General features: G+C 32.6%; 8 protein-coding genes across 8 annotated transcripts; 5 read left to right on the top strand and 3 right to left on the bottom strand.

Moving 5' to 3' along the window:
• Positions 1-7,419: 7,419 nt before the first annotated feature.
• LOC122604097 (F-box/kelch-repeat protein At3g06240-like) lies at positions 7,420-8,544 on the top strand. The gene has a single exon (XM_043776998.1). The coding sequence runs from the start codon at positions 7,420-7,422 to the stop codon at positions 8,542-8,544; it is 1,125 nt and encodes a 374-aa protein (XP_043632933.1).
• Positions 8,545-13,598: 5,054 nt separating this feature from the next.
• Positions 13,599-14,732, top strand: LOC122604098 (F-box/kelch-repeat protein At3g23880-like). The gene has a single exon (XM_043777000.1). The coding sequence runs from the start codon at positions 13,599-13,601 to the stop codon at positions 14,730-14,732; it is 1,134 nt and encodes a 377-aa protein (XP_043632935.1).
• A 9,189-nt stretch (positions 14,733-23,921) lies between these two features.
• On the top strand, positions 23,922-25,299 carry LOC122605870 (putative F-box protein At5g50220). Its single transcript, XM_043778830.1, has 2 exons — positions 23,922-24,142; positions 24,224-25,299. The coding sequence occupies exons 1-2, from the start codon at positions 23,973-23,975 to the stop codon at positions 25,101-25,103; spliced, it is 1,050 nt and encodes a 349-aa protein (XP_043634765.1). The 5' UTR covers positions 23,922-23,972; the 3' UTR covers positions 25,104-25,299.
• Positions 25,300-26,576: 1,277 nt separating this feature from the next.
• On the bottom strand, positions 26,577-31,400 carry LOC122603353 (ATP sulfurylase 2). Its single transcript, XM_043776028.1, has 5 exons — positions 30,772-31,400; positions 29,698-30,103; positions 28,899-29,159; positions 27,794-27,880; positions 26,577-26,994 (listed from the first exon to the last, which is right to left on the bottom strand). The coding sequence occupies exons 1-5, from the start codon at positions 31,314-31,316 to the stop codon at positions 26,863-26,865; spliced, it is 1,431 nt and encodes a 476-aa protein (XP_043631963.1). The 5' UTR covers positions 31,317-31,400; the 3' UTR covers positions 26,577-26,862.
• An 8,113-nt stretch (positions 31,401-39,513) lies between these two features.
• On the top strand, positions 39,514-40,200 carry LOC122604099 (uncharacterized mitochondrial protein AtMg00810-like). Its single transcript, XM_043777001.1, has 2 exons — positions 39,514-39,586; positions 39,695-40,200. The coding sequence occupies exons 1-2, from the start codon at positions 39,514-39,516 to the stop codon at positions 40,198-40,200; spliced, it is 579 nt and encodes a 192-aa protein (XP_043632936.1).
• Positions 40,201-43,460: 3,260 nt separating this feature from the next.
• On the top strand, positions 43,461-45,055 carry LOC122604100 (GDSL esterase/lipase At1g59030-like). Its single transcript, XM_043777002.1, has 5 exons — positions 43,461-43,743; positions 43,821-43,951; positions 44,045-44,281; positions 44,480-44,738; positions 44,824-45,055. Exons 1-5 carry the CDS (start codon positions 43,461-43,463, stop codon positions 45,027-45,029), a joined length of 1,116 nt encoding a protein of 371 aa, XP_043632937.1. The 3' UTR covers positions 45,030-45,055.
• A 3,405-nt stretch (positions 45,056-48,460) lies between these two features.
• On the bottom strand, positions 48,461-48,853 carry LOC122604101 (self-incompatibility protein S1-like). The gene has a single exon (XM_043777003.1). It carries the CDS (start codon positions 48,851-48,853, stop codon positions 48,461-48,463), a length of 393 nt encoding a protein of 130 aa, XP_043632938.1.
• A 2,525-nt stretch (positions 48,854-51,378) lies between these two features.
• LOC122604102 (S-protein homolog 2-like) lies at positions 51,379-51,798 on the bottom strand. The gene has a single exon (XM_043777004.1). It carries the CDS (start codon positions 51,796-51,798, stop codon positions 51,379-51,381), a length of 420 nt encoding a protein of 139 aa, XP_043632939.1.
• Positions 51,799-63,065: the final 11,267 nt, after the last annotated feature.

Consider the following 63,065-nt stretch of genomic DNA (forward strand, 5'->3'; position numbering starts at 1 on the left):
TTGGAAATTTACATTGTATGTTGCCGTGATTATTTGTTTTTCTTGTACCACAACCACCCAATCGTGTTTGTGTTTACTTTCACAAGTTATTAAGAAACAATATGGTATGGGTAAAATAAAACCAAAACCAAAATACAACAAAAAGTACTAAAAAGTTTCCTGAAAAATATAACTAAAACAAAAAAAAAAAAATTTGTTGATAAACAATAAAGTATAGTAAAAGTTTTTAAAACTTAATACAAAAAATCTAAATGCTAAAAGAAAAATAATACAAAAGTGGTAAACAAACTATTAAAAACCAAAAGACAGTTGATACATTTTAGACCAATAAAAACTATATGTATGAAAAAAAAAACTTGTGATAAACAAAATCAAACAAAACCAAATGAGACAAAACTATATATATGAAAAAAAAAAAAAAACCTAAGATTCATATATATAATTTTAAAGGAACAAAAATGAAGCAAAAAGAAAAGCAGTTGATACACTTTAGACCAATAAAAAGAGAAGTAACGCAGCTTGGTAACGTCTTGGTTTTGGGTCAAATTATCACGGTTTCTAAGCCTGTCATCCCTACTTGTTGTTCTTTTCAGGGTAGTCATGAGGGATCCATAAGGGAGAAGAAAAATGAAGTGCAGCCAGTAGACCACATGTAACGCACAATCGGGCTGTTCACGCAGTGGACACTACAAGAAATATGTCGATTAGTGATGACTTTGTTTGATGACAACTAAAATTTGGTCAATAACCTTATTTAGTTACCATTAAGAAAAAGTGGTTACTAAATTTGACCACAAAACAAAATTAATGGCCAAAGAATAACATTTTTTTGTCTCTAAACAAAATTAGTGACGAACCTTTAGTAACAAAAAGTAACAAAAAGTGACCACTCAAAATTTGGTCACTAATTTATCATAATAACCAAATTTTCGTCACTAATTTTGTGTAGTGACCAAATCACACCAAAAAAAACAAGCGCCAACATCATCGGCTTCTTATAAGGTACAATGACGTGACTTTCCCTGATAATAATTACAAATATGTTTCCATTAAGGATGATGACACTCTCTCCCAACATCCTGTTAGAAATGTTCCTGTGTCATTAGAGCAACTTAAGGAACTAAAAACTGTTGGTACGTCTCGAGGGTTGTTATGCTTATCCGGTATTTCTCTAGTGGATGGTCGTTATAAAAAAACAGCGGTGATTTGGAATCCGTCACTTGGAAAATCCATTGCTATTGGTCTACCTGGTCCTGAAGGTGTTTTAGGTTTTGGGGTTCGTCCTGATAATTGTGACCCTATGATTGTAAGAGTCTGTCTTCTTGAAAGTCCTTGCCGGGTTATGGTGTTTACGCTAAGCTCACGGGTTTGGAGAGTTCCGCTTGGTAATCTGGTTCCTGAGTCAATTGACATTGCATGCTGGTGTCCAACAGCTACAGATGATCAGTGTATTTATTGGAAAGCTTGTATTAATTAGGGGTACAGATACTAATGTTGTTGCTGCGTATGATATGGTGAGTGGAGACTTTAGCGAAATAAACCTCCCTCAGCTTGTAGCAGATGGGGATTTCGAAGATTACTCCATCTCTAAAAAAAGGATTCTCTTGCTCTTCTTGAATACTATGATGATGCCAAGAAACCTGTTTGTAATGTATGGATGATGATGGAGGATAGTGTTTGAAAAAAGTTCACAAAACTATTCACCATCAACACATTAGCGGCCACATCATGCACTTTCGTACTAGGATTTACGAAGAATAGCCAACCTATTGTGGAAACGATGGAACATTCGCCATCGTTTATGAACCACGCACGGGATCCATCAAGAATCTTGGGATTAATATTGAAGATGGTTCATTCTTTTGTTGTTCCTACACGGAAACCTTACTTCTGCTAGATCAGTTGGATGGGCAGTTTATTAAAATCTAATGGCAGTTACAGCCTTATGAATCGGTTCAAGTCATTAGAATTGAAAATGATAAACCACAGTTATGAAAATTTTCAAGCACAATTCTTGAAAAAAGTACATTTTGGTTATGTCTGTTGTTCGATATTTTTAGTAGAACTTTTTAGTTTTCTCTGTTTTTAATGATAATTCCGTAACTCTGTTTTAGCAAAGCATGATAAAATGAGTAGGTATTTCAGGACCATTCACCTAGTGTGCATCCCTACATATGCCTTTTGAAATATAATGTTGGTTAGTTACGTACTATCATTCTTCACTTAATTCGAGTGCAGAGATCCATCAACTTTCCTTTCAAAAAACATAACTATTTAGTGATTAGAAATCTCAAACTTCTATGAACATTTTATCAGGTAAAAACTCAGTCAAATATAAGGGTTGTCTGTTAGTATGTTACTCTATGTTTGCAATAGAGTGAAATTTGGGTTTTGGGCTCTTGCTATGTGTTAGCACTGATTGCAGGTTTATGGTTAATGCTGCAATTATTTGGTTAGCATCTTTTCAGCTGAGTGAGCAGAACTTTATATTAGGTTTTATACAATCTCTTTGGCTATTGTGGTATTTGTGTTCAAGCAACCGATTTCCAGTTTATCACAGTTCGAAAGGTGATATGTGAACTCTCATTAGTAGCAGGTGTGTAGGGCCCTCTGAGTTGCTGGTTTCAATACTTTGTTTGTTAGACTATATATATGCGTTGGCAAGTTGAGGTCTTCAAATTAAACTCAGAAATTTGCAGAATTCAACGTTGCCATTTGCCTTACAAACTGGTTGAGTTTGCATGGTCTCGGGTAGCTATAGATAAGTTTATTTGTTGGCAAACTTATGATATGGTTAGTAATCTCATTGTTTCATTTGATATGAGACATAAAAAGTTACTGGAAATAATTCTCTCAGATAGTTTAGCACACGGTCCTGTTGAAACTTTGTCCATCTCTAAGCTAAGGGGGTGTCTTGCTGTCCTTCAATACTGCAAATAGGCCGAGAAAGAAGTCAGTGCAGTATGGATGATGGAGCATAGTGTTCCAATATTGTGCTTAAAGGAATTTACCATTAACACACCTGGTGCATCACTAAAGTCAATACTAGGATTTAGGAAGAATGACAAACCTATAATCGAAATGAAGACAGATGATCACCAAGAGTCTGCTACGCTTTATGTTTATGAACCACAATCAGAATGTATTAAAAATCTTGAGATTCTTGGAGATAATGGTTCAATCTTCTGGTTAATTGCTTGGATGCACAATATATAGAGATCAAATTACAGTTATCCCACTGAAGTCATCATCCAGATTAGTTTAACTTGCTTAGATTTTTATACAGATTGATGCTAAAAACAGCTAAGTGATTTCTCTATGACATCACGTTAGTGATTAGGAATCAAACTTTTAGGAACATTTTATCTGAAATATTTTACAGACAATCAAATATAAAGGCCTGTATAGCTGTTACTCTATTTTTGCAATACAAGATGATCGAGCTTGTAACATCATTATGTGAACAATCCGAGAGCGAAAGTTATTGACGTTGAAGACTATGAAAGTTATTCCAATTGGTTCAGAAAGTTTAGAATGTCTTTTAAATAACCGAAAATCAATTCTATTTGCTGATATGTGGTATGTTTTCTCTCTAGATTATATGATTTTTCTTATTATCAAGATATCACATCGTCTAGGCCCAAATCTTTTCTATACATAGCATTTCCTCATTGAATGTATCTGACTATCTGTATGTACCAATCTTTACGTGACCAAAAATGGTATCTTCCCCTGGTCCTGTACTACACAGATCTCTTATTATATTGATAACCATACAAATATATAGTATTGGTTAACTTTTTCTAAAAATGGAAAACATATACAATACTTTTTTTTCAATAAGGAATTATTCAATTAGAGAGACACTACAACATTCGTAAATAATGTAACAGCAGTATATAATGGTGTTAAAAAGAATCTGCTCATAATCATTATGTTTTTAGTCATAACTTATAATGCATAAGAATATTAGAAAAGATAATTTGGGGATTGATGAAATGAGACGTGAACAAACGAAACAAGGACATGGATAGATTCAGAAGTTATCAATAGTAATTAACGAATTGGTCTTAACCGCTAGAAATACTTGCATATTCTGTTTTGATGCTACTGTAATTTATTCATGAATTGAATAGATTAATAACTTGGTTTTTTGATTACTTTTTAAGAATATTTTCAGTCTTCCTTGACTTTAAGGAATAGAATGAGCAGAGCTAATGACATCGTGAAGACTCTTAAAAAGATCACATATATGCTAGACGTCTTCTACCATCGTATCTTAAAGATCCAAATTGATTCAAGGTAATTTCTTACTACTCCTACTTCTCCATTTCTTTATGACTGCTGCTGCTCCATTTATTTACTAAATATTATCATTCTGATCTTATAGAATCTGGGTTAAAAGTGTTCGAACCTCTGAATTCTAGGAGCAAAATGGGCGGGTCAGGTAACAGAGTAAAATGGGTTAATTATAGCAATGGATAAAAGATGAATGACAACAGTGGAACTTAATTTAAGAGTGTAACATAGCTGTTAGAGACATATGGCTTTACTTACGCTACCTTTGTCTTTGTTTCGTTGTTTTCTGATCTTTCTTCTATTGTAGTCTTCATGTTACATGATATATAGAGACTGGAAAATTGGATAGTCATGTTGGTTTTTAAGGGTGGAAACAGGCATCTTATAGAACAAGTTGGGTTAACCTGTAAACAATTTTTTTTATCAGAAAGTTGACCTTCCTGCAACCCTACCTGTAACCCTCAAAAGAATAACGTATGAGGGAGAATCTGCTAGAAAAAATAGTTCTGTTCTTGCCCTATTTTAGCAGGGTCCATGCAATACCTTTGTCGAAACAACTTTCTGGGTTTTAGCCGTATCAAGCGCTTGAACCATCAAGCTTTGGTCACTTCAGATTATATTGATGACCTCTCTTTGTGTTTTAAGTCGTAAGACTCCTACCTAAGGTTTTTAATCCATAATGTATTAATTTTTAAGTATATAATAAATTGTTACAAACAACCTTTAGGGTTGATTTTCCTTTTAATAATAACACATTTTAAATTTAATAATAATATGTTTTTAGTTTAAAAGGTAAAAAATGTAAATGTAGTTTGGTACTTTGGTTTGAGTGAATTTGTGTGGTTCGCAGTAGTAACAAAATGAAGAAGGGTATAAAGCTTGTAAGTTGTAGCGCCGAAACCATAAAAAAAAAAAATGTGTATAAGCATACTTGTAAACTCTTACGAATCGAGTCGATTTATACCAAAAATGAGACGACTCTTTACATGATTATCTTTTATCCAAAGTCTTACGAGTCACTTTGTGAATATAGACCGTGTCAATACGAGTCGTAAACTTATCATTATTGTAATTTTATATAGTTATATATATATATACTAGGTTTTTGACCCGCGCGATGCACGATATTTTAAAAATTGATGTATTAGTTTAGTTGTCTTACAAATTTAGTGAATGAAAAATTATATATAAATAACATAAAATTTGATGATCCATACGTATGAAAATGGTTAAAAATGAAGTATTTATCTGTGCGTTGCGTCAGTTGATTATCATAAAATATTGTTAAAACAAACAGTAATAAAAAAAAATTAGATATAGCTATTGATGATTAATAAAATGTGTTTTATTATTTTTAAATCACTTCATTTATAATATTATCTTTACATTTCATATTGAGGTTCTACATATTGTCAAGTATAAACTCTTATGTATTATAAATTTTGAATGTTTTATTCTGTAATTTGTTTTATGTCATAATACCATTTTCTATTTGTATGCAGAATTCAAACTACACATGTTTGCACAGGACCTTCAAACCATCCTCTAACAATCCACACATACCAATGAAAGTGAAAAAGAACCATATTAATGAATCATCAATCTATTAGCTAAAAAATATATTATTTTAGTTGTTGTAAATCAAAGAAATTAAAGAAGATATAAAATACTTTTTACATAGACTAAAAAAAAAAATTAAGTAATTAGATTGATTTACTATAAGAAATTACTTTTGATATGAACCATAAGAAAAATGGAAATAAAAAGGATATATATTCTTAAAATTTGAATCTTCCTAAACCGCTAGCTTAGTTTGGTGTAAAAGAAATCTAGGAAATTTGAAATACATGATACGGGCTTAGTGTTTTTTTTCAATGGAAGATTTGATTTGATTTTTTACATAAAAAATATTATTTTTTTCATACATATATTTAAGATTTGATTTGATAAATATAAGAATAGTTTTATTTTTATTTTTTTTGGTATATTATATTGTAAAAAAATTATGGAGATGCTACATAAGATAAAACTTATGAGGCAATTTTTAAGGATAGTTAAATTGATATGAATGCCTTTAAAATATCAGGATAACTACCGTTTTATAAGATGTATAGATATATGACAAAATTATTTTGTATGTTATCTATGTATTTTTGATCATATTAGTGCAAATTTAGAGATAAACTGAAAGTTTATAAATTTAAAACTATCGAATATGTAATAATTGGAGTATTTTGTGTTTAAAAATAGAGATAAAAAGAGAAGGTCCTTTTAAAAAAAAGGAATGAAGATTCCTTATTGATTTTTTTTCCTTGTTATTTTGATTTTTTTCTTTACTTTTTTACCATTTTCATTCTCTTTATAATTAACTAATTCCAAAAAAATAGTATATCAAATGACGTAAACCGTAAGTTATAGGCGAAACTTGTCAGTCTATGGTAGAGACATGGCTAAGCGCGGAGCCCATTAGGTTAATTGCTCTACACCGATCACCCCTATGACTTAGCAACCCCTATGACTGAGTATGACCTATCAGTCTCGCATGCTACCCCTTATTAATATCCTTTAGGACGAAGCCTCAACTTTTAAAGGTTCGCAACAACTTTTACCTGTTTAGCACAAAACCCAATTTTAGAAACAATTATAACTTTCAAACCGTAATTTTGTTTTTGACGCTCAAGCTATCTACGGAAACGTGTTGGAGTCTACTTTCTAACGGTAATGTGCTTTAAAGATGAAACAAAACTCAAGTTATCCAAAATTTGGTTTTAAGTTAATTGGTTAAGCCCCCGATTAAAAAAAAAAAAAGGTTGTTAATTGGGTCGAGTTCTTTCAGGTAGGGTTGAGATAAGACTATATATATCTAAATCTCCTGAATATAACACCATGGTAACTAAATCCAAACCCGTAAAAATTGATGTTAATTTTAATTGTTATGTTTGTTCGTTCACGGTAACAAAAGTGCGCCATTTAAACTCTTCCATTGCATATGGACTTGTACGGCCCAAATCACCAAAAGTGTACTTAACATTTCTCTAAAATTAAAACAAAACTGATAATAACAAAATTGTAATTTTTCATATTAAGAATCCCAATTGAAATCCAAACCCTAAAAGAGGAATGACAGACGACATTCCCATTGAGATGCATGTAGAGATCATGAAAAGGCTTCCTGTTAAATCAGTGGCCGTATTCAGATCGGTTTCGAAAGCATGGAAATCGATGATCGACAGCCGTCTCTTTATCACCGATTACACCAACTTTCACCAGCATCACCGGCTTCTTATAAGGTATGAAGTCGTCAACACTTTCCCTTATAAAAAGACTGAAACTAAATATGTTTCCATTGTTGACAATGACACTTTCTCCCAGCACGAATTTGACACAGTTTGTAATGTTCCTGTGTCGTTTCAACGACTTAACAAACTAGATCTTGTTGGTACGTCTCATGGATTGTTTTGCTTATCCGGTTATTCTCGAGAGGATGGTTGTGATAAGCGAACTGCTCTGATTTGGAATCCTTCACTTGGAAAATCTATTGCTGTTGATGTGCCTTCTGTGTATCCTGTTTTAGGTTTTGGGGTTTATCCTGATACTTTTGACCCTATGATTGTAATGATCAGTAATGCGAAACATCCTAAACCTGTTTTGGTGTTTACCTTAAGCTCACGGGTTTGGAGAGTTCCACGTGGTAACCTGCCTGCTAAGTCAATTTATTTTCCAAACGTGTCTCCAGTAGCTACACATGATCGGTGTATTTATTGGAAAGCTTTTAAGAAGAATATTAATCTTGTTGTTTCGTTTGATATGGTGAGTGAAGACTTTACAGAAATAAACCTCCCTCCTAGTGTAGCACACTGGAAATATCATCGTTTCTCTATCTCTAAAATAAAGGAGTCTCTTGCTCTAGTTGAATACTCTTATGACGCCGAGAAACAAGTTTGTGGTGTATGGATTATGGTGGAGGATGGCGTATCAAAATTGTTCACAAAGCTATTCACTATCAACACATTTGAGACTAAGGTTCTAGGGTTTAGTAAGAATGACCGACCTATTATGGAAAACGTTATAGCTAAAGATGGGGTAGCAGCATCACTTGTAGTTTATGAATCAAGCACAGGAGCCATCGAGAACGTGTGGATTATTGGCAAACGTGATTCATTCTCTGCAAGTTCCTACACGGAAACTTTGCTTTTGCTGGATGAGTTAGATGGGCAATTTGTCAAGATCCAATTGCAGTTTTAGGCTTATGAATCTGTTCAAGTCATTAGAAAGTTATTTTCCTCATAAGTGAAATTATGTTATGTTTACTGATACATTCTTTATAACTTGTTTAATTCAGACTAGATTTGTTAATGCATTCTTGATAGTTTGTTGGTTAATGGAGATAGATTACCATTTAGGCTCTAATATACACAACCTAGCTGGTATTCTGGCAACAATATCAAAGTGTTTATTCACGGAAGGTTTTAAACATGGATCTCTTCATATCCATAGTGAATTTAAACTCAATAATGTTTCTGTTAATTAGAAAAAGAAGCAATCAACACCAAACCCGAGATCTATTTTCGGTGGTTAAACCCAAAAATAAAGTTCAAATACTAATTCTGGTCATTTGATTAACGCAATTACAAAATTGTAGAAACAACAGTATTCACCTTTTGTAAAGATCATACTTATCATTTTTAGTCTTTTTTTTTCTGTCTATTATTCCTTGTGATTTGAAATGACCACATACAATGAAGGGTATAAAGTCTTCATCATTAACTACAACTACACACGATATGGGCCGGTCAGGTAACAGTGTTGGAACCTCTGAATTATAGGTAGCAATATGGGCCGGTCAGGTAACAGTGTAAGACGGGTTAGTTATAGCAATGGATAAAAGATGAATGACAACAGTGCAACTTACTTTAAGAGTGTAAGAAAGATGTTAGAGACTTAGAGGTTATGGAGTATGCTACCTTTGTCTTTGTTTCATTATTTTCTGATCTTTCTTCTGTTCTAGTCTTCATGTTACATGATATATAGAGGTTGGAAAATAGGCAGAGTCATGTTGGTTTCTAAGGGGTGAAAACAGGCATCTTTTACAATGAGTTGGGTTAACCTGTAAACAATTTATTTCTAAAAAGTTGACCTTCCTGCTAGAAAAAGTAGTTATGTTCTTGCCCTATTTTAGCAGGGTCCATGCAATACCTTAACCGAAACAACTTTCTGAGTTTTAGCCGTTTTAAGGTCTTGAACCATCAAGCTTTGGTCACTTCAGATTATATTGATCACCTCTCTTTGTGTTTTTAAGTCATAAGACTCCTACATAAGGTTTTTGTGATCTGGATTTGTTGGCCCGTATGGGTGGATTTAATGGATGGTCCCTGATTACACAGATTTATGCCACTGAAACTTAAAAATAAGTGTGTCAAACATAATTATAAACTTAACTTTACTTTTTTGATGATTTAGGCATAAAACATAAGCTGATTGACCCATTTATTAGTAAATGGGTCGAATTGCTTCCTCTAGTCAATTAGCATACCTGGTGTATCAGGATAGTTCTATTAAACATTTCACACATATGATGCCAAATTAAGAGTTCTCTATAGTTATTTAAAAAATGAAATACCTGACCATCCAAGAGAAGCCAGCAACATCAATGACTGGTGAATTCTATGGGAAGTAATTCTGGATTCTTAATACCAACTTGCCTCGGCAAATCTAACGCCTATATAGTTCAGTTTTAGGTCTTTATTTTAACTGATCGTTTGAGATCTTTTCTTAACAACTTTTCCTTTTTTGATTACAGTTTATAGTGGAGGCCTAGGAGACACGAGTGGCTGAAGAAATAAAGCAGCAGCTCATAGTCCAAAGAAGTCGACAATCAAGTAAGAAATCCTCTGTTTTGGGCGTTTTTTCTTGTTTTCATAGCCATTTTTTAATGGTTACCAAGCCTGACTCGTACTAATATAATATGGATAAATTCGTTAAACAATGTAACTTGTGTGGGCAGGCTGATGGATTATTGGACTCGCTCATGCTCAACAGTTTGTATGATGGTGAAGCATTAGTCAAGTGATTAAAAGAAGAAAGCTTTCTCATATTTGCTTAATGTTTTGGCTTCTTTTTAGTTTTACTTTGTGACAGACCTGGTAGGTCAAGGTGAAAGACAAACACTATTTTGTCCATATGTTAATTTTTTTAACAATAGTTAACCTTGATTAAGACGTGTAAAGAAGTTGTTAGCACTAACATTCATCATTTCTTCAATCTTTGAGAGGATTAAAGATGTAGCTAGAACTCTCAATATTTCAGGAGCAAAAGGGCAGATTTTTTGAGCAAGTGGAGCTAAAGAAAAAAGACGAAGAGTGATTGAAGTTTGTGACTATGCAACAAGTATTCGTGGACACAGAGACCTACAATCATAACATGAAGTTCGCTATGGATTCGCACAATAATACCAAAGACCTGACTTGGTTAGAATTGTTGGAATTGATTTTCAAACGGTACACCAGGTATCAATTCAAACGGTACACCAGGTATGTGAAAAACGTTGTTGGTCGTGTGTAATTTTTTGTGGATTGTTAGTATGTTTCATTTTTTTTAGATCATGTAATAAATTTAATTTTAGTTTTAATGGATTTTTATTATGTTTTAATAATATTAGTATGTTTTTTTAGTTTAAAAGGTAAAAAATGTAAGGGTAAACCGTTGTTCGGATCTTTGGAATAGCTAGGTTTTGATTATTTATATATTACATGTGGAGAACACTTAAAAGGGGTGTGAAAAATAGTAAAAAACTGCTGTAGTTCACATCATTTTTCCAAAATGTAAATGAAGTTTGGTTTGAGTAAATTTGTGTGGTTTGCAGTACCATTATAATGAGGAAGTGTAGAGAGCGTGTAACGTCGACACCCTAAACAAACGTATATAAGTACTTTTTTGTCTCATGATAAAAATAAATAAAATAATAGAAATGATAATCATAACCAGGGGCAGAGCCAGGAATTTTGGTTGCGGGGGCCAAACGACGAAAAATATTATCCTAACAATTGTTATAATTATAGCTCATTGTATAATGTTAACTATATATTTGAGACTAATTTCTAACATATTGTAAACTTGAAAAAGCAAGGGTTATATTAAAGTTTTTAAAAAAGTCGAAGGTGGTAAAAAGAAACTGAAAATAAATGTGCTAATAAATTGGACCCCAGTCACCCCACCACTATACTTTACATGTCTTTGTCTTCAACATTACAACATCTCAGGCGACGGACAAATTTCGATTTTCATAATTCCCTTTAACAGTTCTAATTTTCACCATATTTTGATTAATTGAAGGTGGCCATATTATATAAACATCAATAAATCTTCACCCATGTAAGAGAAAATCTGTTACACTTGTGACTATTGGGGGAGGCTTGGCACCCCCTAATCCCCCCTTGTCTTAGCCACTGATCATAGCCTCATGGGCTATGTTTAATACGTTATTACTTGCATCAAAGGTTATACATTGGATATCAATCCGTAAATATAGGAGGTGGTTAAGTTTAATGTGCAAGTCTTTTATACATGTAATACCATATTAAACGTAGCCCCTAGGGCTATGTTTATCATTTCCCAATAAAATAATTCAATTTTATTAATTGAGTTAATTCAATAGGAATTATTACCTATAGATATAACTAATGATAACAAAATGTCTATGTTATGTAAAGATTTTTTAAATGTCTATATCATGTAATAAACTTTCAAATCCCGATTATTGGATGTACATGACCAATCAAAAACTTACACGTAACCGATTGTATGGTTGCCATATATATCCGGATACATTCAATAATCATGATTTGACATTACATAAACATTTTACGAGATCTTTATAGATATTTTCATAGTTAATTAGGTCGGTGCTTATAGATGTCTTCAGCGAGCATCCTTGGCTTCCAAGGCGCGGACGGTTTATTGATATTGGTCGTCCTTGTGGCTGCGTCTTCCGTAATAGTCTTCCACAAGAAGTTGATGGACGCCGAGAGTGAGCCCCACTTCTTCATTTTCATTGGCCAAATTAAAAGGAATACATTTTCCTCATTTTTTTTTTCTATACTATCTATATAAATAAACTACCCCTTCCAAAATTTAACACTCTACCTTTAAAATCTCCAATTTACCCTTTTAATCTAGACTCCTATCAAACACTTTATCCATGAAATTCCAAAAATACCCTTAAAAGAAAAACCTTAAGCATGTCCCTTCCTTTCCCTGAAACAACAACGGTGGTTTGCACTTTCAGCCGGACTAAGAAACACTTGAGTTGAATCATACATTCATATAATAACACGGTACCGCTACTTAACCAGCGTTTTTTTCCTATGTCCCGACGCATCATATAGGTACAAGGCTAGTATTTATATACATATATGTGTTATATATATATAGGGATTAGTTTCCTATAATGTAACTATCTTTGACAAAATGTCTATAGTAGAAAAAAACTAAAGTTGTGTGTATTGTATGTAAGCAACTTGAAAAAATATTATTGTATGTAAGAAAACATACGTGGCAATTATATATAGGTGCCACTTGTCAGATTTTAATTGGTTGAAACGAAATTCTTACATACAATAAACATTATTTCAAAATTATTTACATACAATACACACAACTTTAGTTATTTCCTACTATAAACATTCGTTTAAAGTTTTTTGCATTCTAGGAAACTAATCCCTGCATATATATATATGATTTAGACCATCTTATTTATATACATATATGACTACCGGCGTATTCCCGTTAATGAAAGCAGCGTATTCCTCAGTGTATTGCTTCAAAGTGGTGGCCACTGCGCTGTGAGAGGAAAGCGTATTGATTTCTTCCCTTTTTTTCTTTTTTTTTTTGTGGGCTGGGATTTGATAAAAAAACAAAAAAAAATTCGGTTCGCCTTACAAACAAGCAGAGACAAAGGCGTGAAGAAGATGAGCAGTGAATTTAATATCAATATCCACTTTCAACTTTGACTAATATAGATACTCGTATTTATCTTTCTTTATCTATGTTATTTATTTTATGTTTTAATTTCAATTTTAATGTTTTTGTCTTATTTAACCTCTTATTATTCATGAAATATGATTTTTAATCTATTATAAACTGATAATTATTAATAATAGTGTTTATGTATTTATGTGTAGTGAGGGTCTCCTGCTATCAGGCCTTTCAGACTTCCAATCAAAAAAGAGGCGGACAACAGCACTTTTCAAATCAAAAACCCAAATTAAAACCCTATCCTTCGAAATCAAAATCAAGAAAAGATGTCAGACAACATTCCTTTTGAAATACAAGTTGAAATCATGAAAAGACTTCCTGTTAAATCACTGGCGGTATTTAGATTGGTTTCGAAAGCATGGAAATCAATGATCGGCAGCCCTCTCTTTATTACTGATTACACCAACCTGCGCCAACGTCATCGGCTTCTTATAAGGTACCATATCGACACTTTCCCTGATATGTTTGATTCTGAATTCAAATATGTCTCCATTATGGATAATGATACTCTCTCCCGACACCCTGTTAGAAATATTCCCGTGTCTTTTGAATTACCAAGCAAACTTGTTGGTATTTCTCAAGGATTGTTATGCTTATTCGGTTATTCTCGAGAGGTTATTTTGTTTAAGCAAACAGCTGTGATTTGGAATCCGTCACTTGGAAAATCTGTTGCCATTGATGTGCCTTGTCAGCAGGGGATATGTGCATCTGCTTTAGGTTTTGGGGTTCGTCCTGATAATTGTGACCCTATGATTGTATTGATCAATGGTGTTGGACATCCTATCCCGGTTTTGGTGTTTACCTTAAGCTCACGGGTTTGGAGAGTTTCACGTGGTAAACTGCCTTCTAAGTTAATTTCTTTTACATTTTCGTGTCCAGTAGCTACAGATGATCGGCGTATTTATTGGAAAGCTTATGAAAGGGGTATTAATCTGGTTGTTGCGTTTGATATGGTGAGTGAAGACTTTAGGAAAATGAAACTCCCTGATAGTGTAACACACCGGTTTGTTGATGATTTCTCCATCTCTTTGATAAAGGGTTCTCTTGCTCTACTTGAATACTATTATGACGAAGAGAAACTAGTTTATGGTGTATGGATGATGGTGGAGGATGGTGTTTCAAAATCGTTCACAAAGCTATTCACCATCAACACACCAAATGCACCATTGGAAACTAAAGTATTAGGCTTTAGGAAGAATGATCAACCTATTATGGCAACAACGACAGATGAATATGGGGTATATGCATCACTTGAAGTTTATGAACCACGCACAGGAGCCATCATGAATCTTGGGATTAATGGTGTACATGATGTGTTCTTTTGTTGTTCCTACACGGAAACTTTACTTCTGTTGGATCAGTTGAATGAGCATTCTGTAAAGGTTCAATTGCAGTTATAGCCTTGAAGTCATCATTAACACCCCTGGTACATCACTAAAATCAACACTTGGATTCAGGAAGAATGATGGACCTGTAATCGAAACGATGACAGATGATTATCAAGATTCTCTGCTTCACTTCATGTGTATGAACCACAATTAGAATGTATTAAAGATCTTGAGATTCATGGAGAATGTGGTTAAATCGTCATGAGGTCCTACACAGAAACTCTAATTCTGGTTAATCACCCGGATGCACAATATATAGAGAGATCAGATTACAGTTATCATACTGAAGTCATCATCCAAGTTAGTTTACCTTGCTAAGATGTTTAGGTAAATAAACTTATATACATTGATGATTGATGCCAAGTGATTTCTTTTTGACATTACATTTGTATTTGGAATTTCAAGCTTTTACGAACATTTTATCAGAAACTTTTTAATGACAGACAGTCGAATATAAACGGCTGTCTATTACTCTATATTTGCAATACAAGATGATCTGGTAAATCATTACAGGAACAATCCGACTCCAAGAGCAAAAGTGCATCAAGTTAGACTTGTAAATCATTTACATTAACATGTAGATGTGGCTATCTGGCTGGTTGACTGGCTTTAGTTCTGGACTAACCATCTACATTTTGCTTTATATTGTGAACCAGTTTCTTTTAAGACGTTATTGAAAAGAATAGCAGACTCAAGTTCTTTACGAATCAGCTGCTAAAACGGCAGCCCTATCCAGCCTTTTTATATTTTTTTTTTTATTATTCTTTAGGCTACAGAGGATCATGATCAAGACCCATTTTCATGTGGGGGATTGGGAAGTGTTGCGTAGAACAGTTTCCGATAACAGTTAGTGCAAATCAATGTAGAAGATCAAAAGAAAAGGTGTAATATGATCTGGTGGGTGGGTTAACATATCACTATGGTAGGATAAGGGACTATATATCAATATATGCACATGAAATTATTAAATTGAATCCTGGATCCACAATGAAACTTAGTGTCAATGTAATGCTTGATGAGAAAACAATTTTCAGTAGGTTTGTGTATGCTATAAAGCAGTCCGGGAGGGTTGGAAAGCAAGTTATAGAAAAATTGTAGGCTTTGATGGGTGCTTACTTAGAGGTCCAGTTTGTTTTTTTTTTCTTTAAAAGGCAGAAGAATGCATTATTACTACTAGCAAACCGTACACAGTCCCAAGAGTATTTGAGTGTATACAGTTCATATATACAATTATACATACATATTGAAATCTACTAAATAAGACACCTTTTTGGAGCTTGACTGCGAGGGAACTAAAATGAATGGATGAGAAAAACCCGAATCTACTTCTATCAGCTTTTGGGAGGGTTATACTGATCACATGGGCTATTGTATGTTGTTTTACATGGGCTACTGTATGTGTAGAAAACAAGAAGACCTTCAAAAGGGTTTTTGGAGTTTCTTATGACTTATCTACATAGAACTGGTGGACAGGTCTCACAATAATATATGACCAACATAAGGTATTGTTTTTAATTAATTGTTGCTTTACATTTAACTGAAGTGCAACCCATGATGTATTTCTTTCACACTCCGTGGGGATTGGTTGACGCATGAAAAGAAATTGCACCTTATGCACCTATAAACATAGAAGGTTGTTTTGGCAAGTTGCATTCAGTAGCTTAATTAGAGGTTGATTTTGAAAGATCAATACACTTGAGAAGTCTAGAGCTTTTCAAAATTAGGACAAGACAGGTGCTGCTATTAGAAGATGGAATATGCGAAAGATTGGAATCCGTCAATTGTAGTTGCTACAGAAAAGGTGATGATAACACTAACAGAGAATGATACTTGTGGTTTGGTCAAAATTACTAGTTTCATACCTGCAAGATCGAAATTACATCAATCATACCCGTGTTTTGCAATTTCACACTCGGACCATACCTCCCGCTAACGTTCGTCAAAGGGTCGTTAAAAACACTCATGTGTCGTGTAAGTGATGGGTGATTTTGGTAATTGCGCACTACTTCATTTGTGACCAACATAATTCATCAAGTGTTCATCAGCTTTTCCTTTCAAAATGCATAACCATATTTTGCTGTTGTATGCCTTGTTGTAAGTTCAGTTCAATCATGAATTTAGAAGTGGAAAGGCAAATTTGTGTTGACAGTGAAGATTAATATTGGAACTCCAATAAACTCAAGGGGTGTTTTTTTGTTCGTGCAGGCATCACACTTCTTTTTCGGTTTTTTCTTCCAGAGACCATAAATTTTTAGTCTGCCATTATGCTTCCTATTAACGTTTTGAATTATATAATTACAATAGTACGGGCCTATTTGTTTTTTGTTTTCCATTATCAGAATTTCAAAATTGGCTTGTATTTCTGACAACTGTAACTGCATATGGGTACAACACGAGGGAGGGGTGGTTTCATATTCGAAACGCCTATGTAAGAATATGCTATTCATTCATATCAGAACATTTATAACTATTTACCTTTTTCATTTATACTTTTTCCGACCACACATTATCACCATCTTATTTCTTTCCCTTTCTTATTTGCTCTTAACCATTTACCAACAATTTGAACCCCATATTTATTTAATACACAATATACTCCGTGTTGTCATGGTGATTCATTCAAGATGACTTAAGGTTACCCCAAAAGAAAATGGTATCCATGTGATTACTCGATACATAAAGTGGGTGGAAAACCTAAGTTAAAAAAAGGGAATTTTTTATCTTAATTATTTTTAAAAAGGGAAATTCCAAAATTAACCGGTTGGATCAATCGGTTAACACATTTGCATGTGGAGACATAAAAAAGGACGTTATTGGTTTAATAAAGCAAGGGGAGAGGAGCATATAAGTGAGGTTGCTTAATTAATGTTTAAGACTTAAGACGGTAGAATTCCTCGGTACGGTCATTCGGGAAGTCCCCCTGAGGACGACTCCCATACTAACCAGAGGTCTTTTCTTAATCAGAATATGTAAACAACTTTTTACATTAGATATGATAGAGGTAAGACTATTTACATATAAACCTCTCCCTATATATCAATGTGGTATTTAATTCCAAAGCCTGTAAAATATAATAAAAGGCAGCTGATCTAACCTTAATTAATCAATAATAGCCCTTAATTTTTCAAAATTAATTAAATTAACACATGTCTAAATTAATTTACACTTTTTGGTTTTCATCACCATTTTATACTTTAACCCAAATTAAAAATAAGTAATACTTTATTTTATAATGTCTATCCAGTAGTAACAAAATATAGCTAAAAGTTAAATGGTTACAACATTTGAAAATATACAAATTAATATTTATATCAATATTTTATTTTATATTATTAATTGTAATATTGTTGTTATCAGTAATCATAATCTGATTATAATTAGGATAACCATTGTTGTTATTAGTATTAGAATCAAACTATATTTAGGGTACATATTCTTCTTATATAAATTAAACCTTACAAACAAAATCACAACACAAGAAATCTTTGAAAACTTTTATGAAAGACATCAATGAAACCTAGGTAATATTAATTTATTGGAAGAGTTTGTATAAAAGAAATTCGGTAATATTTAATACAAGCCTAAAATCTAGTTCGGTTTTATTTCACTGAAATTATAAAATTAACAATTTTGATTGTCATATTTGTGGGTTCAAGTGTTGGGGAGAACATAGGAATTAAATCCCTTTATGAGGGCTTGACTTAGATATTATTAGTTCAAGTCTACCCCTATTAATCGTCTTGTCTTAAGGCGGATTAGTAGGGTGTTTCCCTCTCATTGTGTATTTGAAATAGGCATTTTCACTTCGAATGAACTCTCTAGCACGGACCAGATTATGACAACGTATGTTAGACCTCCCGCTGTTAGTTGCAACGAAATTCCCATTTCAAAATATTTGTGCGTTTACTTTACAGCAACAGCTGCATAGGGGTTCGAGTGGGCCATTTAAACTCTTCCGTCGCATATGGACTAGCACGACCCAATCACCAATAGTGTACCTATACGACTATACAAAATTGTTCAATATCATCTCAGAATCCCAATTGAAACCCAAACCCTAAAAACTGAAAACACAATCAAAATCAGAAAAAGGAAGGATGTCAGACAACATTCCTTTTGAAATGCAAGTAGAGAACTAGAGATCATGAAAAAGCTTCCTGTTAAATCGCTGGTTGTATTTAGAACGGTTTCGAAAGAATGAATCGATAGCCCTCTCTTTATTACCGATCACACCAGCATGCGCCGACATCATCGGCTTCTTATAAGGTACAATGTCGTCAACACTTCTTTCCCGGATAATAATTACAAATATGTTTCCATTATGGATGATGATACTTTCTCCCAACATCCTGTTAGAAATGTTCCTGTTTCTTTAGGACAACTTAGAGAACTAGAGACTGTTGGTATGTCTCAAGGATTGCTATGCTTATCCGGTTATTATCGAGAGGATGGTTGTTGGAAAAAAACAGATGTGATTTGGAATCCGTCACTTGGAAAATCCCTTACGCTATGTTTTAAGCAACGCAATATACATAAGGTGCAAAGTATAGGTTTTGGGGTTCGTCCTGATAATTGTGACCCTATGATTCTAAGAGTCTGTCTTTTTGAACGTCCTTCCCGGGCTATGGTGTTTACGCTAAGCTCACGGGTTTGGAGAGTTCCATGTGGTAACCTGCCTTCTAAGTCAGTTTATTATGCAAACGTGTCTCCGGTAGCTACATATGATCGGTGTATTTATTGGAAAGCTTATGAGAGAGAGAGGAAATTAAATCTAGTTGTTGCGTTTGATATGGTGAGTGCAGACTTTATGGAAATAAACCTCCCTAATGTTGTAGCACACCGGTTTTATTATAAGTTCTCAATCTCTATGATAAAGGATTCTCTTGCTCTACTTGAATACTATGATGATGCCAAGAAAGAAGTTTTGATGTATGGATGATGGTGGAAGATGGTGTTTCAAAATCATTCACAAAGCTATTCACCATCACACTAGGGGCCTTGTTACACACTCATGTACTAGGATTTACGAAGAATGACCAACCTATCATGGGACCGACAAAACATTGGCCAGTTGAAGTTTATGAACCACGCACAGGATCCATCAAGAATCTTGGGGTTCATTTTTTTGTTTTAACTACACAGAAACCTTACTTTTGCTGCATCAGTTGGATGGGTAATTTATAGAAATCCAATTGCAGTAATAGCCTTATGAATCAGTTCAAGTTATTAGAATTGCAAATGTTAAACCTCAGTTATGAAAGTTTACAGGCACAATCCTTAAAACTCAATTACAAATTGGTCATGTATGTTCCTCGTATATTTTTTTAGTAGAACTTTTTAGTTTTCTCAGTTTTTAATGAAAGTTCTGTAACTCTGTTTTAGCAAAGCATGACCAAATGAGTAGATGATCAGATATCATATGAGGGGAGGGCCAGCCTGGTACATATAACAGGAACAATTCACCTAGTGTGCATCAGTACATATGCCATTTTGAAATATGACGTTGGTTATATACTATCATTCTTCACTTAATTTGCAGTTCTAGAGTGAATTTTGGGGTTTCGAGCTCTTGTTCAGTCTTAGCACTGATTGCAGTTGATGGGTAATCCTCCGATTATTTTGTTAGCATCTTTTTAGCTGAGTGAGCAGAGCTTCAAATTAGGTTTTATGCAATCTCTTTAGCCATTGAGTTAATCGTGTTCAAGCAACCCATTTCCAATTTATGACAGCTCAAATATGTGAACTCTCATGAGTAGTAGCCGAGTAGGGCTCTCAGAGTTGCTGGTTTCAATGCTTTGTCTGTTAGGCTATTTATATGCTTGGCAAGTTGAGGTCTTCACATTAAACTCAGGGATTTGGAGAATCATGATGGTTTCAATATGTTGGTGATGATTATATGGGAGTGGCTACACATATTTATGAACTTCTTTGAACTTCTGTTTCATTTGGGTTGTCACAAAACCACAACACATGTTTATTTTAGATACGTTTGCGTAAATGCATACATACGCATCTAATACAGTCATCAAATCAAGAAAATTAGAGATCAACAGTGAATCACAAAATTTGAAGAAGTTGCAAAAAGGAACTAGAACTGCAATTTATATCAAGATAGTTCACAAGATACACTTTGTAGAGATAATAGGAATAGCACTTCTCCATACTCTTCTAGCAATAAGAGGGACAAATCACATCCCAAAAACCGAAAACAAAGCCAATCACAATGCTGATGATGAATCCCCAATCCCGCCCATCTGAAAAATCCTGAGTGTTCGCATCAAGTGAGACCCGGTTCTTGTTGCATGGCTTTGCATTTTTGCAAGTTGAGCCGGCCCACAGAATGTGTTGCCTAGGAAGCTTGACCCGTTTAAAAGCCGAGTACTTATTGGAATTTCTCCTGTCAATTTGTGTTGAAAGAAAAGTTCAAGGAATTTAAAACCTTCAATTTCAACATGCTCCAAGGTATCCCCGACCATCAATCCGGATTTTTTTCGTGTTAAATGGTCAATGGTGTTGGAATGCAATTATACAAAATTATTTCAAGTGATTGCAATTTCTTTTTTCCCCCAACTTTGAACAAAAGCAGACCATGTAATTATATATATCACGACTCGAGTACTTATATATAGCTATGACATGAAAGATTATACTATTATATTAGTGTTAAATCACATGTGATTTATATTAAAAACAGAACCGGTATGCCCAATACCACGACAAATATTATAAGTTTGCTATAAAACGAATCAATACAATCTAGTTAGCAAAACTAACGAATAGAATACATAAACGTGCAAGTCTCCAGCTTATAACAAAATTTCTACATTGCCAGATGGATTTCTTGCAACTATGTCAGATAGATAACATCTCTAAAGGGATTTCTTGTAACTATAACAGATAAGCAGAATTAAAAAAAAAACCAGTATGTCAAAAAAATTTATTTATGTATATCTTTAAGGGAAGAAACGAAGTGCTACATTGAAAAAAGAAGCTCAAAGGAGTTATGAGTACCATGTAGACCAGAATGGAACAAAACACGTGAACTATAAAAAGTTTTCATTTCGGGTAGATACGAGTAGTGTATTCTGATAATTTAGTTAATAGTTACTCGGTATAACAAATCATGTTCCAAGTTATTGTATAATACTGGAACTCCTACATAAACTCAAGGGATGTTTTTTTTTGTTCGGTAGGCATCACACTTCTTATTTATCGGTTACTACACTCGATTGCAATCACATTTTGCTTCCAGAGACCAAAAATTTTTTAGTCTTCCATTATGCTATCCTATTAACGTTTTGAATTTTATAATTACAATAGTACGGGACTACGGGCCTAATTGTTTTCTGTTTTCCATTATCAAAAATTCAAAATTGGCTTGGATGTATGACAACTATTATTGCATATGGGTAGTTGGATACAACAGCAGGATGAGGTGATTTCATATTCAAAACGCCATATGTACATCGTAGAATATGCTATTCGTTCATAGGTGAATATTTGTAGTCGTTCACCCTTTTTACCCATACTTTTTCCAACCATATCAGCATCATCTTCTTACTTTTTTCACTTTTTATTTTCTTACCATTCATCTACAATGAACCTCACATTTATTTAATACACAATATACTCCGTGTTGTCATGGTGATTTATTTGAGACAACTCAAGGTTACCCAGCACAAAAGAAGATGGTTTTCATAGGATTACCGGCATACAAAGTAGGTGGAAAACCTGGTTTTAATTTTATTTTTTTATCTCTAGCACTGAAATTCCAAAATTAACCAATAAATTTGGATCAATTAGTTAACACATTTGCTTGTGGAGACAAAAAAAAAAAAAAAAAAAAAAAAAAAAAAAAAAAAAAAACAAACCCTTGCAAGACTAGGGGTCTTTTATTAAAAAAATCTTAGATAGAATATGTAAGCAACTTTTTTAGCTTAGAGTACTTGTAATGGTGTATCATGTGGACAACGGCTTAGCTTCCACCCCGATGACATGGTGTGGTATCATTACAACTTCAATGTCTATTTGGTGTGGAAGTTACAAAGTTGAAGGGTCAGCGATGAGATTTGGTTGTGTGGTGTGTCTTTTCATTTTATTTATATAAAAATTAGTATGAAAATTTATGGAATGTGAGTGGTATATATTATATTATTATGGAAAGTGTAATTTTTTAATATAAAAATATGGTATGATATGATTATTGTTATGGATGTAGTGTGATTGCTGGATGGTGTTGTGTGATGTTGATATGACACTGATGTGTCACATCAATATATTGTCCTTATATTAGGTTTTATTCTAGGCTAATATACATTTTAGTACCCTGAACTTAGTTGACTAGATGCTCTACTACCTTGAATTATTAAAAGTGTTGTATAGTACCCTAGACTTGGTTAACAAGGTCTTTTGTTACTCTAACTCACAAATTAATCTATCAAAATACATAATATCAATTACTAATCAAATTTAATCGTGTTAATATGTACATTGATTTTTTTAAAAATATATTTTCAAGTTTAAATTCGTAATTTTAAAAATAACTGCGTTAGAAATGTTGAAACTAATTTTAAAAAAATATATATAATCTTTATAAGTTCCGTATTGAAAAAAATATATGATTAAATATAAAATATTAAGTATATACATATATTAAATAGTTTAGAAACTAGATATTTATATTATAATTTGAAATAAATATATAACATGTTATTATATTTTATAGGTTAATTTAATAACTTGATTAATCGTATAATTTTAATTATTAATTTATTTTTATTGTATAAATTACTTAATAAACACTTCAATAACATGATGATTATTTATAAACATAACTATTGAGTTATACAAATATTTTATTCTAATGAAACTATCTTTTTATTAATAAGGTAATTATGTTTTTTTTTTATTTTAGAAATTGAAATAGTAATATAACTTTAATGTCTATTTATAGTATAATTTCAAAGTATATTTTTTTAAAGTCGATGCTTTTTATTAATAATGATTTTGGCCTTTATTCTATTTGAATTTCAAAATTAACAATTTTGATTGCTATTAGAGTTGGCCATTTTAAATTCTTCCGTCGGCATATGGAGTTGCACGGCCAATCACCAAAAGCGAACCTATACGGCTATACCTAGCAAGTTAAGCATTTCTCTAAAATTAAAACAAAACTGAAAATAACAAAACCCTAAAAACTTAAAACACACCTCAAATCAAAATCAGAAAAAAAAAAAAATAAAAAATAAAAAAATGTCAGACATCATTCCTTTTGAAATGCAAGTAGAAATCATGAAAAGGCTTCCTGTTAAATCACTTGTTACATTCAGATCGGTCTCAAAAGCTTGGAAATCAGTAATCGACAGCCGTCGGTTTATTACCAATCAAACCAACATGCGCCGACATCATCGGCTTCTTTTAAGGTACAATGTTTTAACTTTCCCTGATTACAAATATGTTTCCTTTATAGACAATAATGACATTCTCTCCCAACACCATATTAGAAATGTTCCCCTGTCGTTAGAACAACTTACGGAGCTAGAAACTGTTGGTACGTCTCTAGGGTTGTTATGCTTATCCGGTATTTATCGAGTTGGTGATTGTTATAAAAAAACCGCTGTGATTTGGAATCCGTCGCTTACAAAATCCGTTGCTATTGATATTCCTTATCAACACAAAAGATCTAGTGTAACAAGTATAGGTTTCGGGGTTCGTCCTGATAATTGTGACCCTATGATTGTAAGAGTCTCTCTTCTTGAACGTCCTTGTCGGGTTATGGTGTTTACACTACGCTCACGGGTTTGGAGAGCTCCGCGTGGTAATCTGCTTCCTGAGTCAATTGATTTTACATTCTCGTGTCCAACAGCTACAGATGATCGGTGTATTTATTGGAAAGGTTATAATAGGGGTACGGGTATTAATCTTGTTGTTGTGTTTGATATGGTGAGTGAAGTCTTTACCGAAATAAACCTCCCTCGTAGTGTAGCACACCAGTATTATCAAGATTTCTCAATCTCTACGATTAAGGATTCTCTTGCTCTTCTTGAATACTATGATGATGCCAAGAAACCTGTTTGTGATGTATGGATGATGGTGGAGGATGGTGTTTCAAAATCGTTCACAAAGCTATTCACTGTCAACACACCAGATCCATCATTAATGACTAAGGTACTAGGATTTAGGATGAATTACCAACCTGTTGTGGAAACGACGAAACGTTGGCCATCAACATCAGTTGAAGTTTATGAACCACAGACAGGAACCGTCAAGAATCTTGGGATTAATGTTGAACATGGTTCATTCTTTTGTTGTTCCTACACGGAAACGTTACTTCTGCTAGATCAGTTGGATGGGCAATTTATAGAAATTCAAATGCAGTTATAGCTTTAAGAATCAGTCAAGTACTCAAGTCATCAGGATTGCAGATGCTAAACCTCAGCTGTCAGCTATGAAAATTTTCAGGCACAATCCTTGGAAAGTCAATTACATTTTTGGTCATGTCTATTGTTCGATTATTTTAGTACAACTTTTTTAGTTTTTTCAGTTTTTAATGAAAATTCCGTAACTCTGTTTTAGCAAAGCGTGACAAAATTAGTTGATGATCAGAATATCAGATATCACATGAGGGGAGGGCGAACCTGGTATAACAGGACAATTTACCTAGTGTGCATCACTACATATGCCATTTGAAATATAACATTGGTTACGTACTATCATTCTTCACTTAATTTGAGTGCATAGGTGCATCAGCTTTCGTTGCAAAAAAAATAACCATTAATGATTAGGAATCTCTATGTTTGCATAGGTTTGTCTGTTAGTCTGTTACTCTATGTTTGCGATACAACATAGTTTGTTAACAGAGTGAATTTTGGGTTTTGGGCTCTTGCTCTTTGTTAGCAGTGATTGCAAGTTGATGGGTGATCCTCCGATTATTTTGTTAGCATCTTTTCAGCTGAGTGAGCAGAGCTTTATATTAGGTTTTATACAATCTCTTTGGCCATTGTGTTAATTGTGTTCAAGCAGCTCATTTCCTGTTTATCACAGTTCGAAATATGTGAACTCTCATTAGTAGCAGGCGAGTAGGGCTCTCTAAGTTGCCGGTTTCAATACTTTTGTCTGTTAGGCTATTTATAACTTTATATGACTTGGCAAGTTGAGGTCTTCACATTAAACTTAGGGATTTGGAGAATCTTGATGGTTTTAATATGATGGTGATGATTATATGGGAGTGGCTACACATATTTATGAACTTCTTTGAAACTTCTGTTTCATTTGGGTTATCACAAAACCATAACAAATGTTCATTTTAGATACGTTCGCTTAGATGCATACATACGTATATAATACAGTCAACAACTCAAGAAAATTAGACATCAACGGTGATCCACAATTGAAGAACTTGCAAATAGGAACCACAAAATTTGAAGAACTTGCAAAAGATACTATAACTGCAATTTTTATCAAGATAGCTGGCAAAGTGGCAACGAGGATGGCTAGAAGTTCACAAATTGCACTTTGTAGAGCTAATAGGAATAAGCACTTCTCCATACTATTCTAGCAATAAGAGGAGCAAACACAGCCCAAAAACTGAAAACAAAGCCAATCACGATGCAATCCCCGATCCCGCCCATCTGAAAAATCCTGAGTGTTCGCATCATGCGAGACCTGTTTCTTGTTGCATGGCTCTGCAAGTTTGAGGCCCACAAAGTGTGTTGCTGTTAAATGGTCAATGGTGTTGGAATATAACTATGCAATTAATTATTACATATAATTGCAATTCCTTCTTCCCCCAACTTTGAACAAATGCAGACCATATATAATTATATAGATCACGACTCGAGTACTTGTATATAGCTATGACATGAAAGTTGAAACTATTATATTAGTGTTAAATCACATGTGATTTATATTAAAAACAGAACTGGTATGCCCAACACCGCGACAAATATTATAAGTTTGCTATAAAACGAATCAATACAACCTAGTTAGCGAAACTAACGGAAAGAATACATAAACATGCAAGTCTCCAGCTTATAACAAAATTGACAATAAAATTAACCACAACGAAATAACGTTGTGCACAAGCCAGAATGGCTGAATGGAGTCATTTTCGACTCTGCCATAAATGAAATATCTCTAGAGTTTAGACAGATACTGCTGCCGGAGTAGCTTCTTCAGCTTGCAAGCTAGCATAATATTTTACAAGAACGTCCCATCCTCCAGGACACATAAAACCATTTGGTGGGCTCTCCCCTGTTCTAGCAAACGTTCGCATCTGAAATCAATTGAAGAAAGACTACATTAACATGAGTTCGAGAAAAAAAAACATATAAAGCAAAAAGATCAACTTAAAGACTCTTGTACAACCCGTTCAAAAAAAAAAAAAACTTGTACAAATCAGTTTGAAGTAAGCACATAAGCCAAACCAACGAACTTAACAAAGTACAGACATCCTGTAAAAGATGACTAGAAATTGTGACAAATTGCACATGTTTGAACAACGTCTAAGTATCTCAAGGCTATCAAATTTAGAAATGCCAAAGCGTTGGCTTACAGTTTATACCTTAAACAAGGTATCAGTTCTCAATTCCGAATTCTGGGCAGGGTTTGGCATGGAATGGGTTGAAAAGTCTGATTAAGTATGAAAACCTAAAAAAACAGCAGAATTTTCTAGTGTGGGAAAAAAGGGACGTGCCCTGAAGCTAGAAGAAATTCCTACATTTCCGAAGGGATTTCTTGTAATTATAACAGATAACATTTTCAAAGGGAATTCACGTAACTATAACAGACAAGCACAATAAAAAGAATAAAATAAAAAAGCAGTAAGTCCAATTTTTTTTCTGTATCTCTAAGGGAAGAAACTAAGTGCTACATTCACAAAAGCTCAAATGAGTACCATGTAGACCAGAATGGAACAAAACACATGAACTATGAAAAGTTTTCATTTCAACGGGTACATACGAGTAGTATATTCTGATGATTTAGTTATAGCAAATTCATGTTCCAAATTGTTGCAAAAACTGCCTTAACTATGTTGCCTGCCATGCCAGAGAATGTACAACAATTGGACATACCTTGGTACCAGAGATAAAGAGAAAATCTTTAGCACGTGAAGGGTCAAAGAAAGCCATCTTTTTAGCTACTGTGTCGTATGCTGCCACCTGTCAAGATATCAGCAGATCATGAGACGTGATAATCATGAAAACAAGAAAGAATGGCCACTTTGATTGACATTGACTACATACATATATCACTCTTCATGATGACAGACAAAGATGAGCGTGCAGCATTGTAACATTATGTGAAATTAAAAATTTATGTTGAAACAAAAATATTGGAAATGAATGCAGTTATATGTTACGGTTTCTGATCTTTTTCTTTTTGGTCTATACATAAGAGGCTTCATTTAATGGAGTTATCAATAAAAAGCTGAATAGAAGGATAATTGTTTTCTTTTCCTTAGTTATATAAAAATAACTATATAAATAACTATATAGTTATAATAAAAATAACTACATAAATGGTGCCCAATCTCAAATCTGCATTGGGTAGGATTTGGCTCAAAACAGGTCAACTTAAGGTGGGATCAAAACAAGGTGGGTCATGTTTAGCTGAACAGACAACATCTTATCTTCTTCATCTTTCCGAACAAATAAGCAGATAATTATATATGGTAAACAATAGTATCATTACAAAATACCATTCATTTTCTTAAAAAGCAACTCAGAACAGAAGATTGTAAACAGTTGATTAGGCCATGGTCCATGGACAGCTTATAAAACATAACTTTCAATTTATTTTAAAAGAATTACAAGGTTGACCTGATGGCAATAGAATATACCTTATTTTACCAATATTCATATAAACAGATTAAAATAGCTCCCTCTAGTTTGGACAATCCAAAAGTTTGGCAATATCAACCCATTTACTTATGAATATATCAATTTGGGTCATTTTTATTTTTAAAATTATATAAATAAAAAAAACAGAGTCAAAATTAAATGGGTCATCTGTTGCCCAAAGTATATAACCACTAAAAAGTAAAAACTCTTATAAAAAACAACCCAACCTATTTCCACAAGCACCAAAACATAGTCACTTTGGCCATTACCCAACTCAACCAAACCACCATCTTGCCACCTCCACATAATATTAGAAAAAGAAAATTGCAAGACATACCCTAAATGGCAAAATATTCAACTTTTCCAAGCCTGGGGCCATGCTTAACACCTTTTTGCCATGATCTGGATCATACAAGTCTCGTTTTTCCGTAGGATGACCCATTCCAGCAGGGTCACGACCTACAATATAGAAATTAGCACCAGCGTTTATCCGTGCCTTGGCATGCCATTGAACTTCGGTGGGTCCTGCATAATGCATTGGTGATGGAAATATGGACACAATCGTAGTCTCGGGGTCAAGTACACCATCTTCTAAAACCTGAAAAAGAAGGGATTTACAAAAATGGATTTGCATGATTTAAAAATGTAGTAGATCGTTTCATATAATTAGGTCCTAACTAGATACATATATATATATATATATATATATAACAAGAATCAGTACTAACAAGCAAAAAGGTATTAAGGTTACCTAAGACCTAATGCCAAAGAGATCAAGAAATCCTATTTTAGTTCACATCACTTTGGAAACACAAAGCGCATTTAACTATTTAAGTGGTGAGGTGGCATTTCAGTTTCCATCTCCATAGTTGAAAATACCTAATGCCAAAAATATTTGCTATGTTACCCGGCCCATTGATAGGAAGAAAGCTGAAGTTGAAAGTACGTTTAGAGGATGTTTGATGGGCGTTCTTATAGTTATTATTGTGACTAGGATACTAAGAATCAGATAACTATATAATTAAACTACTAGATACATTCTGTTTTAGCAGCACATAATCTGATGCTTTAGGGTACATTCTTATAATGGAAGCTTATTTTCAACAAAACAAAAAATATGAAAGCTTTAAGAGTACCTTGCTATGTTGTTGCATGCGAACATCCAATGGCACATCATCGGCTTTAGTATAACCTCCTAAAGGATGAAGCAAAAGAATGGGATTCTTGTAACCCATATCCAAAAGTCTTCTGCGTGTGTCATTCATTAACAACGCATGTCCATTATGCACAGGGTTCCTTAATTGAAAAGCAAATACAGCATCCGCTTGACGTTTGTCAAATTCTTCACGAAGTTGCTTGGGAGAAAGCCTATAATTATCAAGACCATCATTGTATTTAATAGGAGACAACACTTCTAAATCTCCACCAATAAGCCAATCCCCGGCCGACGATATTACTTCCTCAACATAAGGCAATCCAGGAGCCGTGGTTCCCCACGTTCTAGCAATCCTTTCTTCTTTATTATGTTTGTATATCTCAATGCTGATAACAAAAAAGAATGCAAAATGTAAGTTTTGATGTGAACAGCTTGAGTGCATTTCTCTTTCCTACAAAGACGATTATCGTGAGCAATTTTATAAATTATAATGAACGAATTCAAGCAGCGTCCACAACAATCGTATATATGTTCTTCGAAAATTGTCTTTGCAAAGCAAGGCTAATAAATGATTGATAAAAGTGTGTGCTATGAAAGTGATTTATTGTGAATGGAAGAATCAGATTCAGATACCCAGTTAGTTAATTGCTGCTTAAATACGAATAAGGTGCAACATTTATCTTGCTTATCATAGTTCTCTCACGACAACTCCTTAACGATCATCCAAAAATGATAACTCTGACCCTAAATACTTAACAAATCACAATTATAATCAGTTTACCTAAACACTCAAAGCCGATTATGATCACTTCAAATCTCAGTAATCAACTTGTAGCTCACAAGTCACAAACAGCTCTAGAACTTGAACACACACGTCCCCAAATAGTTACCGATATTATTCACATTCAACTAGCATCATTGACCCATAGGCCACTTGACATAACAAATTTTACATTTTTTCCCCAAATCCCATAACTTTAAAAATGAAACTACTTAAAAACAAACAAAAATAGTAATGCTGATAAAACCAAGTTGTAATAAAGAAAATGCAAACCTTCTTAAAATAGCAACTATGTTTTGATCAGGGCCAACCAAAGCAACATCATTAGCACTTCCAATCCTATCTTTAGTCTCATCATCAATAGCTAAAACAATTGGTAATGACATATTAACTATACTCCCATTTTCGATACGTAACGAATTAAAATGCAAACTTTGCAAATACTCATTTTCTCTCATAAACCCTTTTAATGGACTAGCCCATCCTTCACTAATAACATGAACCCATTCCAAATCAATTTTTGTCAAACTCACTTTCACCATTGTTTCAGCTTCCAAAGTTTTCAATTCCTTTTTATTCTCTGAAACAATCAGATCAACAAGAACCCCACCATCTGGTTCAATCAGAGAACTTTTGATCACATGAAACGACATCGTTTTGTTGTGGGTATGTAAAAAGATTGGATTTTTAGTGGCTAATTTGTTGAAATGGTAAATGGGTGTTGTTAAAAATGTGAGATTTTTGTGGGTTTTGTTTTTGAGATTGAAATGTGAATTGGAAGGAGTGATTCCTAAAAGTTTTATGGTTGTGAGAGACATTTTTCAAGATTCTTGTTTTTTGTTGGTAATAATAATAATAATAATAGGGTTTTGGTGAAGGAGGAGAAGAAGAATGTGGATGAAAATGTAATCATTTGGGGAATTTGGAATGGGAATTTATTGACAAGAAAGAAAGAATGATGGATAGAAGAAAGAGGTCCACAAGTTTGATTTTGATTAAGAATGAAATTGGGAAGAAAGAGAGCATCAAATGTTGATTTTCTTTTTACTCTTTATGGCCATCAAAATTGAAATCTTTCTTTTATTACTATTTCTTTTTATTCACATTCACAGAATCTGATTTTATAACTAGTGAAATTCAACTGTAGCAAGTCAATTATGATGATTATTTGAAAGGGGAAGAGAATATGAGGCTGTTAGGCACTCAAGTTGGGTGAAAAACCCATCATATACTTTTTTTTAAAAGGTAAAAATCATGGGGGCCATGTATTTATTTAAAATATTAAAATATTAGTATGTGAGAGGTTTTTCACCAAGTTGGGTGCATAACAGCCTCATACTCACTTTTCCCTTATTTGAAATTGATGTGATTTTATTATGTTAATTAAGGTTAAAACATGTGCTATTAAGCAAGATAGTTTGTTTGTGTGGTACAACCTTTTTCGAAGGTATAATGATCCATCCTTCAAAAATATACTTTTTTAATTATATTTTAAGATAAATAGATGTTTATATCTAGATTAGAAGTATCCCGCATTATGGTATTGGTGGATGATTTTATCAAAAGTTTAAATTGTAGTATACATAAATTCAAAACTTTATTTATTACATACGTCAAAACGTCAAAAGTTAATGGTGACCGGCAGTTAATTTCGCTGATTGGAATACTAGATTGCCTAACGTCAAGTGATATTAAAACAATACTCGTAAATTACACTGACGATTACTTAGAAATTGTACAAGTTCAGGATATTTTTCATTTGCTTTATAAACTAAAAGAGATAATTGACACTAAAATATTCTATCTTCTTTTTATACATATTTTTCTTTTCGTAACCGAACCTTTAATCAAGTATCTTTTTGAACTGAGAGGGGAAGAGAAAAAAGTGTGCCAGATAAAGTCATAAAAGAGGTGTTTCGTGAGGTATCGGCCCAGTACCCCTTGGGTCACTCGGACGTTCTTTCCCCTAACATCTACCATATCTAACTTTTACTAATTGGAAACCCATTTGCCGTTCTAAAAAAAAGTTAAAAAAATTGGAAGCCCATTAATTTTTGTGTTAAACGAAGCCCATTCATTAGATTAAAAAAAATAAATAAATAGCCCAGTAAATGTTTAGGGTTAGCTTTACCTACAACTCTACGAGGCTATAAAAGATCTCAATACCATTTTCATTTTCATTTTAGTCGTTTTCTTCCTCTTTTTATAATCTCTACACTTTCCCTTTCAACAATAGATAGAAATAAAGTCTCTCACAAATGCGTAATAATTTTCAAAGATAATACGTACAAAAAGTTCAGTTGTTTACAGTAAAAATGATCCATCATTTTTTATTATATCTATATCTATCTATATTTATCTACCAATCTACCAATATATATATATATATATAACAAGGTGTTAATTTCATTTCTAAATAAATAGAAAACCTTAGATAAATTTCATTTATAACCATTAGATCAAATTTAATTATTTCATCTTTATTAAATGACGATATCAATATTTATACTTTATATTATTTGTTAAAATATACCCTTATTAATTATTAAAATGCACCATAAATAGTATGTACAAATCATTCGACTCTCATATTCCCTCTTTTACATAATTACAAATTATGATTTTATTATTTACGTATTCTTTAAGCTTGTAATTTTGAGACTATATATCTTTTATTTATTGATTGCATTGAAACTTATTATTGTAGGATACCAACGAGATTTTAGACCCGTCTTCAACACTGGACATAGGATTTATGATATTATTAATACTAGATCTTCATAAATTTAATTAATAAAAACTTATAATTTTAAAGATATATTGTGTGTTATACTTTGGAAGTTGCATTACAATAATCACAGCTTCGTCAGTGTCATTATTAACTGAGATATATTGATGGAACTGTTTGCCGTAGTCATTACACAAGGCATGCTACAATAATTTCTTTATTATAGAATTTTTTTTAAAACCGGTTGTGTATTCATAATGTAATATTATTATGAAAGATAATTAAGAATTAAAATATAAATATATTTGTGATTCTGTACTTGATATTCAAGTATATGTATTTTATCATAATGCGGACCTATAACACGAATAGGTTTATTTGCAATTACCTGTTCTGTGGTAATTGGATAACAATTAGGACTGTTTTCATATTCATTGATAACTATTAGGACTCTTGATTTGCTTGGCAATTGTTACTTTAAAAAATTAAGCATAAATACCTTTTGTAACTTTTTTTTTTTAAAAAATTATAAACTTTTTTTCAAGTTGATGGCTATAAATTAAGTATTCAGGGATATAAAGTGTAAATTGTTAGTGAAAAACAAAAATGTGCAAATTTAATAAGATTTTTTTTACAAATTAATATAAATACTAATTTATAATATAACTAAAAGAGGATGTTGAGGGTACATTTGACACCCTTAATCCCCCTCATTTAGCCTAATATTTCCTCCTTATTAATCATCTATTTTCTTAATATTTAATTAATAAAAAATGGCCGACCTTTAATAAAGAAAATCTTATAAGCCAACACATGTTAACCATTATCTACGACTCATTGTTGTGAACAACTCGAAGAAAATCAAAATGTTCGAAATGATCTTTGTTGATGAATTGTTATGTATTTTTTAAATTATATATACTCTACACTTTTTGTTTCTTTTTTTATTTAACTAAAGTAAAAAAAAAAGCTAAACTGGAATTAATATTTATATGGAGTTAATTTTCATAAGTTTCTTCTTTAGCATTCGTATTAATTAAGTTGTGATATTGGTCATACACTTTTTGTTTCTTATTTTATTTAACTAAAGTTGAAAAAAAAATGGTAAACTGAAATCAATATTTATATGAAGTTAATTTTCATATATTGCTTCTTTAGCTTTCGTATTCATTAAGTTGTGATATTGATCACACACTTTTTGGTTCACAATTATTAAAAGATTTATATATCTTGAGACTACCCATCCAATAGACGGGTCTAAACACTAGTATACATATTAAAAAAGTATTTATCCTGGTTTCTAAGGCTATCCACCTAAACTTAAAGTTATCTTTAAAACATTGGCACATAGTATAAATCTTATGTTTCATATTTTTTTTCACACAATTTTATTAAATAAATTTTTTTACATACATTGTAAATATGGCAAATATTTATATAGAATAAAAATAAATATAAAAGTTATATTTATATTTACTGAGAAATCACGGCTAACATTCTATAATTGATATTTCTTATTATTTTTTTGAAGTATAAACACTTCATAATTCATGACTTATAATCCATGATATTAATTTTATTATGTTTTTTTCTTTTCTTATTTTACTATACACAGGGGTAGCTTAAACATAGGCCGATGCTCTATTTTTTTTATTTTTTTTTGGGGGGGGGGGGGGGGGGGAGGGTAAGGGGTGGGGGGCAATTTTTTTTAATGTATATATATGAAAAATAGATATGTTTTTAACTAACCCCATTACAAATCTTAACAATTATCCAAAATTTATATCATGATACTTAACCAAAAAAAAGTCCATTTACATATCTTTTATGACTAACAAAAATAATATTACGTCTCTTAAAAAAAAAACTAAACATGTGTTGTTGTGTTGTGTGCTAACGCCTTGGAATTTGCAATCAATTATCATTGTCACAATCTATGATCTCGGTCAGCCCCGTACAACATACGAATCTAATCTAGTAAAATGATAAATGGAAACTATCAAACTGCCAAGTAGAAATGAGCAAAAGACCCGCTGACCCGCGCCTGACCCGTAACAGGCTCAAATCGACCCGCCCGAAGCCCTAACAGGTCGGGTCATGGGTGACATTTTTATTATATTCGCGGGTCACGGGTTAGATGGGTCGGGTGAAGACAAAAACCAAAAAATTATGAAGGAAACCTGTGACCCGCCCGAACCCGACCCGAACCTTCACGGGTCGGGTCACGGGTCACGTTTTCATGCTCTCGCGGTTCGGGTCGGGTTTTGACCCGTGCACATCCTACTGCTGAGACTCTTCAAAATCATTTAAAAACATAGCCAAAAATCCTAAAAAAACAGGTAAAAACTTTAACAATTTAATTGGTATCCGTCCATTTCTATTTCGCAGGCGCTCTTTCTTTCCTTAGGTAAGGTGTTAGGTAATTAAAGAATTAAACTTGTAAACTAATTAAATTCATGTGCAAATGAGATAATTATTTCTTTGCTTTTTTTCAATTAACAAAAATGATGCTTGAGAATTGAATCTCAAAAGTGGTTCGAAACAATGGAGTTGTAAATACGGTAAAACCTTTCTGAATTAATAGTGATAAGATTGAGATATTTTAATTATAAAGTTATGAGTTATTAATTTACAATAGTTCTGTTAAGTTAGGTATTAATTTATCTATATAGATTTTTTTTTCTTTTTTCATGAACAGCAAATTTTTAAAGGTTTTACTTATGAGTATTTCACATTTCTTAGACGGATTGCTCTTACATTATATCCGCAACACAGCAGATTTTTCAATGGTTTTTTTTTATATAAACAAAATCCCCATTTCCGAAATGCATAATATTATGTTTTTCAGACACCAATTTTGAGATAGTTACTTCGAGGCTCAGACACCATTTTTGTCAAAAGAAAATGTGGATGAAAACAACACCACATCTGCACCCTCATCCCTTATTCGTGTGTGTATATATATATATATATATATATCACACATTAATAGATAGAGTTGACTTGAGACGTAACCACTGTTAAGTAATATCCTGCCATCACAATATCTGTTGTATCTATTTAAATTTGAATTGTTATACTTAGTCAATTAGAGTTTGTTGTATAGCATAGATTTCTCCTACTATTTCTCATTTTCACATGTATATGTACGCAGTCATGGTTTGGAATGAATTATTAGATTTACAAATCAATTTCTTTATATCATAAACTTTATATGGTATCAGAGCCTAGTTCACACCCATCTTCACAAAAATTTTATCTAGATTTCTATCATCAACTCATTCAAAATCTTAAATCACGATGAGTAACAATTCATCCCTCGTGATTAATACTTCTGTCAAAGATCTCACAGTTGTAACCTTCCCTGCAACTCTAAAATTAACCTCATCAAACTATTTAGCATGGAAAACACAAGTCCAGGCATTGCTTTACGGTCTCGATCTCTTCAAATTCATTGATGGCTCACACCCAGCGCCATCACCTATCACAAATACTGATGGAAGCAAGACTCTACATGCTGATTATCCGCAGTGGTTCCAACAAGACAGGTTACTTTTTGGGGCTCTCGTCGGAAGTATTTCTGAACAAATCGTCCCCATGATTCAAAGTGTCGCCTCTTCACGTGACGCCTGGGTGCTCTTGGAGAAAACCTACGCGTCTCCCAGTCGTGGCCACATCAAGCAATTAAAACATCGCCTTAAACAAACCACAAAACTTCCAACTCAATCTGTTTCCGAATACATGCAACAAATCAAGACTATTACCGACGAATTGGCGATTCTTGGAAAGAAGATGGATGATGAAGATATTATCGATACCATTCTCAATGGTCTCGATCCATCCCAATAAAAATCGGTCCTGGATGGTATCCAAGCCAGAGAAACGTTGATCTCTTTCAATGAACTACACGAGAAGCTGATCACTCAGGAACTCTCACTCGCACAACAAACTTCCGTTACTGGTTTACATCAGCCAGCGGCTGTGTTTCACATGCACCAGACTCATCGACACAATTCTGGTAATCGTTCTTGGCCACCAAAAACACAAAATGTCTCATCCAGTCACTACAATCGACAACAGCCTCATTATGGTCAAGGTTTACTTCCAACCCCCAATTCTAATGCAGGTTCAAAACCATTTCTCGGCAAATGCCAATGGTGCCATCAACGTGGTCATTCTCTCACCAACTGTACAACATTCAAAAAATTACATCCAACAATTGTTACTCCCATCTATGATCGAAACACACAACCAAGACATGCTCAAGTCAACACAATGAGCTTAACTACGGGCTCGGATCATACTAATTGGCTCCATGACAGTGGCGCCACTCACCATGTCACAAATGATCTCAACAACCTTTCGTTCCACACACCGTATGATGGGACAGAAGAGCTTGTAATAGGTGACGGATCAGGTCTTAAAATCACTCATATTGGTTTCATATTACTTCTCATCAAACACAAATCTATTCTCCTTAAACATGTTCTTTGCGTTCCCGCTCTATCTAAAAACATAATTTCTATTTCTCGTCTTTGTCTTGATAATAATCTCATCATGAAATTTTACTCTTCTGTTTTTGTTCTTAGGGATCGAGAAACCAAAGTCAAGCTTCTCCAGGGAACGGCAACCAGGGGTATCTATGAACTTTGTTCTCGACGCGTATCGCCTTCACCATCCTCACCCGTTGTCTACACTATGCATAAAACCAACTCCACCACATGGCATCATCGACTTGGTCACCCACACAACAAAGTATTTCAACTTTTGTCGCCTCATATTTCTTTTAATTCTAGTTGTTCATCTATTTGTAATGCATGCAATATTAATAAAAGTCATAAACTTCCTTTTCCTACTTCTTCTCTCACGTCTAATGCTCCCCTGATATGATATTTTCAGATGTTTGGTGCTCACCCATCACTTCTTTTGACCATTATAAATACTATATTATATTTGTTGATCATTACACCAAATATACATGGCTTTACCCTCTTAAAAACAAATCAGATTCACTCTCTATTTTTATCCGTTTTCAAAAGCTTGTTGAAAATTTTTTAACACAAAAATAAAAACTTTCTTTTCTGATAATGGAGGTCAGTTTATCAAACTTGCATCTCACTTTGCTTCATGTGGCATTTCTCATCTCACTAGTCCTCCCCATACTCCCGAACACAATGGTTATGCCGAAAGACGACATCGACACATTGTTGAAACTGGTCTTTCTTTATTAACTCATGCCACACTACCACTTACATTTTGGCCTCTCGCATTCACCACTGCTGCGTATCTCATTAATCGTCTTCCTACTGCTGCCTTAAACAACCAATCGCCTTATTTCGCGTTATTCAAAACTCATCCTAACTATCACAAACTCCGCTCTTTTGGTTGCTTATGCTATCCTTGGTTACGACCACATTCTCCTCATAAATTACATCCACGTTCAACACCCTACATATTTGTTGGTTACTCACCCACTCAAAGTGCTTACTACTCTCTTGACCCCATCTCATATAAAATCCACACTTCTCGTCATGTTACTTTCATTGAGAATATTTTTCCTTTCTCAAAAATGACAAGCACAATTCCTACAAATGAAATTCCAAACGTTGATATTTGGGCTCCTTTCTCTATCTCCATTACATCTACATCTCAATCCACCCACTCTTTGTCTTCAACTGTTGACCCCATATCCCCGTCTCCTATTTCCTCTAATCAATCTTCTAATTCTCAACCCACTGCCAATAATTCTTCACCACTAGAATCTATCTCTCCCTCACCAATTTCCTTACCTACTCAGCAACCTTCTACCTCACATATTACTAAACCATCCACACGCCAAAATCCCAAACCAAATCCGAAATATCACAATTCTGACTTGCAACTTTATAATGTTTCATTAACTTCTTTCACTGAACCACATACCATTTCCCATGCTCTCAAGCATCCATCTTGGCGTGAAGCTATGCAACTTGAATTTGATGCACTTCAACGAAACCAAACCTGGACCTTAGTCCCCTCTACACATGCTCCTAATCTTGTTGGTTGCAAATGGGTCTATCGCACAAAATACAAACCTGATGGGTTCAGTAGATCGTCAAAAAGCTCGCCTTGTCGCTAAGGGTTTTACTCAAAGACCCGGCATTGACTACCTTGAAACTTTCAGCCCCGTTTTAAAATCTGCTACTCTTCGCCTAATCCTTACAATTACAGTCTCCCAAAACTGGTTTCTTCGCTAGCTTGATATCAACAATGTGTTCTTGCAAAGTACCCTTAACGAGGACGTGTACATGGCTCAACCACCTGGCTTTGTCAATCCCGCTTTCCCTTCTCATGTTTGCAAATTGAACAAAGCCATTTATGGTCTCAAATAAGCATCTCGTGCTTGGTATGATGAGCTCAAAAATTACCTGTTATCTCATGGTTTCAAACCCATCATATCTGACTGATCTCTCTTCACCCTCACTATAGGTTCTTCTCCTATTTATATTCTTGTCTACGTTGATGATATAATCAGCACCGGCCCTTCCACATCCCTCGTCACTCAATTCATCAACCTACTGTCTATTCAATTCTCCCTGAAGGACCTCGGTTCTCTTTCTTATTTCCTCCGCATTGAATGTATCCCACACTCTCAAGGTCTTCTGTTATCCCAACAAAAATACATCACTGATATTCTTAAAAAGGCAAAAATGAGTGATTGTCGACCTATTTCTACTTCTATTACTTGCTCCGAAACTCTCACACTTACTGGTGCGCCAGTCTATCCTTCTCCTACGGATTATCGAGCCATTGTTGGAGCTCTAGAGTACTTATCTCTTACTAGACCAGATGTTGCTTTCGCAGTGAACAAGCTCTCTCAATTCATGCATGCTCCCACCTTTCAGCACTGGTCAGCTCTTAAATGTCTACTTCGTTATCTCCAAGGCACAATATCTAAGGGACTTCTTCTACGCAAAGGTTCGGCTCTCAACTAACATGCTTTTACAGACGCCGACTGGGCGGGTGACAAAAGCACTTATCGAAGCACTACTGGTTATATAGTTTTTCTTGGTTCTAATCCTATAGCTTGGAGCTCAAAAAGACAAAGCACTTTAGCATGAAGCACAACAGAAGCTGAATTTCGTGCAGTTGCATCTGCTACAACCGAGGTTCAATGGCTTGCAAATCTTCTACAAGAACTTGGTTATCATTTGTCCATGGCTCCGACTATTTATTGTGACAATTTGAGTGCCACAACATACTCTGTGAACCCGGTATTCCACTCTTGAATGAAACATCTAGCTTTAGATTTTCATTTTGTACGAGAAAAAGTGCAACTCGGTTCTTTACGGAACTCACACGTTTCAGGAGACGATCAATTAGCGGACGTACTTACAAAACCACTATTAAGACCTTGATTTCAGCTGCTAATATCCAAGATTGGTCTCGCTTCCCGCTCGTCCATCTTGCAGGGGAATGTTAAGTAATATTCTGCCATCACAATATCTGTTGTATCTATTTAAATTTGAATTGTTATAGTTAGTCAATTAGAGTTTGTTGTATAGCATAGATTTCTCCTACTATTTCTCCTTTTCACATGTATATGTACGCAGTCATGGTTTGGAATGAATTATTAGATTTACAAATCAATTTCTTTATATCATAAACTTTATAACCACATGTGCTACTCGATCGTATTAATATGAAGATGTACTCAATGGCACGATTTTGATTGTTGGCATCCGAAGAATTCTTGCCTGCCCAGATACCCTAATCAAACCACTAGCTTGTCAAGTAGTTTTCAACAATTTTATGTAGTTGCCTTGTTACGACGTTCCGTCCTTCGACAATAAGATCCTCTAGCAAGTAACTTTCTATGAGGTAATTTGTACAGCTTGGTGAACTAACAATAGAATTTGAAGAATATATGCAATAGCAACAAGTATACTCAGCTTTTATTGTGGTTAAGATACCATAAAGTTTGAAGTTCACGTAAGGTCAGCCATCAAATTCTTTAGCACCTCCTCACTTGTCCTCTCTCGACTAGAGTTCTATTCATCAAAGTACCACAAGGTTAAGAGATTGAGTTAAGTTATGTCGATACTGTAAACTTAAAACTTATAGGTACGAAACAGATGATCTCTTTTATTCAATCATTGGGAAGTAAAAGTTCCTTGAGTGAGCTTCATGTATAAGATAATTATAATTATTATAAAGTTGAAATTACAAAGAGCGTGCCAGTTTGCATGTATAGAAAAAACCAGACATATTCGAAAGATGGCTACCACTTGGGAAGAAGAAAAACCATAGGGTGCGTTTAGTTCAAGAAAACTCCCCTGTTTTTCATTTTCATTTTCCAAAAAAACATGGAAAACAAGAAACGCGTTCAAATTGTATTTTTCTAGAAAAGTTTTCCTAAAAAATGAAAATTCCCCTTTCCAACTTTTGCACTAAAATTAGAAAACTGTTTTTTTCAGTTTTTGTTTTCACTTTTCCAATTTTCCAAACCTTTTATAAACCTAAAATTAGAAAACAAGTGAATTTGAACATGTTTTCTAGTTTTCTAAAATGGAAAAATGAAAAATCCATCTTTTATTTTGAACGCGTTTTCAAAATTTTCAAAGGTTTCTTAGAAATGAAAAACCTTTTCATTTTCTAAAAAACTAGAAATGGAAAACTTAAAAACATTTTCTCGAACTAAACGCGCCCATAACTTTATATATCATAATATTACAAACATAAATTTAAGAAATTCCAATTGTGTTGCACTAGAAACGATTGAAAGCACACCATTCACCTTATTTGTCTAAGATACGCGGAATCGATGATCACCTTTTTTTGTATTTCCAAGTGCTTAACATGCTCGTTAAGTTGATTAGTTCTCTTTCAACATCTTTTTTTCTACAAATCATCATTGAAAAGGAGTTAGGGTTTGATGATCGGTAGAGAGATGTTAATTAAAGAGAAATAACCAATCTAATGAGCATGTTAGAGCACTTAGAAATACAAAAGGAATGTTTGTCGATTCCGGGGTATACGTACCTTGGACCAAGTCATGTGAATGATGTGTTTCTTAATCATTTCTAGTCTTAGACAATTTACAGTTTTAAATTTATGTTTTTATTATTACACTATGATATAACATGTTATGCTTTTTCCTCTTTCTTATTTTGGTAGCTATCTTTCAAAAGGTGTGGGTACTGGGTAGTATAAACAGGTAAAGGTGCATGCTCTTTGTGATTTCAACTTGACCATTATTTCAATGATTGGATACCAAAGACTGTGAAACAAAAGAGTACTGATCTTTTAAATACGCCTAAGTTTTAAGTTTACTTGCCTTAAAGTTCACAATATGGACATAACTAACACTTAGAAAAGTTTAAACATAAGTTGCCCTCTCCATGTGTTACAAGTAGCAAGGTACACTTCTAGACTTTTTTATGTATGAAATTAAAACCTATATAGATTCGAGATAAATAACTTAAATCTTGGATTAAAAATGCAGACTCCTTAAGGAATCAGGGTCTCCATCCAATGCTCAAGTGTACATTGCAAGGTGGAGATCTATTTGGGGGGTGATCGAGCTATTCTTCCATTAAGTCAGTTTTTTAATGTGGTGACAAATTAAGGAGCTAGATGTTGGCTCGAGACATTAAACTCTACCCATACAGATCGAAACAAAATTACTATTTTAATAGCAATCGCTACAATGTATCGCTAAGTACATCAACCATGGTTTGAGATCAGTTTGAATCTTTGATAACTTTAATTACCTGTCAAAATGCATATAATTCTTGCAGCCAATCAGTTTTTGTACCTCTTGTATCCCCGGACTTCATAATATATTAATGGCTGTAGTGTTTCTAGCTTTATTTTTCGATTTTCAGTTTGTATCCCCGTATTTCATGATATTATATCAAGTTATTTTGAAGTAGCAAGACAATTTCATTAATTTATTTTGTTAAAGTTTGCTGGCGCGGGTACCAATCTAGTATTGTTAGTTGTAATATATAGTAGATTAATGAATGGGGGTATAAGATGCCTCATCGTTTGCACAGGTAAACTATTATATATTCCCTATTTAGTTTCTGTGCAAGATGAGTATAGTTAAAAAACACTAGACAGAAATCAGTTTTTAAAACAGACTATCATTTTAATTACATGATCATATGAGTGTTTCACTAATCAAAAACACTCATAAAATGCTAGCTAGCTACTACAGTTTGTTTACCCACACTACTCAAGAATCAGACTCATGGATTTAACTTCCATTTCCTCAAGAATGCCTAGAACTACTACTGTTCTGTTTTTTCTGTATATTAATCTACTAGTCAATACTGGTGTTGCAACCTTCACGATGCCTGCAAACGTGACGGTTCCAGCGTTCATAGCATTTGGAGACTCGATGTTGGATCAAGGAAATAACAACTACATTCCGACGTTTATTAGAGCCAACTTCCCTCCATATGGGATGAGTTTTTTGGGTGCAAAAGCAACAGGAAGGTTCACCAACGCTAAGACGCCCGTTGACTTGATAGGTATATATTTATCCTACTATAATTCTATGCTAACAATACTTTAAGCCCAATTGACTTATCTATTAGTACATTTTCAGCTGAGAAATTATTAGTTAAGGAGTATGTACCACCATATCTAGATCCATTTATCGATGACGAAGATATGATCACTGGTGTAAGTTTTGCATCAGCAGCCACAGGATTTGATCCCCTAACATCTACCATAAATGTATGCATTATTACTGCCTGCATATATATTTCAACACTTTTAAATGCTTTTCATACTAACATATATTGGTGATTCGCTGTCAATACAAATCAGATGGCTTTACCAATGGTGGATCAGCTGCAAATGTTCGCAAACTACATTAGAAAACTTCAAGTATTGGTCGGTAAAGAAGGAACCGAAAACATACTAAATAACAGCTTGTTCTTGGTGGCTTCTGGAAGTGATGATTTCGTCCTTAACTACTTCTCGCCCTACCCGATGAGAAAAGTTCAATATGACATACCCACTTATGCTGATTTTCTTGTATCGAAAGCTTCATCATTTGTACAGGTAAACAGTTATGTATTCCCCCTTTAGTTTCTGTGCAAGAATGCAAGAGGGACCAAATGCCCCGTTGAAAATATAAATTTTTCCAAAAATTTTTACATTTTTTACCTCTTGGAGTTTTTTTCTGGTTATAAAGGGGCAATAATGAGTAGTTAAACAAAACTCTGTTATGTACAAATGATCTCCCTTATTTTGATAAAGGGGCTACACAGACTTGGAGCACGAAGAGTAGCTGTTCTTAGTTTACCGCCGATTGGGTGTATGCCTACTTCTAGAACTTTTGGTGGTGGTGGGGAAAACAGATCATGTTCAAGACTTTATAACGAAGCCGCTGAGCACACTAACGAGAAACTATCAGCTGAGTTCGAGTCCCTTAGGTCCAGAGATCCTCCAGTCAAAGTCATTTTTGCTGATATTTACAACCCTGTAATGGACATGGTCCATAATCCACAATCCTATGGTGAATTATGATTATTTGTTACAGTTATGTTCATTCTTTCACCTTTTGTTACTATGGTTATAATTATAATAATGTTGTGTTTTAGGGTTCGAGATTGTAGACAGAGGTTGCTGTGGTACTGGAATGGTAGAGTGTAGTTGGATGTGTAATGAATTTGCCCACACATGCTCGGACATCTCTAAGTATCTTTTCTGGGATAGTTTTCATCCCACGGAAAAAGGTTATAGCATCATTGTGGAAAATGTACTCGAAAGATATGTTCAGAATGCACTCCAGCTTTGGACTAGGTGACCCGACTTGAACACCCAGCCCCAAAGGCGGGCGGTTCTACATGTAAGTCAAGTGGGTCCATGGACCAATGTTGCATTCCAAATTCATTTAGAAAACATGTAGAGTTTTTCATATGGACACATGTTATAATGATACATGGACACATGTTGTGGACAAATTAACGGAAAAAAAGTGTCTTTATGACTTGGTTCTTGGTCAAAATTGTTGTTTAGTCATAGTTTGTTAGTATTCCGCTAATCTGATCTTGAAATTCACGTGTTTCATAGACTATTGGAAAACTTTTGATGGTGTTTTCGGATATATATGATATTTTATTTTGAAGGCAATGATCGATCCGACCCGTTATGCAACCCGTGTTACTCATTTGATAATATAGTTGTATGTAAAACCATTATATTTTTTCAAATTTTTTTATAATAGCAATCACAATAGTCATACATAATTAAATTATATATCATTAATTTCGATAATTTATTTTAGAGAAAATTTCATTAGATCACCCTGTGCTTTGCTGTTTTATCATTTTCTTATCCTGTCATTTTTTATTATTATTACTTCACCTTGTGGTGACTTTTTGTATCATTAGAAACCTCTTTCTCAAACGGACGTTAGTGTAGTTCCGTCAAAGCTCTCATGTGCACATGAGGATAACTTAGTCATTTTGCTTCCAAAACCCCCATTTCACCTTCCCTTTCAAACAATCAGATCATCTCCATTTTTTCCCCAAAAACACTCTCTTTTCCTTTCAAACAATCCTATCAAATTCATTTCATCTTACCCATTTCACCTTTCCCTTTCGTATTTTGCCACCCAAAATCACCAGTATATTGGTCATATACATCTAAACACTTTTTGCTTCTCTTCCCTATCAAACAACCACATCTCAAACCTCTCCCCTTTCATTCTTTTTCTCCATCTCTAAACATCTTTAAACATCATAGTCACCAAATTTCCTTTAAAATCAATACCAAGATTTCCTTTAAAATCCATTCCTGATCTGATTAAATGTATAAATCCATTCCTATTTTTTATGTTTTCTTTTTTCTTCTAAAATCCCTTTTAGAAGATGGTGATGGGTTTTCCGGCTGGTTACTCGGGTGGTAGTGTGTTGTTGCGGGTTTTTTCCGGCGATGGTTGGTTAGGAGGATGGTGGTGATGACCGGTGGAGGAGGATTATAGGTTTATCCGGCGACGGTGCTTGTGTGTATTTTTCGACGAGTAGCAGCAGCACCAATGGCCGGGAAAAAGAAAAAAAAAAACCCACCCCTTCTAATTTTGTGTTGATTCTAATCCTTTGACTTTTGAATGAGCCCCCAATAACCACTACACTCAAATATATATATATATATATATACTCGTATTTATTTGTGGATCCTTGTATCATTTTGATGGGCTAGCTGTATGACCCCCAGGAACCAAGGAGACCCAACAAACATTTTCTTATTCGGGTCTAAATTAGGTGAAGGCAGATTTGTGTAATAACAATCTGGAATATATGTGTGTGTTGGGTTTGACATATTAGAAGGAGGTAGTGATGAATTTTGAGTTATTATCATCATTTCAAAAGAATTTGCATATTGGATCTTTATGGTGGCAATGTTATGCTATTAAGAATTGAAAGAGATTTTTTTTTGTGATTGGATTTATGGTTGTCAGAAGATTTTTTTGGTGTTTTGGTTGTATTTGGTTTTTCGATTTTGTTGTTCATGAAGTTTTTTTAAGTTTGATATTGTTATCTTGTATTTGGATAGAAAAAGATGAGTTTGATCTATAAAGAATGACGAAGAATAGGGGAAAGTTGTTTTGAAAGTGAAAAAGGCTAAAATGCCTTCATGTGCATCGCACACGAGGTGCTTAACGGAGCCAAGTTAACATCAGTTAAGATAAGGGGTTTTTAATGATATAAAAAATCACCACAAGGTGATGTAATAATAAAAAATACGACAGGGTAAAAAAATGATAATATAACAAACCACAAAGTGATCTAATGAAATTTTATCTTTATTTTATGTTGTTTAATAGAGCGTAATTTTTTCGTTACCGCATGCTTCAAAATTGCAGATCAATGTTAAAGGTTGACATTCCCAAAGTTGTCACTCGCCTAAGTTAAACTCTCTTTTCTCAACACTATCGATGATAATTTCTAAACCCGACATTATTATATATATATATATATATCGTAGATACATGGTGTTATGAAATTATTAATATTCAATTTTATTTTATTATGGTTTAAAATATAGCTTACTATATTTTTATTAATAGAAAATTGATCTATATATTTATATGAAACATAACTTAAATATTTCAAATTAAAATATGTTTTATTTTTTTTATATGATATTAACTATTATTCTATTGGATAAGATATAAGATAGATAGTATTATTTTATTATTATGATATATATTAGCTATTAATCTATTAAATATATTATATTAGAATTATTGGGTAAATAGTGTAAATTTATGATGAAAAATCAAAAAATGTAAATTAAATATAAAAGGGGATTTTTTTTGTATAGTTATAAAAAGTATAAGTATTAATATTGTCATTTAATAAAAATGAAATAATTAAATTTGATCTAATGGTTTTAAATCAAAGATTAAATCCATCAAAGGGTTTTTGTTTGTTTAGGAATGAATTTAGAAAATAATGAAAAAAAATAAAAAGAATAATGGAGAATCACCCCCAAAAATTTAGAAACTATTAAAAAGAAAAAATATTGAATTATTAATTCAATTTTGCATTGAAAAAATATACATTGATATCTTTCTATGTATCGTTAATATGCGCATAACCACTCTATATCTTTTTATGGAATCAACAAAAAAAATTGTTAAGAAACACATTAGAACTATTGGGTAAATAGTGTAAATTTGTGATGAAAATAAAAAATGTAAATTAAATATAAAGAGGGATTTTTTTGTATAGTTATAAAAGGTATAAATATTAATATTGTCATTTAATAAAGATGAAATAATTAAGTTTGATCTAATGGTTCTAAATCAAAGATTAAATTCATCAAAGGGTTTTTGTTTGTTTATGAATGAATTTAGCACCTTGTTATATATATATATATATATATTGGTAGATGATCTAATGACTCTAAATCAAAGATAAAATTCATCTAAAGGTTCTTATTTATTTAAGAATGAATTTAGTATTTTGTTATATATATATTGGTAGATTTCATCATTATATTTATTATTTTATATATATTATTTATTTTCTTTTTAGGACCCTTATTCTTATACTTGAGCCAGGTCCTGAAAAAAATTTATATTTTTGAAGACAAAACTGTGACCAACCCACCGAAAGACCAACCCACCTAAATGGAATTAGCAATTCATACTTTTTCAAAGTTGGTAAAAAACTATAACAAACTACAATAAAAGAAATACATAGATAAAATAGTAATAAAGTATTGTTATCATTCCCATTCATACTTTTTAAGCCATGTATTAGGTTCAGGCTCAAAGTATTGAGGATAATAAAATCCATCCTCTTGTATTTTCCAATAACAATCAGTATTGTAGAAACCATAATCATCTTTTTTAGCACAATATTCAGGATGTTTACTCTCGTAAACGGTAAATTCTTGGTGCTTTGATTCCCAGTAAAACTCACAAGAGAAGACCGATCTTCCCCAAAAATCTGCGCAAAAATGGATGTCAAATTCCTCCCCCGAATTTCGAGTAACATTCCCAAGATCATCATCTTTTGACTTGCAATGAAGTACTAGATTGTTCAAATTACTCTCAATATGAACAATAGTATCAGCTGTGATACACGCTTTAAGAACATCACACAATGTAAGTGTCATGATGAAAAGAAGTAATAGTTTTTTCATCTGAAAACTTGATTTGATTTATTCTATTTTATTTTTATATTCCTAATTGACATTTTTATATAGGTTTTTAAATACATAGTAATTAAATAGCAATAAATGCATTATTTAATATACATGTCTTTATTGTTATGAAATGAAACAATAAATGAAATTATGATAATATGAACCAACATACGATGTTATTATGTATACATGCAGGTAATTATTAAATTATAGTGGAATTTTAAAAAAAATAAGTTGTTTTATGGCATTCTTAATCTTAAATTAATTAAGCTGCAATAAATGCATTTTTTGAACATTATTTTTGTCTTTAATGTTATGAAATAATAAATTGGATTTTAATAATATAAATCAACATTATACAATGAATAAATGATTAATCCTTAACTGGAATTTTTTTTTAATACTATGATCATTATACATGTTGCAATAAAAATGTGAGATTGAGAGAAAAATTAATAAATTACACTTGACTTGAAATAAGAACATTAGAAGGACTATTCAAAGGACGTGTTGGAAGTATCTATCATTGGAAGTATCTATCATTATCCTGATTTACATGATGTTATATTATCATTCCAACGACTTGCAATCTCTAGTTGTTTCTCATGCCTTATATGTTTATTCTTTGTATGGATTATCTAATACAATCAACCAAAATAATAATAATAAATTTTTCTATTAAAGAAAATCACATATTTTCCAATTATTTTGATAAAAGACAATCAATTTATGAAAGTCCACGCTTCACTAGACTACAGGAATCTAAAGCTTTAGAGATTTGTCCCTAAATAAGTTGAACATTAGTGAACAACTCACTTGTGTAGAAAATATGGTGGCTCCAAATTTTAATTTACTTGACTTCTCTCAGTTAAGTTCTACCTCATTGAAGACATTTTCACTTAAGTTGAATACTGAAGTTTGGAAATAGAAGACTGTCTATATGGCAAAGCCGATAGACATCTCATTAGATCAAGACTAGAGTATCCTTGAGTGTAAAGTGGTTACAAGGAATACCTTTTAACCTTTACACACGTTTGTCCAGAAAGTATATTGTTTGCGGTAAAGTATACAATTATGTAAAAGTGGTTGGTTTAAAATAAGACAAGTCACATCAACATAACTTTATTATTTACTGTAAACAATGCTTTTAAGAAATCATATTTAATTTCTTAAATGCATCTCAATTGTATTTGTACGGCCTTGAGTTCATTGGTGTCAATTTTTGCCTATAATTAGAAGGCTTTGTACAAACAAGAATTCACTTTTGCAATTTTTGGTAAACTTATGCAATATAGTCCTAGATCGTATAATGAACAATTTACAACTTTAAGTGTTTCAATTATTAAAATTATTTTTCGAGTATAGATCACTTGTATTCAATAAGTTTTTTGTATATATACATCTTTGTGGTATCTTAGTTTCGTAACAATCTTGTAATTTATTAATATCAATAAAAAAAATACACTTGAAGTTACATTGTGTTCCACCATCTTTACATTATTGTATTATTTATTGCTTTAAGTCTTATATTACTTTATTTACATTTAATGTTTGAATACAAGTAATACTCTCATAACACTAAATGAAAAAGTCTTGTTTAGTGATATTATTGTTTGTTCTCCATTAACATTGAGGTGTTTACGCAAATATCATAACTTGGGGCTTAACAATTTATTTTTAATATCTAAGTGAGTGTTTGGTTGGGAGGAATTTAATGGAATTCATTGGAATTGGAATTTAAACTCCATACATTCTCATGTTTGTTTAGACATTTGATAGAAATGGAATTTAAAACATCAACCAAATTCTTTAAAACATGGAATTTGAGATTCCTTCACATATGCAAAGGAATTCGTATACTTCACTAAAAACACCCTTACTTTACAAATTAACTGCACTTTTACTTTTAAAGGGGCCACAATCTTGATGGATGAAGGACGTGAGGCTTTTTTTGGTTATGAGTATTGAAGTTCTATTTTATGCTTTTGACTTGGAGATTTGTATATTTGCACCTCATATAGATTTGTTTGTTTCCGTCAATAAATTAACGGATTATAAGTAACGTGTATTGCATGTGCTCGAGTCAACTGAGTCAAGGTCACAAATTTACCAGGTTTGCAAGTTTGAGGGTACCATTCCATACTTTTAATAGTTTGGGGTAGCAGAAAACCAAATCTAGGATACTAATATAGGTTTTAGCCTTTTTCTAAATTGAGTCATACTTTTTTATTTTCTTTCAACAACAATCGTTAATTGTTAGTTTTAGTTAATAATTCACCATAATGCGCCTAAATGAAATTAGCAAGTCATAAATGGAATTAGCAAGTCTTAATGTTTCGAGCTATAAATCTCATATAAAGAACCCCTTCTAAGGGAAAACCTCATGACCACCCACTTAAATGGAATTAGCAATTCATAATTTTCAAAGTTGTAAACACTACAATAAACCACAATAAAAAAAAATACATAAACAAAATATTAATAAATTATTGCTATCATTCCCAGTCATATTTTTTAAACCATGTATTAGGTTCAGGCTCAAAGTATTGAGGAAAATAAAATCCATCTTCTTGTACTTTCCAATAACAATCAGTTTTGTATGAACCATAATCATCTTTTTCATCACAATATTCAGGATGTTTACTCTCATAAACGATAAAGTCTTGGTGCTTTGATTCCCAGTAAAACTCGCAAGAGAAGACTGATCTTCCCCAAAAATCAGCGCAAAAATGGATGTCAAATTCCTCCCCTGCATTTCGAGTAACATTTCCAAGATCATTATCTTTTGACTTGCAATGAAGTACTAGATTGTTCAAATTACTCTCAATATGAACATCGGTATTAGCTGTAACACACGCTTTAAGGACATCACAAAGTGTAAATGTAATGATGAAAATAAGTAATAGTTTTCCCATGATAAAACTTGATTTGGTTTTTTCTATTTGGTTTTTCTATTCCTAATTGACATTTTTATATAGGTTTTTTAGCACATAGCAATTAAGTTGCAATAAATGTATTATTTTTTTATATTATACATGGCTTTATCTATAAACATTGAATTTAAATTTTCAATATTGACTTTAGGTTTCAACAATATACAAATGTTAATACATAATGTATAATACCCTTTGTCTCTCATCAAATCTCAACCACTCATTTTTTTTCCGCTTTCCTCCATAAATCCTTTTATTCATCTAATTCATTCGAAATCTTTTATCTAAAAAACCGTACATCGATAAATTATAAAAATTATTTGAGTGTTCTTAAAATTTCATTCTCTTTCATTAGAGGGGTCATTCGATATACTTTTGACGATTTTTTAAATCCGGAGGTGGAGCCCGTATGGCTAAGGGCGGAGCCAGTCAGGTAGATCACCACATCACCGCCAACGCTGCCACATACATCACCGTTGCAACGCGTGGGTACCGTTCTCGTTTATATATAATAATAAACGAGATTTTAATAATGTAACCAACATTAAATGATGTTATTTTGTATATAATAGTGGAATTTTTTAAATTAATGTTGTGTGTAAAAATGTTTTTAATGACTATATTTATTGATGTGTTATATGTAATTCTATTTATATTTTTCTATGAAACAAAACCTTCTTTTTATGATTAAAATATAAAACACATTTAATGTAAGACTACTTATCGTCTATAATAAAGTTTTTGAAATATTAAATAAAGTTATTTTTTATGGTACAAAAATATTTTAGTTTGTTTTTTGGCATCTTTTGTCATAAAGTAAATAAGTTGCAATAAATGCATTCTTTGGTATCTTTAATGTTATAAAACAATAAAATGATTAATCTTTTTGACGCATTCTCCTAAATATCCTTCCAATAGTACTAGCACGTTAATCGACAATGTGACGGTGATGACAATGTCGGCGGATTGTTGGTGGCGATAGTGGTGATGACGACGATTATTGGCAGAGGTGGCGACGTCGAGTGGTGTAAGTTAGTATAAGTGTAATTGATGTAAAGGTGGTAGTGAAAATATTTTAAAAGTTAAGAGTTTATGATATAAATTAGTAAGACAAGGGTTGAGATTGAAATTAGTTCATTAAGGGTGGTTAATTTCTTATAACTCTTTCCAAAAGAGTAGGGGTGTTCATCGGTTTGGTTTTCGGTTATTTGGTCTATTTGGTTCAGATTTTTCAGTTTTTTTATTTTTATTTTTCAAAACCAAAACCGACCCAAAACCTAATCCGAAATAGAAAAACCAAACCGAAAACCAAATTAGAATTCGGTTCGGTTTCGGTTTAAAACTGAAAAAACCAAATATAAAAAACACAAATTTACCATTTTTTTTGTCTAAGTTGTGATTAATCAAAATAGGTTCATAATTTCAATTTTTCACTAAAGTAGTAAATTTAAGTTGAACATATGGATAAACAAATAATATAAGTGAAACAACTAAACTCTTGTTTGTCATCATTATTAAAAATTATTCATCAAAATTGAATTTATCTAATTTCATAAAAAAGTTAATATGATAAACAAATAGACATATAAAGTAAAAATACATTAATAATTATCCATAAAAAAATATACGAATTAAATATTTTTAATAATACATAATAGTAATATAAGTTTTTCGGTTTTTTTGGGTTTAACCAAATTCAAAATCCTTTACCCATAACCAAACCAAAATCCGAATATATAATTCGGTTTCGGTTACAAACCAAACCCAAAACCAAATTCAAAAACGGTTTGGTTTTTTTCGGTTTTTTAAACGGTTCGGTTTACAGTTTAACCGGGTAAAAACCAAACCGTGAACACCCCTACAAAAGAGAGATTCATTAAGGGTAATTGGGTTACTTTCAAAATAACTTTTGTGTAAACGTATATAAAAAATATCATTAGCCGCGCAATACGGCGACTCATGGTGAACCGGCAATGGCAACGACTATTAGTGGTGCTGACAACGACGAGTGTTGTAGGTTGATATAGATGTAATTGATGTAAAGGTGGTAGTGGGGATATTTTAAAAATTAAAATTTTAGAGTTTAAAGGTGTAAATTACTTCATTAATGGCAAGTTGGATAACTTCTTATGGATCTTTCCAAAGGAGGAGGTTCATTAAAAAACAATTAGGTCATTTTTAAACTAATTTTTGTGTAACTATTTCAAAAAATAAAAGGTAAATAATTTGTATACAGTAGTAAAGAAGTAAAGATGATCATGACATATCTATATCTATACTTCCCTATAAAATAAACTGACTATTCATTCTTAAATTTTTAAGACCTTGATATGTCTAATTTACCATCCATCTTAATATATCTCTATTTCTATTCTATACACCATGACTTAAATACCCTTACAAAAGTTTCAAATATTTTTTTTGTTTGTTATTGTAAAAAACTATCATACAAATAAAAGTTCTGATTAAGTATTTGATTTGAAATTAACATTATAACAACACCTCGAACGTTGTCTAATTTTGTTGCTGCAACGCGCGGGCATCCATATAGTGTTACAATAAAAAAAATGAGATTAGGAAAAAGAATTAATAATCAATCCTTTTACTCATTCTCCTAAACAATGATCTTTCTAACACTATGATCATTACACATGTTACAATAAAAGGATGGGATTAGAATTGTCCCAATGTAATTCGTTATATGTATAGTTTTAATATAAAGACAAAACTATGAGTGATGGTGTTCAACGATTATATGCGAAGATGTAGAAAATAAGTTTTAAATTTATCAAAAAATATCATACTATCTAATGTGAAAAAATTAATAGATCTTGACTTTATTACATATAATTATTTATAATTGTTAATTTTAAATGCATTTTTAATTTGATACTTTTTTATATTTTGAGGTGTTTTTAAACTTTTTAAATTTTTAAACACCCCTTTCATCTATTATCATATTGTACATATATGAATTTTTCTCAATTGTTGGTTTTTATTTAACATTTAAATATTTTAATTATTTTAAAATGATTTTTTATTTTGAAATTTAAATGAATTAAATTATTATTGACTCTAAAAGTATTATAGTTTTAATTCAAGTAAAATTTATTTTTATTATATTTGATAGTACGAGGGCTTAAATGCTCGTGCTACGCACGTCGAGATTGAAATTTATTGGTTGCGTGTATAATCTTGCGGATTTTTCAAATTGTTATTGAAAACTCAAAGCATGAAACATTGATATAATAGAATGTAATAAATAATTAAAGGAATAATACATATAGTATGATTTATATGTCTTTAGTAGTTCATATATATTCCAATCATCAAACTTGTAAACCTGAATTATGTAAAAGAGAATTAAATCTCATTAGGTTTATGATAACTCAAGTTATTGAAATCCCAATCACACAACATCGTCAATAAACCAATAATTCCATTCTCTATCTCATTCTAAAAGGAAAAAATGGTTCAAAAAAATGTCGGAGTATACCTTCCTCTGGGGAATGAAACAAGTAGGTGACATTCGTCACACCAAAATTGCGAGACTGTCGTGAAACATCAAATTCGGAGTTTACTGACAGACCACCTATTTTTCCAATTTCATGAACCTGCCAAAAGGCAAAAGGCAAGTGCTTCCCAAGGATCAGGTGGTAAACTTTCTCACCAAGGAATCTGTCTTTCGTCCAACTGTTTACTTCAAAGTGTGTTGGGCCCAAGCCCCAAACCTTCATCTTATCACTTCAGCTCTATTATAATCTTTTCTTAAGTTCCATCAACACAACTTTTAACCCGACCTTCTCTTACACTTTGCAAATAGGTTATCATGACACACATACATGACTTTCCAAAAAAAAAAATGACATACAAGTAACTCCAAAGCTCAATAAACTATAAATACACTAAACAGCCAAATGTTGCATCCTTATCACTTCAACTCTATTATAATCTTTTCTTAAGTTCCATCAACACAACTTTAAACCCAACCTTCTCTTACACTTTGCAAATAGGTTATCATGACATACATACATGACTTTCCAAAAACAAAAAATGACATACAAGTAACTCCAAACCTCAATAAACTATAAATACACTAAACAGCCAAATGTTGCATCCTTTTGGGCTAAAGAAATGTATGTAATTACCTATATAGTTTGCTTGTGACATAAAACTGTCTTATGTAGCAGCCTATTCTCCATTCGATAATCGATAATGTCATGAAACACTAAATAGGGTCGATAAGTAGATTCATTCAAGTGCTTACAATCAATCGAACACAAAAAATATAGAATCTTGTTCTAGTGAGCAACTACCTACCATTGTAGCAAAATAATATTAAAAATACTTGTAGGAGCCAAAATTGAAAAGCGTCTTAATAAGTAACTTATCCTGATTGGATTATTGAACATGATTGTAAAATGCATATGTTTCTATACTTCACATATGGAATACCTCAATTGCAGTTTCATCAAGCTGTAGACAACATAAAGGGAAAGCAACCCAGCAATATGTCCAGAAACAGCAGCTAGTACAGGTTTTACGAGCCTCCTGAATATAGAATAGAAATATAACCCTCAAAACCAGGTCAAAACTGGCATGCTTAATTGTGAGGTAATAAGAAAAAAATGTGGAAGACGACTTACTAACAAAATGCATAGAAATCACAGTAGAGATATCGCATTGCAATATTGCATTGTAGATTACTTGGAACGATATTGACTTCAATACAATCTTTTTTTTTGAAAAAAAAAAAGTATTGATAGAAGAGAGCTTTGACAGAATCTCCTGTCAATATCAAGGTACTATTGACATAATTATTGATAGCAGCAAAATTAGCCTCTTCGAGTTTAGGAATGTAAAGTTATCCCATTTGACTACACGTTTTGCCACTTCCATAATTTTAAATTTTATCAATTTATTTAAGATATCTCTAAAACAACAAAAATAAGAGAAAGATATATAACTAAATGGAATCATCAAAATATACATACAGTATAGAATGTATGATCATAGATAGGCATTGCACGGGTCAAAATAGGATCAAAATTGCCTTGTGGCAAAACTTTAGGGGATTGGTTTCTTTAAAGTTTATCGTTGGCCCAAATCACCTAAATGACTTAACTAACAATGACAAAACTATATTTGAAACCAAGGAAATGCACATACCGGAAAGAAATTTGTCTTATTTGCAGCCCAGAAAAATATTACCATCATCATGGCTAAGTAGGTACCAAGACGCCACTGGTGGTAAAAATCTCGAATTTCCTGCTATTTGAGGAGATGGCTTTACTCTGTCTTTTGATATGGTCATTATGGATATTGATAAAGGTAGTGATTTTCTATGATGTCCACCATCCTTGCTTTGTCAAATACAAATCTTTTATTATTTCAGCTCAAACCAAATAGACTAATAGAGAGCTTCAAAAACATGTATATGGATTTACAATTTGCTATAGTCTACCAGTATGGTAAAGGTGACAAATTGGCAGGTCACTCAAGATTGGTATTTAGTAACTGGTCAAAATGGATTAGTTTGTATGAGTAGAAATTCGAAATGGGTTAGTGAGGTATTTGTCTGTATAAAGTTAAGAATATTAAGTATGATTACAAAACTTGTATTACTTTACATATAGCATATAGTTATAATATAGAACTAATCAAGATTCCTAATGTATAATCAATACACTTAGACATGAACCTTAAAGCTTTAACTAACCCTTTTTGGTCAAACCATAGTAACCCACTACGCATCCGGGCAAGAAGGCGTGAGATAGCTAAACTGGAAAAAGTTTGAAATGGATACGAACTGTAGCATTTGTACAACTGACCTTCAGCTCCTCTATAGAACCAAAAAAATGGGAGAACATGAACGTTGAGACTATAACACATAGACTTATGATCCTCATAGTTCACTTGCAGAAACTACCCATCTAGATTAATCTCTGTTAATTGACATATCTGCAAGACCAATATGGCAAATAAAATCCCAAAACATGTAAGAAAATGGTAGAGGTGACAGAAATCTAGCCTGCCACCAGTTATGCAGTTCATATAATCTTGGATCCGCCCCTAGAATCCAAAAGCTAAAGCTATTAAACATTTTAATCATAAATTGAAAAAAATAGTTTTGTTTGGATCACTAGTAATCAAATGAAGTAAAAGTGCATTTAAGAATGTAGGTTTTCAATACATATAATATATCTTTACTCAGATTAGAGTTGGCAATTGTGAGAAACCTCAACCCGTTTACCTATAGACGGGTCTACTAATGTGACTTTTTTTATGCAATCGTGTCAAATGCGAACTGTTCAAATAAAAGATGAACCAAAAAAGAAAGGATCGAACAGTTAACGAATTTACAGTTGTATTTGTAAAAATGTATTTGTAATAATGAACAGAGAGGTTTTTGAACCCAACCAGTCTCGTTCCATTTATCGTATACTATAAAGTGACCCATTTCAGCTAGAATTCCATTTTACCGTTATCCGGTCCGCTTAAATTGTTGTATTTAGAAGTAAGCAAAGCAATTACCCCTAACCTAACCTATACCTATACATTCTCAGATGAACCTTCCATTATAGATATATAGGTCATAACTAAGACTCATTTCCCACCAAAAAGAAGGAAAAAAATAGCTTCTGTATTTTATCTCCCGTAGGTGTAGGAGCCCACCGTGACCTAAGAGTAAAAACCATGTTTTTGAAACACGAACAATATACAACTTACCTAACAAAAGCAACCAACTGGAAGAAGCATTTGGTTATGGCTACGGCTATGGATGCATTGTTGCTCGAATTTGGTTTTTTGTGAATTCAGCTACTCTAGTTAAGGCCTGCATTGTTATATATATAATTGCAGGTTTCTTCTACTTTTTTATAAGCAACAGTAGATAAGCTACCTAAATGACAACATTATAGGCATGATTTGTACATCACTTCCAAAAACTTAGTGATGGAAGTCTCAAGATTTTGTAGTTGATATTGAAAGATGCTTGTCAAATAGGAACCATATGAGGTATCAAAGAATGAGAAGTCATTAATATAAGTAAGTCGTTACCATGAAGGTGAGCCATTTTCTGCATAGCTGTAGGTGCAACCATGATAGGCATTGAAATCTTGAGACCCAAAGTCATATCTATCTTTAAAACATCAATAAGTGTATACGGTTAGAACCTAGTTTTACTATGAAAAATATACAGGCAAGCTTAAAAATACCGACGTATAAGACTTCAAAGCAAAAGATTCCATGTAAGATTACAGCATATCCCAATTTTACAAATATTAGAAAGTGGCCAGATTTCATATCAATTATTATAATTATCTAACAATATGCAGAAATTAATAATATAAACATCACAAATGACCATATTATCTCCCTAATCAAGCATATATGGGAACCAACATCCACTTTCAAATTTACTTTATACGTTAAATATACTCATAAATTAACTCACTATATAGTATATATCCTTCTGAACAGATTTATGCTGTTTTTTTAAGTGCGCAATCATGGTAAACTTTCAAACTTGAAATATATAACTTAATACAAATAGCGATAATAGAGACTATATATTTGTAAATGACATCCTCATTTGTAACCCGATCCATCCATGTTTAGCCATTAGGGGGGAAAATGTAGCCTATATAGCATTAAAAGAATAACGTTACGAAACAAATTTAAAACCATATATAGAATCTAAAGGATAACGTGAGTCTAATAACAAATTAAGAAAACATATAACCTAAGATACGCATAACATATAGGAAAACATACCAACAAAGTGCTTGTTATCGGTCGGGTTGAGTTGTTCAAAAGAAGCCAACCGAAAAAAAATATAATATAAACATACACAAATTTAGATACGCCAGTAATGTAGATACAATTATGAGACTCTACAAACATGAGTGAAATCTAAGTGCAAACAATAAAGAAACCAATCATGAACATACACTAACAATCTGTAAATAAAAAAGATAAATAAATGGGGGCACTTGGGATGCAAAAGGCAGAGATGGGAGATGGTGATGTTAATGAAAATGTAAAAACATGAAAGTGAAAGTGACCGATAATTATGGTACAATTTCTTAATTGGTTTTATGGATATTATAAGAGTTACTATTTTTTCTTAATCTTTTCAGTTTCTTTCATTAAAGAACATATGTAAATACGCACCATAATGATCGAAGAGAAGCTCAAGAGTTTTCCCCTACAGCTAAATACCAATGAAGTTAGTGAGCAAGAGTATTTACCCAAACTCGTTTAACTAATCGACATACTTATTACGTATTATTCATTAATCACATAGTAAAACAATAAATATCATCATCAATATAAAGTTTTAGCATTGATTCCATTTTATAACTTTTATATATATAAGATTGTTATTTTTCAAATAATCAATGTTTTATCTATACTATCTAAATACAAAAAATCATTTTTTTTTCTTAAACTTTTTACCTTTGAAAAAACTATTTAACATTTAAATATTTTAATTATTATAAAATGATTTTTTCATTTTGAAAATTTAGAAGAATTAAATTTTTATTGACTCTAAAAGTATTATAGCTTTAATTCCAATTAAAGTTTATTTTTATCATATTTTGACAGTATTGTTATTTTTCAAATAATCAATGTATTATCTATATTATCTATACTATATATTAAAGCATGAGTTGTTTGGTTGAAACTTAAGTCAGCAGATAATATTAACCCTTTATTCAAGCATGATCAATCTTAACCATTAAATCTTAAATGCATTTACAAAGTTTCCAAACCAAAAGGATCCACTCATGAATTAATATTTAACTATGATAAGATCAAAACATATCTATATATTTATATTAAAATATTAAACAATAAATCTGACTCATGTTTCTCTATAACATTCACTCAATTCCTTTTAATATTTTACTTTGCAAGACCAAATGCACCTGACTTCCCACCTCTTCTACAAAACATATCAAATTTCGTTATCCATATTTTAATTTAAAGTATAAGTAAATTATTCCATTTACTTAAGTATTTTTCAATAACATAAAAAACCTTTACTCTAACCTTCCTGATTCAGTATCATTGAAACCCTCCCCCCCCCCCCCCCCCCAAAAAAAAAAAAAAAAAAAAAAAAAAAAATCTGATATCATCATCAATGCATCATTATCATCTTTGAAAACAAATACTTCATTCAACCAATTAACCTCAAAAATCCATTGAAAAGAATGAGGTTGAGAGAGGAACAGAAAAAAGGGTCTTTGAAGGTGATTGTCGTCTCTTTCCAATGATTTCCATAAAAAAATCTTACCCTCCATTTATACTAGACCTGACAATCTCGACCCGTAAAGGTAAAAACGGGTCTTTTTGGGTAAACTTTTTTAACCCCACGGGTGTAATGGGTGTTGTGAAAATCATTGGAACGGGTTTAACGGGTTTAATCATTGGAGGTACGGGTCGAGCGGGTTATACCTGGTGGGTAATTGGTTAATAATTTGATAGGTGATGCTACAAAAATCCAGAATTTTTGATTTCATCCCCGATTAAACTGACCACCGTTATACCTCCGACCACCACCACTTCCACTTGCCACCAACCTTCGTCACGACCAATGGTTGCGCGGGTTGTCGGAAAAAGAAGCCGTGAAAGAAAAGGGAGTAGAGGAAATGGTGGTGGTAGATGTACTATTTAAATATGAATGAAAAGAAAAATATACTATGAATAAACTTAAATATAAATAATAAATATAAACTTTAAAAGCAAGCTGATTAGCAGATGGAATTGAGAAGATTAAGAAGTAGAGACGTTGCAACAGCCCTAAATTGACCCAAGTCCAATTTAAATTAACCCTAAACTGACTCAAATTCAAGCTGATTCAAGTTAATTTTGCCATAAGCTGAATCCAAGCTGATTCGACGTTAAGTTGACCCAAATCCAAATTGATTGATCAACCCTAAACTGACTCAAATTCCAAGTTGATTTATAAACAATATTTATATATACAAAATCCTACACTCAGCCGTCCATCGGACGGGTGTATTTCTAGTCTAATAAAACAAACCATTTTTTTAATTAAACTTTCTACCATTGAAAATCAAAAATACCCCTCTCTTTTATTCACTTATTTAAATATCTCCATCTAATATACATATAATACACTTAATGAAAAACTTTACAATATAGATCTCTCAACACTTAAAATAACTACACTGTCACCTCTAACATTAATTAATTTTACATTCACCACCATTGCCGTCCCCACCATCATCCCCGCTTCCAACCCCACCACCGTCACCACCACCACCTCCGCCATCACTACCCTTACCGCCGCCGCATTATGCGGGAATAAGTCTAGTATATTTATAAAAGTAACCTCTTACATGTAGAACTAGTCATCTCATCGAAATTATCAATTCATTTAATTGTGCAAAATCCTATAAATTATCATAAAAAAGCACTACACATATTGAAATGAAATTTATAAGACATATACTTAAAACCACCCATTAATCGTTAGACGAGATTAAAGACTAGTTACAGTGTTCACATCACAGTCAAACCGAGAAAACCAAATAACCGAACCAGACTTGAACTGAAACCTTTCAAAGAAGCTTACGATTTGATCCACGGTACCACATATTCAACCAAAAAGATTCTTAGTTCAGTCCAGGTATAACCCGTGAAAACCAAGACATGGATCGAAGAACCGAGAGAAGATCAAAGTTATTCATATTTTTGTGGAATTACTAAACATATATTCATTTATTTAGCAAATAAGATCCTAAATATCTAACATATATTCATACTCATATATACGTCAGCTTTCTCCAAACTATTTCTCCAAGTTTTAATAACCCTAAAAATGTTATATATACATATATATTTATATACAAACTGCGAACTAAAAACTTCACATTGACAAAAACGCTATCAATATTCAACCCTACAACAAACAAGATAAACATAAAGTTTTGTTTTTATATATGCTACTGTTTGGCATCTTATATCAATAGCAGGATAGCAGTCTATCGGAAAAATAATATTTAGGAGACTCGAAGCTTGTGAAACTATAAAAGTATGAGCAAAAATGTGATTTTATGAAACAATTCTTATGTTCTTATGCTGCCAATCGTATGTTTTGAAAAAAAAAGACGTCCTTATAAAATATTTGTGTTACTTGAATGTTGGATATGTAGTTGCTTACCTGATTCGGACATCACGAACACACTAACGTTAAAAGCTTATACAATTTTTATGTT

Source organism: Erigeron canadensis, chromosome 6 (genome assembly GCF_010389155.1).
Source record: "Erigeron canadensis isolate Cc75 chromosome 6, C_canadensis_v1, whole genome shotgun sequence".
Lineage (NCBI taxonomy): Eukaryota > Viridiplantae > Streptophyta > Magnoliopsida > Asterales > Asteraceae > Erigeron > Erigeron canadensis.

Coding starts and splice junctions, on each gene's coding strand:
- LOC122604101 (XM_043777003.1), bottom strand. CDS start 48,853: ATGACACTTACATTGTGTGATGTTCTTAAAGCGTGTATCACAGCTGAT.
- LOC122603353 (XM_043776028.1), bottom strand. CDS start 31,316: ATGTCTCTCACAACCATAAAACTTTTAGGAATCACTCCTTCCAATTCA. Junction 29,160..29,697: donor GCATGCAACAACATAGCAAG/GTACTCTTAAAG, acceptor CTTCTTTTTCAG/GTTTTAGAAGATGGTGTACT. Junction 26,995..27,793: donor TCTTTATCTCTGGTACCAAG/GTATGTCCAATT, acceptor AATTGATTTCAG/ATGCGAACGTTTGCTAGAAC.
- LOC122604098 (XM_043777000.1), top strand. CDS start 13,599: ATGTCAGACAACATTCCTTTTGAAATACAAGTTGAAATCATGAAAAGA.
- LOC122604099 (XM_043777001.1), top strand. CDS start 39,514: ATGGCTCAACCACCTGGCTTTGTCAATCCCGCTTTCCCTTCTCATGTT. Junction 39,587..39,694: donor ATTGAACAAAGCCATTTATG/GTCTCAAATAAG, acceptor CCCTCACTATAG/GTTCTTCTCCTATTTATATT.
- LOC122604102 (XM_043777004.1), bottom strand. CDS start 51,798: ATGGGAAAACTATTACTTATTTTCATCATTACATTTACACTTTGTGAT.
- LOC122604097 (XM_043776998.1), top strand. CDS start 7,420: ATGACAGACGACATTCCCATTGAGATGCATGTAGAGATCATGAAAAGG.
- LOC122604100 (XM_043777002.1), top strand. CDS start 43,461: ATGGATTTAACTTCCATTTCCTCAAGAATGCCTAGAACTACTACTGTT. Junction 43,952..44,044: donor CCCTAACATCTACCATAAAT/GTATGCATTATT, acceptor AATACAAATCAG/ATGGCTTTACCAATGGTGGA. Junction 44,282..44,479: donor AAGCTTCATCATTTGTACAG/GTAAACAGTTAT, acceptor ATTTTGATAAAG/GGGCTACACAGACTTGGAGC.
- LOC122605870 (XM_043778830.1), top strand. CDS start 23,973: ATGTCAGACATCATTCCTTTTGAAATGCAAGTAGAAATCATGAAAAGG. Junction 24,143..24,223: donor CATCATCGGCTTCTTTTAAG/GTACAATGTTTT, acceptor ACACCATATTAG/AAATGTTCCCCTGTCGTTAG.